Source organism: Notolepis coatsorum (genome assembly GCF_963971535.1).
Source record: "Notolepis coatsorum genome assembly, chromosome: 8".
In the NCBI taxonomy this organism is placed as follows: domain Eukaryota; kingdom Metazoa; phylum Chordata; class Actinopteri; order Aulopiformes; family Paralepididae; genus Notolepis; species Notolepis coatsorum.
This window is the reverse complement of record NC_140172.1, coordinates 134,650,393-134,722,481: the sequence shown is the minus strand read 5'-3', so window position 1 is coordinate 134,722,481 and position 72,089 is coordinate 134,650,393.

Genomic DNA, 72,089 nt, shown 5'->3' with positions numbered 1-72,089 from the left:
CCAGTGATGCTTCGATAAAAAAAGTAGTAAAAACAAACATAATAACTATAAATGTGCACATTCGTTGCTGAGTGTTATGTACTAGAGGCTGGTCACTCCTGTGTCACCAGGGCATGCAGGTGAGGGCTGCCAATTAGCCAATTAGTGCTGATTGGTTACCTGCTGGGAGCTGTAAAGACAGACCCAGGAACACACATGCAGAGTCTGTGCTTAGAGAAAGAGCTATTAGGTTCTTCAGTCCTTGTCCGTTGGTTTACCTTAGCACTTTAGTTTACATTTACATTAATAGTTCCTTGGTTTAGTAGCAGTTTTGAGTTAGAGCACAGGGTTTTGGTGTTGGTTACACATAGGTTGCGTACCCACGAGCCAGGGTCGTAACAGTTGGGGGCTCATCCGGGATCTTTTACCCCTAGAACTTTGTTTGGTGTTTTTTTTTTGTGTTGCACGGGGTGTCATCGTATTATGGTTTGGGTGGTGTTCGTTACATATGGTGTAACGTGGGGGCTGAGCCATTTCATCAAACAGGTGAGTATGCCGTATTTGTTTGTAATTTGATGTGACTACTTATGCTGTTAAAATATATAGTTTAGTAGGCACCACGTGTTTGTTGCTCCCGCTAATGGTGGAGCCGGTACAGCCTTGTATCCGGCTCTGAACGGGGTATAGCAGTGGTCGAGTGTATTTCCTCCCCTTGTGGAGCAGACGATGTGCTGGAAGAAAGACGGCATGACTTTCTTCAGATTCGCCTGATTGAAGTCCCCGGCTACGATCATGGCTGCGTCCGGATGCTTGATCTGGTGCGCGTTCAGATGGTCGTGTAGTTCCCCTAGCGCCCTGCCGACGTTCGCCTGGGGGTGGATGTACACTGCAGTCATGATCACTGCAGTGAATTCGCGCGGAAGATGGAACGGGTGACATTGGATCGTGAGGTGTTCCATGTCGGGAGAGCATGAACGGGAGAGTATCTTCACTTCCCCGGGGCTAGTCCAGCCGTTGTTGGTCATAAGGCATAGCCCCCCGCCGATGCTCTTCCCAGAGGCTTCTGTACGGTCCGCTCTGAAGATGGTGAAGGAGTTGGAGGGAGAGATGCTGTGATCGGGAGTCACTGATTTCAGCCAGGTCTCCGTGAAGCACAGGATATTGCATTCCTTCATCTCTCGCTGGAATCGGACCCGCGCACGTAAATCATCCATCTTACTCTCTAGCGAACGAGCATTCGCCAGGAAGATAGATGGAATAGCCGGACGGTAAGCAGATTTCCTTAATCTGATCCCGCTCCTCTTCCCCCTGTGTTTCTTCTTTGTCTTGCGGCCGTCTTTGTCTCCCGCGTTGTCTTTGTCCCGCCTGATCTCCGTTGGCCATTCTTGGCATGATAAAGTGTCTCTAAACTCCTCTTTGAGTCCGGAGTTTAGGTCAATAAGTGACTGTCCCCGCCAGTGATGCTTCGATAAAAAAAGTAGTAAAAACAAACATAATAACTATAAATGTGCACATTCGTTGCTGAGTGTTATGTACTAGAGGCTGGTCACTCCTGTGTCACCAGGGCATGCAGGTGAGGGCTGCCAATTAGCCAATTAGTGCTGATTGGTTACCTGCTGGGAGCTGTAAAGACAGACCCAGGAACACACATGCAGAGTCTGTGCTTAGAGAAAGAGCTATTAGGTTCTTCAGTCCTTGTCCGTTGGTTTACCTTAGCACTTTAGTTTACATTTACATTAATAGTTCCTTGGTTTAGTAGCAGTTTTGAGTTAGAGCACAGGGTTTTGGTGTTGGTTACACATAGGTTGCGTACCCACGAGCCAGGGTCGTAACAGTTGGGGGCTCATCCGGGATCTTTTACCCCTAGAACTTTGTTTGGTGTTTTTTTTTTGTGTTGCACGGGGTGTCATCGTATTATGGTTTGGGTGGTGTTCGTTACATATGGTGTAACGTGGGGGCTGAGCCATTTCATCAAACAGGTGAGTATGCCGTATTTGTTTGTAATTTGATGTGACTACTTATGCTGTTAAAATATATAGTTTAGTAGGCACCACATGTAGATAGGGACATTTTTTTCTGGTTGTTGGTTAGCGTCCGGTGCACCACGTACTCCTGGGGCGGTCAATGAAATTATTGGTATATGATCTTTGACTGGTAGCAGGTGTGGTTGAAGAAAGTTAGGTCTACAGGGCATTAGTTTAAGGGTAGGTAGATTAGGGCGGCCAGGAAACACAGGTAGTGTGGTAGGGCTTGATTTAGTGTTTCTTAGGGTAGACATGTGGTAGGCCGGTTTTTTCTGCAGTTTAGACGTAGAAGCATATGTAGTCACATCAGGTTAGAAGGCGCACCTGTTTGGAATTGTTTGCTGGATTTATTTTGTTTTGTTTGAGTGTTTGGTGAGCATACCTGGTAGCACCTAACACCCTGAGTGTATGACACGTCTATTTGGGGTGGGTGTTGTTTTTTTTATGTTTTTTTTGCATCCTTGAAATGTGCGCTCCGTAGCACGCATTGCCACCGCGTCCCTTTATGATTATTATTAGTGGCTTTGGCATTCTGTATGGTTCTTCAGTGGTTCGTCGTGGTTCTTTAGTCGTTCTTCAGTGGTTCTCTAGTGTTTCTTTGGTGGCTCGTTAGGTGGATTGTGTGTGGTGCTGGTGCAGAAAAGATGGCTTCCGTTAGGGATTTTGTGGATCACCCTTCACATGACATGTTGGAGAGGTTTTCAAAAGAACAGCTTCTCGAGCTTGCTGTGCACTACAAGGTCGAGCTTACTCCCAGTGAGAAACGTTTGAAACCAACTGCCTTGGGTGCTTTGAGGGTTTTGCTCATTAGGGAACAGGTGCTTGAGGAGAGGGTGGAGGGGCCTCCTTTGTCTGACGTGTCTCCGCTATTATCTGGTGTAGAGGGTGAGTGGAGGATTAGGGAGTTGGAGTTTAAGGAAAGGCAGCTAGAGCGAGAGCGTGAGGAGAGGAGAGAGGAGCGTGAGCTTAAGGAGAGAGAGAGTAAAGAGGAGCGTGAGCTTAAGGAGAGAGAGAGGAAAGAGGAGCGTGAGCATGAGCGTGAGTTTAAGGAGAAACAACTGTTGCTGGAGCACGAGCGTGCACAGAAGGAGCTTGAATATAAGTATGCTGCCTTGCAGGCGGGTGCTCTGCATCCAGAGTCACGTTCCGGTTTTGATGTAGGAATATTAGGATGGTGCCTCCGTTTTTAGAGAAAGACGTGGAAAGATATTTTCCCCTTTTTGAACGGGTGGCAACCACATTGAAGTGGCCTGATACCGCCTGGACACTGCTGCTGCAATGTGTTTTGGTTGGTAGGGCACAAGAAGCCTACACTGCTCTGTCCCTTGAACAAAGCGCTAATTATGAGCTGGTTAAAGCTTCCATTTGGAGGGCTTATGAGTTGGTCCCTGAGGCCTATCGTCAGCGTTTTAGAGGTTATCGCAGGTCCGAGGGGCAGACTTATGTTGAGTTTGGAAGGGAGAAGGAGAACCTGTTTGACAGGTGGTGCACTTCTCAGAAGGCAGAGTCAAGAGAGCAGCTTAGGCAGTTGATTCTCCTAGAGGAATTTAAAAGATGTGTTCCTGATACCGTTTCCACACATCTAAATGAGCGTGGGGTATCGAAGATAGGCGACGCCGCTGTCTTCGCCGATGAGTTTGTGTTGACACACAAGTCCGTGTTTTTGGAGGACTACCGTGTTGAGTCCGGGGATAGGCGTCCTGTTCAGGGGGGCCGTTTCCCAAAACCTGTGTCTGCTGGTCAGTTAACTTCACCTCCTAGGCGGGGTGGTTCTGCTGGTGCATTCCCAGAAGGGATTATCTGTTTTTACTGTAAAGAACCTGGTCATATCGTTGCTGGATGCCCGGTGCTTGAGCAGAAAAATGTCAGAACCGTGGCTCTGGTAGAAACCATATGCAGGACGCCTGTGCCAACGTTAGATGGGGATGGGGAAAGTATCAAACGTGTGGACAAAGAGCTCGAGGGTTCCTCAAGGTTTATGATGAATGGATTTGTTTCCCTGACTAATGCACTAGAGTCCAAACAGGCTATAACAATTTGGAGAGATACCGGTGCTTTTCAGTCCCTCATTCTGGAGGGGGTTTTGCCGTTTTCAGAAAACTCTTCTTTGCATTCCGATGTCGTTGTTCGGGGCTTTGGGGGTGGATTTGTGGATGCACCTTTGCATGAGGTCACGCTCAATTCTCCCTTAGTATCAGGCAATGTTGTTGTGGGGGTATGTTCTCACATTCCCATAAAGGGGGTGTCCTTCATTCTAGGGAATGATTTGGCTGGTGACAAAGTGTTGGCTACTCCGGTTGTAACTCCCATTCCTGTGGTTTCTGAGGTCTCTAATGAGCTGGCACAGAAACATCCAGGAGTGTTTCCTGTGTGTGCTGTGGCACGAGAAATGTCAAAGGACAAAAGTGATGTTGTTGATACTTCGACTTGGGACATTACACTTAGTGACACATTCTTTGTTGAATTAAAAGGTGTACCTGTTGAGAATTTTGGAAAGCACACTGTGGATGTACCTCTGCATAATGATTCTCTTGATTGTGGTTTTGTGTTAGGCCCGGTGGTGAAACCAGAGTTGACAGGAGTGCCGGAGAAGCATGTGACAGGAGATGATATGGCAGCGCAGTGTCTCAAGGTCTTCCCAGCCTGTACGGTGGCTGAGGCCACGAACGAATTGGAGGAGGAGTGTGGGAAGGATGCTATGAGAGGTGCTGTTTTTTCATGTGACACCGTTCTAGTTGGAGGGGCTACTAAGCTTGACTTAGGCTGCCAGCCTTCCCACAATAGCTCTATTGTCCCTAATGTTTCACTTGTGGGCAGGGATGGTCCCAGTATGTCAGTTGATGATTCTGACATTGATCCACATGTCCACACTGATTCTCTGCCATGCACTAGGTGTGATGGTCAACCTAGTTACCTGTGTCCTGTGGAGCAGGAGCCGCCTTCGCGACCTGGTCTGTTGAGTGGCAGCCATTTTGATTTTGATCAGGACAAAGTTATTTTGGGTGACGCCATTTTAGATGGTGTTCCAGACGTTATTGTGACTGTCGTACTGCCAGGTTCCCGGTACACTGGGGCTGTACCTGAGGCGGTACAGCCTACTCTGGATGTTCACGGTGTGCAGTATCCTGAACTGCCAGTGCCAGGTGGGATGGATATGGGTGCGGTGGTGGTATCAGTGATTTATGGTTTTGTTGTGCTGTGTTCTGTTCTGTTAAGCGCAGTTCTCAGGTTGATTTTGGTTTGCAGTATAATTTTGACAGATCGGTATCGGTGGTCGTGTTCGACAGGGGCCGACCCGGTTCTTGCCTTGAACCATTTTTATGTTTACGTTGGATCCTCCAGTTTACCCCTTGTTGTGTATACAGACCATAACCCTTTGGTTTTTCTTCGCAGCATGGTGAATTCGAACCATCGTTTGATGCGATGGAGTTTGTTCCTCCAGGCGTATAACTTGGATATTCGCCACATTCGTGGGAGGGACAACGTGCTAGCAGACGCCCTCTCACGATCATAGTACCGGTGTTTGTGGTACCCGTTATCGCTGTTGTGGTAGAGGCCCTGACACCTAAGGGGTCACAGTTGTTTTTGTTTTGTTTATGGGTTGTTGTGTAGTGGTTGCCTCTTGGGCAACCAGTTTGGTGGGGGAGGTGTTATGTACTAGAGGCTGGTCACTCCTGTGTCACCAGGGCATGCAGGTGAGGGCTGCCAATTAGCCAATTAGTGCTGATTGGTTACCTGCTGGGAGCTGTAAAGACAGACCCAGGAACACACATGCAGAGTCTGTGCTTAGAGAAAGAGCTATTAGGTTTCAAGTTTTCAAGTTTCAAGTTTCTTTAATAGTTGTTGTTACGAAGGATCAGATTAAACCGAATATATATATTTATTTATGGATATATATTGAATAGTATTTGTATGTCGTTTGATATCCCTTGTATATTCCTTGTACATATGCACGGAATATCCCTTTAGCCTACTATAGCCCATAATAGTTCATTCTCTTATTGGACAAAGGACCAGGCGCCAGGGGACCAGCCCCTGGCGTCAAGTTCAAAGGTACCGACGAGACATGTCCGTACTAGCCCCGGCTCCGCTCAGGGATACGGCTACCGAAATGAGAGTGGCACTATTTGTTCACCGTGCATATAAATATGGCGCAAGTAAATGTAGAAGTCCCTTACCCTTCTTCCCAACTTAGTAACAGAACGTGAAGCCTCACCCACGATACGACGTGCGGTGAAGTATGGCCTGTTTGGCTTTAGAATAGCATTGAGACCTCGTGCGAATTAATAACTGAATTGTCAGAGTTTGGCACTGTACCGTCGAGTGCGACGTATTTCTATCGAGTAATAATAGTCTATCGTGTATGGTGCGTCGTGCGGTTGGAGTTCTAGAGTGACCAGCATCTCCAACGCTTCCTCGTGTTATCTAGAGTCTTATCCAGGTTGGGCCGACCACATGGCGCTTTCATCCGAGGAGATCTAGGCGAGGACCGAGGGACATGTACACTGGATTTACCCCCGAGAGGAGTCAAGTTGAGTCGGCGCTCAGAGAGACTGAGGTCGCCTAGCTTCTTCTTCATTGTGGAGCTACAGCCTACAAGAGAACCAAGGTGTATTCATCTGCGGATCAAGAGTCTATTGCACTGTCTTCTGTACTTGAAGTCTCCATAGATATCGTTGACCAGACGGTCTACTACCGACGGCTCTCCTACCCCCCCTACCGGCTTACAACCGGGAGGACCCCCTCCAGTATATCCCGCTATATCATTAAGTGTACCATAGATGTAATTCCCTAAGAGCCAGGTTGTATACTTGCTTCCTGCGTAACCAGAGATTGGACATTCAGTGTTGATTTGCCTACGAGTACTCATTTGCCTTACAAGTGCATTCAAATGATAAATGTAAGATAAATATTCTATGTACCTTTTGCTCCATTAAATATTTGATTATTACCTTTGACTGGAACCGATTTCATTGTGGAAAGTGTTCATCATATTTAGATATCGTGTACTGTATGGCCAGTAGTTAAAGTACATAAAGCGGTAGTGGTTTAATGATACCATACTTATCAATACAGTCAGGGAATTGTACCCCTCAGTTACAATTGGTCCTTCGAGCCGGAGGGTAATTAGTGTAATATTAATATAGTGGTATTAATATTGAAATGGCCTATGATGAACACTCCACGAAACGGTCCTCCTAAAGTAGAACGCCCGCAGCGTAGACGGCAGCCACCTCAGTACTTAGAGGATTACGCTGCCAGTATACTACCTAGCCTTCTACAAACGGTAAACGCGGTAAAAGTAGAAAGTAAAATTATGTCCGACCCTATCAACCAGGATACCCCGACCACAGAGGCCCTAGTGGGTTCTAATGTAACTGACCAAGCTCACGGTGGGGACCAGGAGGGAACTGACACGACTTTACCCCCCGCCAAGACCGAAGAAGTAGTCCCCGAAGAGCTCCGGGAGGAAGACAACCCTCCAGAGATGGAACTCTGCACGGAACAAGATGAGGAGAGCGCCGAGGAGATAGAGCTCCAGGACTCCCCGCAGGAGAAAGCATCCCCAACGAGTACTGCCAGGAGCGGATCACCTCAACCAGCGTCTTCCCCCAGCGAAGCGGACAAGATGCTGGCACAGGCATTCCTCGCCAGCCTAGCAGCCTCTACAGAGCGCGATCGACTCCAAGCACAGACGCTTAGCGAGCGCGAACAACTCCAAGCACAGATGCTTAGCGAGCGCGAACATTCTACCATGGAAAGAGAACGCCTCCAAGCGCAGCAACGGAGCGACGAAGATCGTATACGTCTAGAGATTAGACGCCTTCAGACGGAAGAGAATATGGTAAGAGACCACGCCGAAGCCCAGCGCGCCGCCGCCGAAGCCCAGCGCACCGCTGCCGGTGCCCAAAGAGAAGCAGAGCGCGACATCGCTCTCACCAAGCGCGAAGCCGAGCGCGACCGATTACAAGCGCAGCTAATGGAGCAGCTGATCGCCAGGGCAACACCCCCTCCCTCCACAAGGGGTTCCAGGGCCTCGTCAAGACACGGGTCAAGGGCACCCTCCCCTAACCGATTAAGCGACCCTGAGCCCGACCACCAGAGAGAGCCTATACCCCCCTCCGAACTCCTTCCCCGACCGGTCCCAGTGAGACCCAGCTACAAGGAAGGAACGGTATACACCGCGGAGAGGCTAAATAGACGACTACAGGATCTAGAGGACCTGACAGAGGAAGAAGAAGAGGGAGAGGAGGAGAGTCAAGCCCGACAGCAGCACATTACTCCACAGGACCAGGAGGTCCAGTACAGCCCAGGCTATACCCCGCGGCTCTGCGCTACAGACCCCCGACTCTATTCACGGGTGAGCATGACGCACGACCAGTCCCGAGGAATAGCACCTGGACCAGCGGGCCATGGTACCCTGCCGGTACCAGCCCACCGAGAGGCGTAAGAGGAGACTCGCCTAGGAGGCCTCTCTTCCAACGCTCACCGATGTGCCAGCCATCCACGGCGTCCTACATTGGCACACCGACGTTTCCAGACTTCACCCATGAGAACCGAGCACAGTACACGGAGCTACGGATGTGCTTAGAGACAATGATGGTGGATGTAGCTGATGAACGCCACAAGTATGCTATCCTATTGAAGCACCTGAAAGTGCCCAGAGCGCACAACATAGCGCTAGCTTATGCCACCTCTACGACCCCATACACCGCGGCTCTAGCAGCACTAGACCAAAGATATGGACGTATATGGGATTACGTAATACAAGAGATAAGGCATATTGACCGCCTACCCCCAGCAACAGACAATCGCTCACTAGACGACCTGTCTATCAAAGTACAATCCCTGGTAGGGATGCTGGGGGCGCAACGAGAAAAGGGTATGCACGAACTATACGCAAACTCGAATGTCGAGAGGATTTTAGAGAAGCTGCCGCCCGCCCGACAGGAGTGCTTCAGGCGGCAAAGAGACCACCGTGATCCTAACGGTCCCGAGCCATCCCTCCTAGACCTAGCCGACTTCCTGGCGAGAGAAGTCAGCAGCCTACGGTTGGATACGTTCGTGCGGAGCACACCAAGCTCCAGAGAGGGACCTAGGAGAGCAAACGATGGCCGAAGATTGGTGACTGTCATGCACCAATCAGAATTAGTACCGAGCAGCAAGAACCACAGTACCCCCTCGACGAAAGAGAAGTGGAAGATGGTGTGCCCGTACTGCGAAAAGGAACACTGGTTGTCACAATGTGACCTGTTCAAGAAGATGACCGCTGAAGAAGTGAGTCACTGGATAAAGTCCAACAGGCGCTGTTACCGATGTGCGCGCAGTCACATGGCAGCCGAGTGCCGCCTAAAGAAGAGGTGTAGTCGGTGTGATGGAGCCCACCTAGATGTCCTACACGACAGTAACAGAAGAAAGCCTGCACCATCCAGCAGCACAAAGGCAAGTGTTATGTACATTGACCCCGCTAGCAGCGGGGGCGCCCAGGTGCTCTTAAAGGTGGTCCGCGTAACACTGAGTTACCAAGATAAGGTCATGGACACTTACGCCGTCCTTGATGACGGGTCAGAGAAGACCCTTCTCCTCGCGTCCGCTGCGGCCCAGCTGGGGCTGCGGGGGAGCGAAAACCAGATGACGATTCGGACAATAAGAAGAGATCTAAAGACGATAAAGGGCGAGAATGTCTCCTTCACTATCGCAGCAAGCGGGCAGCCAGAGAGACGGTATAGGATTACTAATGCTTTCACCAGCCAAGAAATAGGACTATCGCAGTACACCTACCCCATCGCCAAGCTGATGGATAAATATGTGCACCTGCGTCAATTACCTATCCCGCTCATAGACGGTGCCACCCCGACCCTGCTGATAGGCTCCGACCATGCAGACCTCATAGTCCCGATAGACCGGGTCCATACAGGACCCAGAGGTTGTCCTGCAGCAGTCGAGACCCGCCTAGGATGGACATTACAAGGCCCCCTCGCCAAGTCTCTTAACCGAACAGCAGCCACTAGCTGCCTCCACTCCAGAGCGACAGAAGAAGACACCACTCTCCAGCAGCATGTCGAGAGGCTATGGACACTAGAGACAATGCCCTTTAAGAACGAAAAGAAAGACATTCGTTCTAAGGAAGATATTTACGCTATAGCCCTCCTCGAGCAAGGGACAAAGAGAGTCACAGTCAACGGAGTGATGAGATACGCAACTCCACTCCTGAGGCGAGAGGGAATGCCCACCTTTCACGCCACAAAAGAAGCGACGGAGCGGTATCTATTGAACACAGAGCGGCGCCTAGCCAAAGACCCCGCTCAAGAGACTGTGTACCGCGCTGAGATTAACAAGCTAATCACAGCGGGACACATAAAGAAAATTGACATTAAAGAGGCCGATCAGACGACCGAATCATGGTACGTGCCGCACCACAAGGTCCACCACAACGGCAAGGATCGTATTGTGTTTAACTGCAGCTACCAGATCGGATCACAAAATCTGAATAAAGAGCTCTTGCCCGGCCCAACACTCGGCCCCTCTCTACTAGGCGTGCTACTACGCTTCCGCCAGGACAAGGTGGCTATCAGCGGCGACATCAAAGGGATGTTCCTGCAGGTGAGACTAGTGGAGGAGGACAAGCCCCTGCTGCGGTTCCTATGGAGAGAGAGGATCGGAGATGAGCACCCAGCCATCTATCAATGGGAAGTCCTCCCTTTCGGAACCACATGCAGCCCATGCTGTGCTACGTTTGCACTACAAAAACACGTCGCAGAGGACCCAGCAGCAGATGAAGAGGTCCGACAAAGTGTGACAAATAGTTTCTACGTGGACAACTGTTTACAAAGCGTCTCGACGCCAGAAGAAGCCGAGGCTCTTCTACTCAAGCTCCGCGCCTCCCTGATCAAAGGCGGCTTTGATCTCAGGCAGTGGGCCAGCAGCGACCCGCAAGTATTGCGCAGCCTCTCCCCCGAGGACAAGGCAGCGAGCAGCGACACCTGGATGGCGACCATCCCAGGAGAAGCCCAAGAAATGACACTAGGACTAGTCTGGCGCTTCAAAACAGACTCGCTCCATTATAGACACAAACCCCTGACCAAGGAGCAGGGAAGGTCGACGGCAATACCGACCACCAGACGGAGTGTATACAGAACACTCGCCAGACAATATGACCCGTTGGGATGTATTCTACCTTACACCACCAGGGCAAAGATGATTGTAAGAGCGCTATGGGACAAGGACCAGGGCTGGGACGATCCCATACCCGAACACCTTGCATCCACATGGAGAGAGTGGGAGACGGAACTCCGCTCACTCCCAGGTGTTAATATACGCCGCAGCTACTTCCCACCCACAGTGAGGCCAGAGACATGCAAGATGGACCTGCACGTATTCAGCGACGCCTCCGAAGTAGCCTACGGTTCGGTGGCCTACTTGCGTGCCCGAGAGGAGGGAGGAGAAATACATACTGCTTTCATCCTGGCTCGCTCAAGAATAGCCCCACGAAAGCAACAATCTATCCCGCGTCTAGAGCTCTGCGCAGCCCTAGCAGGAGCGCAGCTCGCCACGTTAATCCAACGTGAACTCACCATCCCGGTGCAAAGAACAATCTTGTGGTCAGACTCCACGACAGTACTCACATGGATCCGGTCTGATTCGTGCAGATACAAGGTCTTCGTGGGAGTCAGAGTCACCGAGATTCAAGAGTTAACAGAAGTAGCGAGCTGGAGGTATGTGGACACCAAACACAACCCAGCTGACGTCATCACCCGGGGAATGTCCCTGGATGACCTCACCCGTCACAACCTCTACAGTGACGGACCAGAGTTTCTCAAGCTCCCCGAAGAAGAGTGGCCTACACCCACCCCACGGGAGGCGAGTAAAGAGGAGGCCGAAAACAAGAAACCTATGTTCTGTGGATTGAACACACTCGTCTCCACAGACCCCGACATAGACGATTGCCTCACCCTACAGAGTGCGCAGCTAAAGACATTTCTGTGGCACCACCCAGAGGTTCAGCCCACGACTGACATTTCAGCAGCTGACTACGAAGAAGCAGAACTTCTTCTACTACAACGAGCCCAGAGAGACTCGTTCCCCGATGAGCTAGACTGTCTACAGGGAGCAAAGCCCGTCCCATCAGACAGCAGACTGCTCCACCTAGCCCCCGAGAGCGACGCCCATAGTCTCATCAGAGTGGGTGGTCGTCTGCGGAGAGCCCCAGACTTACCGGATGACGTCAAGTACCCGATAGTCTTGAACAGCCGACACAAGGTCACAGAGCTGATCATAAAGAAATACGACGAGGATGTGCACCACGCAGGGGCAGAGAGAGTCTTCGCGGAGATCAGACGTCGTTATTGGATACTGCAAGGGAGAGAAGCAGTGCGGCGCTTCCAGCGAACCTGTCTAGACTGTCGTAAGTGGCGAGCCCAGCCCAGTATACCCCGGATGGCTGACCTACCTCCCTGTCGCCTCCGACTCGGCGACAAGCCTTTTCACTCCACCGGTATGGACTGTTTCGGCCCGCTGTATATAAAGAAAGGAAGAGGAACCGAGAAGCGGTGGGGTATTGTATTCAAATGCATGACCACCAGAGCGATACATATCGAACTCCTTCCAACCATGAGCACAGACTCATTCCTTATGGCCTTCCGAAGATTCACATCACGGAAAGGAAAACCGTCTACATTATTGTCTGATCACGGGACAAACTTCAAAGGCGGAGAAAGAGAGCTGAGAGAGAGCTTCCAAGCTATGGGCCCAGAACTTAAGACCCACCTCGCTCCATCCCAGATTGACTTCCAGTTTAATCCCCCGAACGCACCTCACTTCGGTGGAACTTGGGAACGAGAAGTACGTTCTATAAAGACAGCCCTGTACGCCGTGCTTGGGGCCCAGACCGTGGCGGAAGAAGTCTTAATGACAGTCCTCACGGAGATCGAGGGAGTATTGAACTCAAAGCCCCTCGGTTACGTCTCAAGTGATGTAGCAGATGTCGACCCAGTCACCCCCAACACACTCTTGATGGGGCGGCTGGACCCCGCGCTACCCCAGACAATGTACAGGCCTGAAGAAGCGAACGGCCGAAGAATGTGGAGGTACAGTCAAGTATTGGCTGACAAGTTTTGGAACAGCTTCCTACTCCACTACCTACCGTCTCTACAGACCCGCCAGAAATGGGTGAAAGAGAGAGACAATTTGACAGAAGGAACAGTCGTCATGATTATCGACCAGTCACTACCCCGAGCTATGTGGCCGGCTGGCCGCGTAAGCAAAGTAATCACCGGTGCCGATGGAAAGGTCCGAGCAGCTGAAGTGCTCGTCCAAGGGCGGACCTACACCCGACCCGTGGCGAGGCTAATAGAACTGCCAAGGCTCCCCGATACTATCGATGACGACCATGACCCCATGACTTTGTGAACTGACTGACCCTCACAGCGGACATTGAGTAGTGGACAGTGCGGTTAATCTGTCTCTGCTTAGCTAATTAGGTGGGACTAATTAGGGGGCGGCTGTTACGAAGGATCAGATTAAACCGAATATATATATTTATTTATGGATATATATTGAATAGTATTTGTATGTCGTTTGATATCCCTTGTATATTCCTTGTACATATGCACGGAATATCCCTTTAGCCTACTATAGCCCATAATAGTTCATTCTCTTATTGGACAAAGGACCAGGCGCCAGGGGACCAGCCCCTGGCGTCAAGTTCAAAGGTACCGACGAGACATGTCCGAACTAGCCCCGGCTCCGCTCAGGGATACGGCTACCGAAATGAGAGTGGCACTATTTGTTCACTGTGCATATAAATATGGCGCAAGTAAATGTAGAAGTCCCTTACCCTTCTTCCCAACTTAGTAACAGAACGTGAAGCCTCACCCACGATACGACGTGCGGTGAAGTATGGCCTGTTTGGCTTTAGAATAGCATTGAGACCTCGTGCGAATTAATAACTGAATTGTCAGAGTTTGGCACTGTACCGTCGAGTGCGACGTATTTCTATCGAGTAATAATAGTCTATCGTGTATGGTGCGTCGTGCGGTTGGAGTTCTAGAGTGACCAGCATCTCCAACGCTTCCTCGTGTTATCTAGAGTCTTATCCAGGTTGGGCCGACCACATGGCGCTTTCATCCGAGGAGATCTAGGCGAGGACCGAGGGACATGTACACTGGATTACCTACCCGACGACTGCTGAGCCCTATGCGGCTGGAATATATATTTGCTTTGGTACTGTGATTTGTGGAGCGGATAATCGCCGACGCCTGTGAGTGTTGGATTTACCCCCGAGAGGAGTCAAGTTGAGTCGGCGCTCAGAGAGACTGAGGTCGCCTAGCTTCTTCTTCATTGTGGAGCTACAGCCTACAAGAGAACCAAGGTGTATTCATCTGCGGATCAAGAGTCTATTGCACTGTCTTCTGTACTTGAAGTCTCCATAGATATCGTTGACCAGACGGTCTACTACCGACGGCTCTCCTACCCCCCCTACCGGCTTACAACCGGGAGGACCCCCTCCAGTATATCCCGCTATATCATTAAGTGTACCATAGATGTAATTCCCTAAGAGCCAGGTTGTATACTTGCTTCCTGCGTAACCAGAGATTGGACATTCAGTGTTGATTTGCCTACGAGTACTCATTTGCCTTACAAGTGCATTCAAATGATAAATGTAAGATAAATATTCTATGTACCTTTTGCTCCATTAAATATTTGATTATTACCTTTGACTGGAACCGATTTCATTGTGGAAAGTGTTCATCATATTTAGATATCGTGTACTGTATGGCCAGTAGTTAAAGTACATAAAGCGGTAGTGGTTTAATGATACCATACTTATCAATACAGTCAGGGAATTGTACCCCTCAGTTACAGTTGTCATACAGAAGTACAGAATACTTTCATACAAAATGCTTCTTACTGTTACGCTCCAGAGACTGTGCTAGACAAGATAGTATCAAATAACATAGTATAGCATGTAATTTAGAAGAAGAAAATGTGGTCCCAGTGTTCGGTATAGACATATGTACAATGTTCTGAGTTACCATATAATATACAATACTATGCAGTGTACTAATGTACAGTACTATATAGTGCAAAGCAGAAATGGGATGAGGTACAATTTAGGTACAATTTACAGTAAGGTGTACGAGTTGTAGTGCAATCCTTCATCAATAAATATAAAGTGTGGGGAGTGGGTGCTACAGTGTGTTTGTTTAAAGTGGGTGTGTGCTATAAAGTGTGTGGAGTGGGTGCTACAGTGTGTTTGTTTAAAGTGAGTGTGTGCGTGTGGATGTGTGTGCTATGTGCGTTTGGTGGTTGTTGTTGTGTAGTGTTCATTGTTCATTGTTCGTTTAGCAGCCTGATGGCCTGGGGATAGAAGCTTCTTCTGAGTCTTTCTGTGCTCGCCTTGAGACTCCGGTATCGCTTGCCTGACCGCAGCAGTTCAAAGAGGCAGTCGTTCGGGTGACGGGTGTCTTTAATGATTCTCTTAGCCTTGCCCTTGCAACGCTTGTTGTAAATGTTCTGGAGGGTGGGGAGCCCCCCTCCAATTGTGCGTTCGGCTGAACGTGTCACTCTTTGTAGTCTGCTTCGGTCTTGTGCAGTGCTATTCCCAAACCAGGAGGTGATGTTGCCGGTCAAGATGCTCTCTATTGTACATGAGTAGAAGTTCTTAAGGATCTTCTGACTGACTTGGAACTTCCTTAGGCGCCTGAGGAAGTAGAGGCGTTGTCGTGCCTTCTTCACAACACTGTCAATGTGTGTGGTCCATGTCAAGTCCTCGGATATGTAGGCTCCGAGGTACTTAAAGCTGTTGACTCTCTCAACCGGTGCCCCGTCGATGCTGAGGGGGCTGTAGTCCTTGACCCCCGACCTCCTGAAGTCCACAATCATCTCCTTTGTTTTGCTGACGTTCAGGGAGAGGCTGTTTTCCTGGCACCATCCCGCCAGGACCTTGACCTCTTCCAGGTAGGCCCTCTCGTCGTTGGCAGAGATCAGGCCCACCACCACTGTGTCATCAGCAAATTTGATGATTGTATTGCTACTCCGCTGAGCCACACAGTCGTGTGTGTACAGGGAGTAGAGGAGGGGACTCAGAACACAGCCCTGGGGGGCCCCTATGTTGAGGGTGATGGATGAGGAGGTGCAGTTGCCTGCTCTCACCACCTGGGGTCTGCCAGTCAGGAAGTCCAAGACCCACTGGCAGAGGTCATAGTTCAAGCCCAGGTCCCTGAGCTTGGCTATGAGTATGGAGGGGAATATGGTATTGAATGCCGAGCTGTAGTCGATGAATAGCATTCTCACATAGTTCCCCTGCCTCTTGTCTAGGTGTGATGCTGCTGTGTGCAGCACATGGGCTATGGCGTCCTCCGTGGACCTGTTGGGGCGGTATGCAAATTGCAGGGGGTCCATGTTGATGGGGAGGGAGGAGCAGATGTAGCCCTTTACTAGCTTCTCAAAGCACTTCATGGCTATGGAGGTGAGAGCTACAGGGCGGTAGTCGTTGAGGCAAGCAGGCTTGGATTTTTTGGGTACAGGGATAATAGTGGACTTCTTCAGGCAGGTGGGGATGACAGCCTGTTCTAAGGACAGGTTAAATATGTCAGTGAATACTGGGGCCAGTTGGTCGGCACAGACTTTTAGGACGCGGCCGGGGATGCCGTCCGGACCTGCTGCCTTCCTGATATTCACTTTTTTAAAGGTCCGCCTCACCTCATGCTCTGTTACCCTGAACACTGCGCCTCCATCAGCAGCCGACCCCCCCCCCCATTGCCGTGGCTTGTGAGCTGGTGTTGTTATTACCAGCACCAAACCTTGCATAGAAGGTATTGAGGTCATTTGCTAGGTTCTTCAGTCCTTGTCCGTTGGTTTACCTTAGCACTTTAGTTTACATTTACATTAATAGTTCCTTGGTTTAGTAGCAGTTTTGAGTTAGAGCACAGGGTTTTGGTGTTGGTTACACATAGGTTGCGTATCCACGAGCCAGGGTCGTAACACTGAGCAAAACCCATGGCGACTGACTCGGGGTCGCGCCAAGATGGCTTGGGGAACCATCTGCTCCTCTTTTTAAGCAACTTAAAATACTATCAATCTTTGATATTAATGTATACCAGATATGTATTTTTATGTTTAACTGCACTTTTAATTTTGATTTATTTCCTATTGTTTTCCATAATTTTTTCATATCAAACTCCAGTATTCATTCATATCCAACAAGGCAATCAAATAATATTCACCGTAATTTCTTCCGCACAACATTAGGTCAGTTCAGTATAAGATTTAGAGGTCCTACAATTTGGAATTCAAAACCCTCCATAATAAAAATCTGCTCATCTATTTCATCACTCAAATCCAAGCTTAAATATACATTGTTAAATTAATAGCTTAAATCTCATGAAACCATTAATGTCACTTTGTTTTACAGTTTCATGTTAATTTGTTTAGACTAATTATTAATGTTGTTGTTTTTGTTATTATTATTATTATTATTATTATTATTATTATTATTATTATTATTATTATTATTATTATTATTATTATTATTATTATTATTATTATTATTATTATTATTATTATTATTATTATTATTATTATTATTATTATTATTATTATTATTATTATTATTATTATTATTATTATTATTATTATTACTTTGATTATTATTGTTATTATCTTATTATTATCTTAATATTATGAAAATTGTTTTATGAACTTATTTCACTTTACTTTTGTTTTTGTGTTATTTTTCTAATCCGATGATTTAATGAGTTGAGGCCCCGTATAGGCCCATCTGGGTCTCTTGCCTCTACTCAGCACCTTTATATACACTTTCTGTCATGGTCAATGTTTCGATTTTTTACTGTTTTGCTGAAATGGTGCGAAATTAATAAATAAATAAATAAAAGGAGGGGAGCTACCAGCTTGTTCAGTTTGTTGGTGGAGCTGCAGAGGAGTCCTGGTTATTATGCACGAACATTCGCTAGAAGTGTATCTTTTTTGGGTTTAGGGTGAATATCATTGCTCCAGTCTTGCCTTTAGTCCCTGGGCCAGGCTCCTCGAGGAGGAGAGGTTGCAGTATGGAAGTATAGGAGAGGATGTAGATCACTGATTCTTGAGAGTCGGGACAAAACACTTTTTAATATTATATTTTGAGAATGCACACTATATTGATTAGAGTTGTATATTCATGTAGAGAAAGGTCTGAGCTATTTAACCATGTAAAGGTGCGGGCTCTACATAGAAAAACATTTTGAACAAATTCACATGTTTCCCTTTGAAACTTGATTTGGGTTAACTCCGTCAGACACACAAAAAAGTATATAATTCTAATTATTCCAGTCCAACAAGAATCTAAGGTTCTGAAGTATGTTGTAATAGTGTTTAGTTACTCTGGTATGCAATCAAATATAATATATAAACCTCAGGTGTAATTTCACACTATTCTGAAAACACAGATTTAGAAATATTTGCATTTTCAAACTTTGTTTTTAATTTTGATATGATAAAAAAAAGATCATTAAGTAAATAAGACAAGAGGATGAAGATCTGATGCTCCTTTATTACTTAAACAACATAAACTGAAGAAGGAATTTGTATTTTCCACAGAATTAACAAAAACAAACATCTGACGGTGTTGACAAAGATCTGACGGAGTTGACGAGAAACTGACAGAGTTGACTAAATTGTATATGCATCTCTGATAAATGAACACATGCATTTTTTAAACAGATGGAAGTGACAATGATAAGAACTAATAACTCCTTGTTAATGTTAATACTGAACATTTTGTTAACTCAATTGTAATAACAACAAACTTTACATACACTGTTTCCAACTATTACAAAATGCACTGTTTCCAACAACAAAAACAGTCATGGAGACCAGGGCCCTCATTCATCAATGTGTGCGTAGAACATGTTCTATTTCCACACGTAAGCACGGAATGTAGAACTAGTGTACGCACAGGGAAGTCGGGATTCATCACACGTGCGTACGCAGGCTCTACGCACACCTGTCATGATGAATCCCACCTTGGCTCTGCGTCGAGGCTCGTGCACACTTTCACGTATTTGCATACCAGAAATGCCCCGATTAACCATATACGGTAATGGAATACACCCATGAAATGTGGAAAAATGGACTAAGCCGAGGGAAGCGTGTCATGAGACAGGCTGACAGACGTGTACACTTACGGTGATGTCGGATATGATATCTATTAACCATTGCTGCCTGGGCAGCGCAAACACTAATAAATACCGCGCTGGAATATGACTGCCTTTTCCCGTGTTGTTTGATTAATACCCAGGGATTAAAGTTCTCCTCAATTTTATTCCAAATCGCGATGGATCTCCCGTCAATTTTCTACCTGCTGCATATGATTTCTAGAGGCATACTACAATCTATTTTGATGTCAGTATTGGGTAGCAATGAATCTCACTGCATGTATGATGTAGCCTGCCTTTCAATACATGAACTTGAATTCCATCATGTTTGTGTGTGGGACTCACAAGGCTGTTGTCACAATGGGTGGTACCGGTACAGACAGTAATAATAACAGTCCACACAATATCACGATCCATGCCATAGCCTATGTTCTATTAGGACATGATCTGTGACGACAAATGTTCTGATATCATACTCTGACAGCATGCCTATGATCAACAAAAACGCGAACTTGAATCCCATCATATACATAGTCTGTCCACTATCTGGTTGTTACGTTCTGGACACCGACCTCGGTCGGTGACCACCCACATTCCTGGCATATGTCACTGGGCTTGTCACCTGTCATTTCCCTGTCAATTAGTGCTGTCACTTAGGGGTGGTTCCTGATTGGCTGTCACGGGGGTGTGTGTGGAATGTTGGGTTTTGGTCTCTATTTAACATACCTCTCTTCTGCTTGTCCATTGTCAGGTCTTCACTAATTGCGTTCGGGGATAACGCGGACGGTTCTACTGTGGACCTCCAATAAGCTCCCATTTACCTTATTCTCTTTAGCACTTGTTCTCTCTTAGAATTTACTCTGTGTTCTTACTATTAAAGTCGAACCTGTTCAAGAGTAAACACTCTCTGTCTCTGTGATTGCCTTCAACCATTGGAATTCACCTACCTGCATTCTGACAGAAGACCTGACCATCAGAATTCCATGGAGGCCATCATGGAGATGCTCCGGACGCAGGGAGCAGCCCAGACACGGATGGAGGAACATCAGCAGCTGGTCAGCGCCGAGTTAATCCGACTCAATGGGGTCGTCGGATCATCCCAAGCGGTGGCGCAGTCGGCGTTGGCCACAGCTCGACAAGCCCAAGAAGGAGTGGCTGGTGTGCAGTCGGCGGCGGGGGAAGCAGCGCTCCACGCAGAGGAAAGTCGGGGGGGGTTCGGGGTCCAGGAGCGGTCCCGCGAACCACATCTGCAGGCGCCCGCTCGCTATGACGGATCACCGGATGGTTGTCGGGAATTCATCACCCAGTGTCTACTCGTTTTCCGGCTGCAACCACGATCATTTCCATCGGAGACAGCGCAGGTAGCGTATATTATCACACTGCTCACCGGCGAAGCTCTCTCCTGGGCTACGGCGGAATTAGAGGCAGGGGCGATAATCTTCGAGGCTGGTGGTCGTCTTCTCGACTGCCGGCAGGGCCTCCGCACAGTCGCAGCTTATGCTATCAAGTTTCGGATCTTGGCTCGGGAGACAGCTTGGGCGGAGAACGTCTGCGTGGTTCTGTTCGTCAGGGGACTCTCAGCGCGGATGCGAGATGCTCTCTCCGCGCGTGAGATCCCCGAGCAGCTGGAAGTGCTGATCAACACCACCATCAAGATGGATAATCGGCACCGGGAGAGGGAGAAGGAGCATGTCAACAACACCCAGCCCCAGGTATGTTTTCCTTCTTCTCCTGGTGTTGATAATTCCATGCATTACACGAGTGGGCCACTGGGTGATGAATCCATGCAGCTTGGAGCGCTGTCGCTCTCGGACGACGAGAGGCAGCGCTTCATCAAAGAGCGACGCTGCTTCCGGTGCGGCCGCACCGGTCACCGCTTCGGCAGCTGTCGGGTCCAGGCTGTATCGGCTCGGCGCCAATCGGGGATGGAAGGTGCGCCGTCGGGCCTCGAGAGGGCGCCAGCAGGTGGGCTCATTCCTGCCAAAACCACGGATTCTCGCACATTTTTTGAGGTGGCGATCAACTGTGGGGGTGACATTAGGGGAACTAAGGCTCTCATTGACTCAGGGGCGGCGGGCAATTTTATTCACGTGGGATTGGTGAAGGAGTGGGGAACCCCGGTGGAGGACTTAGGGGTTCCCTTACCAGTCTATGCCCTGGACGGTCGGCCCCTGGGCAGTGGGAGCGTCACCCAGCGCACAGTTCCCTTACACATCCGGGTGGAGGGTGGGGAGTGGGAATGGGTTACTTTTTTTGTCATCTTTTCCCCCTATTCTGTCATGGTGTTGGGTCATCCCTGGTTGTCGTCATGTGTTCGTGTCATTAATTGGAGCACGGGCGAACTCTCAACGGCGGCCGACGTCAAGTCGATCGTCAGCGGGAGTTTGCCCAAACCCTTGTCTCCCCCCCCCTCTTCTCTTTTGTCTCCTCCCTCTTTCTCCAGGATGGTGGGGAGCGTGGCAGATTCTGATCTACCCTCTAATCCCGATTTAATAGGGGTGCCTGAGATCTATTGGGACCTGGCGGACGTTTTTAGCAAGACGCGTGCTAAAGCACTTCCGCCTCATAGATCATACGACTGTCCCATTAATCTTCTACCCGGTACCTCCCCGCCTCGCGGGCGAATGTTCTCTCTCTCACGCCCCGAAACCTTGGCCATGAACACCTACATAGAGGAGGCATTGCTTGCGGGGCACATACGCCCTTCCACTTCCCCTGCCGGCGCTGGCTTCTTTTTTGTTGATAAAAAGGATGGGGATCAGCGCCCATGCATTGATTATAGGGGATTGAATGACGTTTCCATCAAGAACCGATATCCTTTACCCCTCATGGACACGGCCTTTGAGTGCTTACAGGGGGCACAGGTCTTTTCTAAACTTGACTTACGTAATGCATACAACCTGGTCAGGATTAGAGAGGGAGACGAGTGGAAGACTGCATTTAACACACCCAATGGGCACTATGAGTATTTGGTCATGCCCTTTGGTTTGGCTAATGCTCCGGCAGTCTTCCAAGCCCTGGTTAACGACGTGCTGCGAGACTTGATTGGGGTGTCGGTGTTTGTCTACTTAGATGATATCCTGATTTTTTCTCGCGATATGGTGCAACACCAAATGCACGTTCGGGAGGTGCTAGACCGTCTCCTCAAGCATCAACTATTCGTTAAGGCTGAGAAGTGTGTGTTTCACACGGACACCGTGTCCTTCCTGGGCTTTGTGTTGACGAAGGGCGATCTGCGCATGGATCCAGCCAAGGTGAGTGCAGTTTTGGACTGGCCACGGCCTTCGTCGCTCAAGGGGTTACAACGGTTTTTGGGCTTTGCAAATTTTTACAGGCGCTTTATTCGCAATTTTAGCGCCTTAGCCAATCCCTTAACAGCTCTCACTAAGGCCTCTCTCCCTGGCTTTGAATGGTCGCCTAGGGCTGAGTCGGCCTTCTGCGATCTTAAACGTCGTTTTACATCCGCTCCTGTATTGATCCGCCATGACGCGGAGGTTCCGTTCATTGTGGAGGTGGATGCCTCTGACGTCGCGGTGGGGGGGGTGCTCTCTCAGAGATGCTTAAAGGATGGGAAAGTGCACCCGTGTGCTTTTTTTTCTCGCCGTCTGTCACCAGCCGAGCGTAATTACGACGTGGGTAATCGGGAGTTATTGGCGATCAAATTGGCACTGGAGGAGTGGAGACATTGGTTGGAGGGGGCGGCACATCCTTTCATTATTTGGACTGACCATAAGAACTTGGCTTACATCCAAGGGGCTAAACGCCTTAACGCTCGCCAGGCCAGGTGGACGTTGTTCTTCACACGATTTCGATATACCATCTCCTATAGACCCGGCTCCAAGAATATCAAACCTGACGGGTTGTCGCGCCAGTTTGATCTTCCTGGGCGGGAGGAGCAGCCCCATCCCATTATTCCACCGGCCTTGATTTTGGCACCCGTGTCTTGGGGCATAGAGAAGGTGGTAAGGTCGGCGCTAACGCGGGAGCCCGATCCTGGTGGGGGTCCTCCGGGACGGTCGTATGTTCCCAAGGTGGCGCGCTCACGCTTGCTACAGTGGGCACATGCGTCATCCCTCACCAGCCACCCAGGGGCAACCAGGACCCTGGAATTTATCCGTAGGAGGTTCTGGTGGCCGACAGTGGAGGGGGATACGCGTTCCTTTGTGGCGGCCTGTCCGGTGTGCGCACGTAGTAAGACCTCTCGACGGGCACCGGCGGGTCTCCTCCGACCACTTCCTATTCCTAAACGACCCTGGTCACACATATCTCTGGACTTTATTTCTGGTCTTCCCCTTTCGGACGGGTTCACCACCATTTTGGTGGTGGTGGATCGGTTCTCTAAGGCGGCTCACTTTGTCCCTCTCCCCAAGCTTCCTTCGGCCCGGGAGACTGCTGATTTAATTATACAGCATGTCTTTCGGGTCCACGGGCTGCCAGTAGATATCGTGTCGGACCGGGGTCCTCAGTTCGCCTCCAGGTTCTGGAAGGCGTTTGCCGCCGGCCTCGGCGCCTCTGTCAGTCTGTCGTCTGGGTTCCATCCACAGTCGAACGGGCAGACGGAGAGGGTCAACCAGGATTTGGAGGGGGTCTTGAGGTGTTACGTTGCCGGTAGTCCGGCAACGTGGAGTAGGAGGTTGGCTTGGGCTGAGTACGCGCATAATACCCTTCTCTCCTCTTCTACCGGTATGTCTCCCTTTCAGTGCCAGTATGGTTTTCAACCTCCTCTGTTTCCCGAGCAGGAGCAGGAGGCGGAGGTGCCCTCGGCCCAGGCACATGTGGCTCGCTGTCGCAGGACGTGGAAACAGGTTCGGAAGGCGCTACAGAAGGTTTCGGTTAGTACCCAACGGCAGGCTAACCGTAAGCGTCGTCCGGCTCCAGTTTACCGTCCAGGGCAGCGGGTTTGGCTTTCCACCCGGGATCTCCCTCTCCGGGTGAAATCCAAGAAGCTGGCTCCTCGCTTTATAGGACCATTTAAAGTGATTCATCGGGTTAATCCAGTGGCTTACAAGCTACGACTTCCGAGCTCTATGAGGGTTCATCCGACGTTTCATGTGTCCCTGTTGAAGCCATTCCTCTCATCGCCTCGGTCGGTGACCACCCACATTCCTGGCATATGTCACTGGGCTTGTCACCTGTCATTTCCCTGTCAATTAGTGCTGTCACTTAGGGGTGGTTCCTGATTGGCTGTCACGGGGGTGTGTGTGGAATGTTGGGTTTTGGTCTCTATTTAACATACCTCTCTTCTGCTTGTCCATTGTCAGGTCTTCACTAATTGCGTTCGGGGATAACGCGGACGGTTCTACTGTGGACCTCCAATAAGCTCCCATTTACCTTATCTTACACTTGTGCTTTTAGCACTTGTTCTCTCTTAGAATTTACTCTGTGTTCTTACTATTAAAGTCGAACCTGTTCAAGAGTAAACACTCTCTGTCTCTGTGATTGCCTTCAACCATTGGAATTCACCTACCTGCATTCTGACATCTGGTGTCATTGCAATGCGTTTTCTATTCTTTCTTATACAGTAAAAGGGGGGAAGAACACTATATTCATACGACTTGTATTCTGCTTACAGCTTCGAAATTCCACTTGTTTCGTTTAACGTAAAGCCTTTTAAATATAATCAAAACGTTCCCGTGTTTCTGCGGTCTGCGCAAAATAATAACGAGTTGAGCTTTATGATTTATGATGAATTGAAAATGGGGGACCCTGATGTAAACAATACGAAAGTCTTTCTCTGGTCTGCATCCCCAATTAACAATTGTATGTACTGAGCTGTACTGTACTGTACCCATTTTGCAATCTGTTAATAAACTTTTCAATCAATCAATCAATCAATCAATCAAGCTACGCGGAGCGCAGTCAGTCAGTAGCCTACACCCCGTATATTCCGATAACGCTATATAAACCATGCTGCATTCATTCTGAGAGAAAGATCTATTATTCCAAATGCTATTTATAGGGTTTTGACCATAATTACACTACTGTTGCTATTTTACAATGAACTATAATGAACTACGGTTCGTACAGAACATGCCAGTGTTATTATGCACAGAAGCTCATTTCCTTGTTGTAATAATATATTCTACCACTGGGCGCCAGGTACGCCTGGTCTGACCTGTGCGTAGATGTAAGCACGGAGTCAAGTTCAAATCGAAATTGATGAATCCCACTCTTTGCTTAGAAATGATCGTACGCACAGGGTAAGCACAGATCTGTGCGTAGAACACGTTGATGAATGAGGGCCCAGGACCCCTTCTTCTCGTCCCTGTTTTCATCTACCCAACTTCCTGATCTCCACGTTCTCACCCTGCACTTCTCCTCTTCGTTTCCTTCTGCATTTCCGATTAGTTTCACTATGATGTCTTGAACTGGGCAGAAACAGAACCTTTTCTGTTGGACCATGGGGATGCAGAAATTCCACTTTTACATCTTGTTGATCAGTATCCACATCGATGATCTTGGCTAGCCACCAGTGGTCATCATATTAGGGCGGGCCATACTTTTGTGCAAACATGAATTTTAAAGAAATCTTAACATGAGGGGTGTCTAAAATATGTGTTTCTTGTGGGGAATTAAAATATAGGAAACATTTTCGGATATGATAACTCTAACTTACATCATTTTGTATTTCAAACTGGCAGATTTGACCATTTTTCACCCCTTTGCAGGGCCGGACTGGGGGAATTATTCAGGCCAGGAAATATAGTGCGAAATATAGCCCAAGTCAGGCACATTTTTAAGCAGGGGGTCTGGGGGTCCCCCACCAGGAAGATTTTTGTTACAATGACTTAATTCCCTACATGCTGGTGCAGGACTTTTAAAATGTTTACCCTTTAAATGCCATTGTTTGTGATGGCATCACAAATTATTGTTAAAAAAACACACACATTTAAATATTTTCAATATATCAAATGCAAAGTGGATTTTTCTGGGGGGGATTATTACAGGCTAATAATTGTTATAATCATCATGTGTCAATGATTAGCAACAACACTGATTTTGATGGATTTTTAGTTTTTGTAATGTCAGACTTAACAACTCAGAAATCAGAAAAGTTAGAGTATTTCATTTTTAATCTGACATTACAAGAAAAATTTCAATGGTTATGATCAGGACTGAAGTTGAATAAAAGATTTATGCGGGGAAAAAATGACAGGGGATGATGATGATGCATGGTAACATTAGCTATGTTAGCTAGCTAGCATGTTTATTTTTATCACTGACTAACCTGGTGGCCCTGTGGTGCAAGAAAACATTTGGTCAATGTTGCCACATTTAGCGGCAACATTTAGGGCGTCCCGTCTCTGCTCCATGCTTCCTCTTTTTTTCACTGTTGAAGTGTTGAAACATTTCATTTCCAGTAATTCCCATCTGACTGTTCTGTGAAATACAAGCAGTCAGCAGTATGTATTTTTCTCTCCCTCCCTCTCTGCCCCACCCTTTCTCTTTTTTCCACTGTTGAAACATTTCATTTCCAGTCATTTCCATCTGACTGTTCTGTGAAATACAAGCAGTAAGCAGTATGTATTTTTCTCTCTTTCCCTCTCTGCTCGACCCTTCCTCTTTTTCCACTGTCCATCTTCAAGCGCAGGTTATGCTTGAAATCTTTTGTCTTTCGCTGTCTCTCCCTGTCATTTTGCAGAAGTGCCATCTGCCATTCCATTCGCCATCTGAAGACATGGCTCAAAAGGGACTATACCTAGACACTTAGCTTAAGGCACCCTTGCATGTTGTATGAGTCTGTATGTATATAAATGTTAAATGGTATATGTGATGTGTTGTGATGTCACGTTTTGTATGATGCATGTTTTAAGCATCACATTCCCCCACCCCCCTACAAGGACCACAATGGAAATAAGCTCTGAGCTTTTTTGTGTTTCATCCTTGGCAGTATATCCCGACTGTGCTCTTCTGTCACATGTTTATTTTTTATATTGTCAAATAAAGTCATTCATTCATTCATTCATCTCAACTGTCAATCAGTTGTATGGCCTGGTACCGCCTCCACCAATCACATGCGGCTCCCTTTGTGTGTGTGTGACAGACAGACAGAGCTCCCAATGGCCAGTCCGGGCCTTCGCCATACATGGATGCCAACATGAATCTGAAGGAAATCCTAACATGCAAGGTGTCTAAATGATGCATTTCTTAATGGGGAATTTAAATATGAGTACATTTTTGGGATAGGATAACTCTAACCTACATAATTTTGTATTGCAAAATTTCGAAGATTTTAAAAGATATGGGAAATAATTTATAATGACAAAGCCATCATTAGCACTATCCATCATCACACATCGTCACACGTGCAGAGTTCAGGAAGAAATCCTGGACATTCTGTGTTACACCCTGTATGAATGTTGGCTTTTTCTGAGGATGCTCCCTTTCTCTCATTAACTTATAGGTTAACCCAAAGTCTTTCATTTGTTGAAGAAGACGATACTTTTTAAGAATCGTGCCTGATGAACTCAGTGCTGGTTTTTGGCGCCGTGGGCCAGGAGTTTGTTTGTTTGTCTTCAGCTCTCTTCTGAGGATGTGGTGGAATAGCAGGGCCTTTTGGATTTTCTGATTCCTTACTTTGCTTCCTGATAGCATATTCTTTGTTTCCGTGCCTGGAGAGTCCAGTGGTGATGTACAGTATTTGTAGCCTTTTTTCAGCACATTATTGTTTTTCTCAGGTTGTTTTGTTGCTTTGTTACATTTGTAATCTTCTCTTTTAAAGTTTGTATTTATCTTGAATGCCTTTTTCGTGTTTTACTTTGTTTCTGTTCCTGTCTGAGAGACTCTCTGCGCTGTCTGGCATTGTTATCTAGAATATCCTGATCTGGGGGGGTGTCTGCCTCCAGCACCGCACCTTCACAGGACCTTTTCTATCTGCACCTTTTCTGGACCTCTCTCCAATATTTTCTCCGATACCTCTGTGCCCTGTCTCCCATCTTGTCTATTTCTATTACTTTTTTGTCTTGAACCCTCTTTTTCCACCTTTGTCTTTCCTGCTCTTGCATGACATGTTTGCTCTCTTCGTCACTGTGTAATTCTTCTCTTATCTTTCATTGGTACTCTCTATTTCTTCTCCTTCGCTCCTCAACTGACAATTTCTGTCTAGCCATGCTTTCCTATAATACAAAAGTCATGAAAATGTATTAGAATAAGACTATAAAATCAGGTGTCTATTTACTAAACATGATTGATTGATTGACGTTAAAGCTGCAGTGCGTAGTTTCTACAACTAGATGTTGCAAACATCTTCACACTGGCTTGTGCAGACAAAATCCATGTTCAGTGGAAGCAGTGGGAGAAAATTCAAAGACATTCATTCCAATAATCCTAGGGTATATTACAACTAGTGCTGTCAATGGATTAAAATATATAATCGTGATTAATCGCATGATTGTCCATAGTTAACTCGCGATTAATCATGAATTAATCGCATTTTTTTTAACATATCTTTTTTTATCTACCTTAAACAGATATTTTTCAAGTTCCAAGTTTTAATAATCTTATCAACATGAGTCAACAAATGCTTGCTTTATGCAGCCATTTAACACAAAAGGATGACCCTCATGCATTGCAAATTTGCATCAAATTCAAAACAGAGTGATGCACAAAATAACTTAAAAGAAAATAATAATTTAAAACAATGAATAAAGTGTGCATGAAATAATAGGGGAAAGAAAACGTTAGGAACTTGTTACATTCACCCACACAAGGGCTGAGTAATCACACACCCCCCCTCTCTCTCTCTCACACTCACACTCTCCCGGCTCTCTTTCTCTCTTGCCCCTTCCTCATCTCTCTCACCCCCCTCTCTCTCTATATATATCTCACACACACACACACTTCAGAAACAAACATAGTATCAATGAGAGCATCAATAATACACCTGAGTGAAGTCTAGTAATACAAAAATAATAATAATCTTAAAAGTTAATCGTGAGTTAAAAAAAATAGTGGCGTTAATAGAATCGGGCGATAACGCGTTAATACCGTGTTAACTTTGACAGCCTTAATTACAACTGATAAGATTGTGACAACTGACTAGCAAAGAATTATCCTGTTGATCACTCCATACCATAATGTATTACACTATGGATGGAAAGTCAGAGAAAGGATGATGCAGCAATCTAGACACGCATGGACCAGTCCTATATTAAGAATTATTATAAAGATATTAAGATGAAATCAAATCAAATCAAATTTATTTGTAAGGCCCGACAACACACGTTAATGTCCCCATGGGCCGTACACGTCTTCTTTAAACAAGTCAAGAAGAAACATAACAATAAGTCAAGAACAGAACAAGAACACCATAAGGTCCAACAAATTTAAAAGAAATGCAAATAAATGAAAGAATGCAAGCACTCCCAGACATACCCCACGCGAAGGTAAGGAACAACTCACTAAAACCTAACAAATATCCACAGTTTACCACCGTGCCCCTCTGCTCTGATGATCTAAGTAAACAGTATAATAACAAGAATAACTGTTTTCTTCTGTCTTGTATCTCTTCTGGGATATGAAAGGGCAACATGGAACTCCTTCCCCGCTCTATAAGAGGCAAGAGTGTAGATGTTTGGTAGTGAAAACTACACACTGCACCATATTTTACATCAATCAATCAATCAACGTAGACAAGTGATATATTTATATTTATTTATTAACACATGTGCTGGGAAAGTAAGACAATTATTCAATAAGCAGACCACAGCCTGCCCATGCTCTGATGCATGCTATTATATGCACACTTCTGTGCAGATAAAACTCTGAAATAACATTTAAATCCTTTACCATGTTCAAAAATAGTATAATAATAGCATATTATGAGGTTATTGATGGATTTGTCAACTCCATCAGTTTACACGTCAACTCCGTCAGACACACAATCTGATGGAGTTGACGTCTGACGGAGTTGACAAAAGGGCACACATTTTCCCTCCAAGCCTGTATTGTGCACTGCAGCTAGCTAGTTTTTTTGGCAGTTGCTAGCTGTCTTAATAATCTCACTGAAACACTTGAATTCAATCCACTATTGTTTTTTTAAAAGTATAATAACGGAGAGACGGTGTTGACATGTTCCAGCTGTGACCATCGGAATATTGACATTGTTTGTCTAAAATATCAAAAAGTGTAAAACTTACCAGACCATGTGTGGTAGTGTTGCATTCACCACATTCAGGGGAAGGAAAAGGGGTCCTCAGGGATAGAGCTAGCCATGCTATTGCCTGATTTAATTAGGTTTATGAAAAGGTCTGACAGAGTTGACATAAACTGAGGACACAACTTTGATAGGTAGATTTCTATGGGCAATATTATTTGAGTTTCATGGCATGCATTGTTTTATACATGTATAACCCTTATCTTTGATTTGATATGTATGTTTTCACAAGTGGAGAGGTCTTTCAAGCTTTTTTGGGCTGGTCAATAATGTAACCCCTTGCTGAGGACAAGATAATTAACATGGGAGCTTCTAACCACAGATTATACATTTAAACAAATATCCCTCAAAAAACAAATATATGTGCTAAAACATAACATCAGTATACACAATACCTTTAGATGTAACTTTGTGAGTATATCACTCATTATGAATTTCTTTATTTTTTATATAAATTAGACTTTTCTATGTAGGACATGTTTTGTCCCAACTCTCAAGAATCAGTGAGATATCAGTAGGCTGTCGGCAATCTCATCCGATAGTGACAGTGATGGGTGGAGCAGGTTTGGCGGAAAACTCCGGCAGGATGTCAGGAAAGGAGACGGATAGTGTCAGTATGGAGTATAGTGAGGGAGAGGAGCCTGGGGGAGAAGGAAGGAAAAAGGTGGCGGAAAAAGGTGGAGGAAAGGTGCATGCTGCTACATCATGCACAAAATATTTTTTTTTATACTAAAGTTATATTGTATAGGATTATTAAAGTATATTTGTTGTATTGCACTGTATTGCACACTACTACGGTTGAGGAGCCAAGGAAAACAAGCATCTCACCATTCTCACGTTTTCGGAATGTACATTTTAAAAGCCAGATAAAAAAGACAATAAAGGGATAATTACTCTGAAAAAGGAGGGGAAGGGCCATAAGAGAAAGAAAGAGGAAGGAAGTAGACCAAGTGGGTCAGAGGCTGAGGGTAGGGTAGAATTTCTGAATGTAGTGGTGAGATTTGAGGGAGAAAGTTAACAAAACTCATAAGAAAGAGACTGAGACCATTTTGATTCAGTTTGAAACTGAGGGTATTCCAAATGAGGTGTTCTTTGGATATATGGTATATAGAGTTAGGGAGTTTGTACCTAAACCATTGAGATGTTTCAACTGCCAAGAATTTGGGCATATAGCCAAGATGTGTAAAAAGAGGAAGTGATGTGCTAGATGTAGCGGGGAACATGAGTGTGTGGAAAGGGCATAGTGTTGCATATTGGGGATGTGAAGTGATGAAAAGAGAAGTGGCCGTTCAACAGATTAGAGTTAAAGGCAAAATGTCCTATGCAGAGGCAGCTAAGATGACGGGACAGGAAAAGCAGGATAAGGAACAGGGTCTCAAAAAAGGGCAATCATCAGTAAATATAGTACAAGAGGATAAGGAGACAGGAGGATAAGGAGAAGAGGTGGGAGGAGAAGAAGAATTTGGTGGCCTTTGTAGCAGGAGTGATTGATTGATTTATTGATTGATTGAAAACTTTATTAACAGATTGCAGAATGGGTACAATACAGTACGGCTCAATACACACAATTGTTAAGGGAATGCAGACCAGACAAAGACTTTCGTCTTGTTTACATCAGGGTCCCCCATTTTCAATTCATCATAACATGTATGACATACATGACATACAGATAGACAGTACTGTTACATCCATACATTTATGAAATACCAGATCTATAAATGTACAGTACTGTTTAAGAGTACAACGCCTGTCACATATACCCTGGCGTTGGAAACTCTGATTAAGAGACAGAGTTTCTAAAAAGAGAGTATATACATTTGAGGTAGGGATGTCCGATATTATCGGCCTACCGATATTATCGGCCGATATTGGCATTAAAATGTGATATAGGAAAATATCGGTATCGGTTTAAATTATTATTATTTTTTTTTACATTTCTATAACCTTTATTTACCCAGGCAAGCAAGTAAGAACAAATTCTGATTTTATTTATTGTCAAAAGTATGCATAATGTTGTGTTAATTCCACAACAAGATATATGTAATGTTAATTACCTGAAATTACCTGCATATATCGGTATCGGTTAATATCGGTTGATATCGGTATCGGAAATTAAGAGTTGGACAATATCGGTATATCGGTATCGGTAAAAAAGCCAATATCGAGCATCCCTAATTTGAGGGGGAAGAAAATGTACATTGGAGGGCGGTGGGGGGTTGGGTAGGTGGGGGGGGGGGGGGGGGGGGGAACTGTACATTGGAGGGGGTTGGGTAGGTGGGGGGGAACTGTACATTGGAGGGGGTTGGGTTTGGACATTTACAGGGGCCAGTTTCGAATTGCAGCCTCCCGTAGGTGCTCTTTGAGAGCGATTTTGAAGATGGGTAGTGATTCACATTCCTTTATAGCTGTGGGTAGGGCGTTCCACATTGATGTGGCATAATTGCTAAACGTGTGTAGTCTCTTCTTTGAGCCGAATCTGGGTTTAACATGATTTGTGGAACTCCCTCTGGTGTTGTGGTCGTGGTATTCACTGACCTTTGAGAAGTATTTTGACATGTACATGGGTCAAAAAGTCAAGTTAGACCGCGCTCACAAAGTCTGACACTGGGTGCTGAAATCCCGTAGAATTAAGTTGAAGAAAGCAGGAAGCCGGACCAGCACTCTCAGATTCAATATATATATTTTTAATGGCAGCCTGAAACATACATGTTTCAGAACTGGAGTTCCTTCGTCAGTGTTTGGCTAGCAATGTTCAATCAGACAGAATGGTGGTTATATACACAGGGTAGGCAGGAAATGACATCATAACGCAGGTGTGCCTGGGATTGTTGGTCAACTATGACCCTAGGAATGACCTTTAAATATATAGATATTTAATATAATTGGCCAGGCCGTCTTCTCATACAGAGCATCCCACCAATGGAACTCAATTCTTCAAACAATTAGAGTGTCCACATCATACCATTCATTCAAGTGCAGGGTTAGGGAATGGCTCATTGAAAACCAGAACTGTCAACACTGAGGTGTCTGTGTGTGTATGTGTGTGTGTGGATATGGTGCGTCTGTCTATGTCTGGGTCTCTTAATATGTCATGATGTGCTCTGTCCTTGTGTCCATGACTGTATTGTGACCTGTATCCCTACTATGTCTATGTGCTTTTGTTGTGTTTTTATTCTAATGTTATTTATCTTGATTTTATTCTGATTTTATTTTATTCTGTTTTTATTGCTAACCCTTTTTTTACACAGGATTTTAGCCTGTACCTTCTGGCAGGGGGACTGCCAATGGAAATAGCCTTTTGGCTAAAATTGGGTGCATTTACATTTGTAAAATGTTTTATTAATGTACACTGTCCCCCTTGAACAAATAAAGTAAACCTAAACCTGAATATAAATATAAAGTCTATTCCTAAATACACAAAATATACATATATACCAAAAATACCAAATTACCAGAAACAAAATATAACTTGCCCATAGTTTCTAGGGCAAAATAAATAAGCCCCTTACCGTATTTACCAAACAACATAAACAATTCTCATATGAGCAACCTTGGAAAACCATAACTCATGCTTGAAAACAACAATCATAATTAATCGTGAAATAATAATAATAATAATAATGATGGTATAAGGCCCAACACTTTCAGTGCCACGAGGTGGCGCCAGAGTTAGCGCTTGAATGCCACCATCGGCGCCAATGTTATCGTTAATGTTATCGTCGCCTAATCTATGTTTTAAATTATGGCTATGTGTCTAATCTGCCCGTCGCTTATCAAATAATCCTTTTCCAGTCAGTGCTGTCAAGGCAGATTGGTTTTTTATCGCTTCATTTCCGTTTGAGAGCATTTTGAAAAGCATCCGTTTTGAGGTAAAAACAGTCCATTCTGGGCCATTCTATGATAATCGTCTTTTACTGGAATATTCCAGAACGTTGATATTTGTCGGCCTATTTATGAATCGTTTTCAAATAAACGCTAGATGATCAATATTATACGTACACGCACGGCCATTCGAGCCGCGCACGGATAATCGCCGTGTTCATTTCCTCTTGGATTTTTACAGTGAAACATTTCACAAAACAGCTTATATCTTCATCAAAATGAGTCTGATTATCCTAACACTGATAACATAGATTCCTTACCTGACATCAGATGGTATCCAACTGGTATATTCCAATTCCTGATCACCATTCGAAAAAATCGATAAGTGTATAGATCCAACGTGATACAGTAGAACACATGATTCCGCGGGGCTCAGAGGCTCCAGAATGAACTCTGATAACCCCGGCTGCATCAGTGGACTGGAAAATGTGGAGTACAGGATTTTTTTCCCCATCCATTTTCATTGAGTCCATTCCAAAATCCATTATGTCATCTGGGAGACGATAGGGGGCGCTTTTTTCCACATCTGATCGCCGGCGGCGCTCGGGTAGACTAGGGTAGGCTCGCGTGATGCAATATGATTTCAGATCGCTAAAAAAAAAGAAAAAAAAATCAGAGAAATCTCGTGAGTGGCTTTCAACGAGATATTAATAAATCCGAGAAAACTCGTGAGTGGCACTGAAAGTGTAAACAGGTTAAAACGTTCTCTTCATTCATTCCTCTAGGTTCGATGCAATTGAACAGGTGAATATAATAACATTCACGTTGCAATAATAACTTGTGCCTGTCTCCCCCTCTAGAGGTCCTATGGACTAACTCTAGTCCCATGTATTTGAGATCATTAACGGCATGTTTGCATTTAGAAAAATGTCTAGCTACCGAAGACTTGACATCTGAATTTCTAACTGAACATTTATGTTCACTGATTCTCGATTTAAAGGCTCTAGTTGTTTTACCCACATAAGAAAAATTACATTTCAGCAGATACACCAGATTTGAGGAATTACACGTAATACGTCCTTTAACGGGTATACGTTTGCCCGTTTTTGGGTGTGTGTAGAATTTGTCTTTGATCATGCCTTGACATTGTACACAGGCTTGACAGGGGAAATTACCATCTGGGATATTGGACATAAAATGAGTGGGTTTCCTTATGGGAAAATCAGTTTTGACTAGAAGATTAGATAGATTTGCTTGTCTTTTATAAAAATAATTAGGCGAATGTTGAAATGCTGCCCCTATAAGGGGATCAGACTGAAGAATATGCCAATATTTATTGACAATGCTGCGTATGTCTCTCGTGATAGGACTATAGGTAGAAACAAAAGATACTTTATCTGAGTTTTCATTTTTCTTTTTGGGGGTAAACAACGAGGCTCTATCGATCTGTTTGGTTTTGTTCAGGGCTTTAAGTGTCAATACATCACTGTAGCCTCTGTCATGAAAACTACCACGGAGGACTTCTGCTTGAGCAATAAATCTGTCTTCCGTGTTACAAATTCTCCTATAACGTAGGATTTGGCTAAAAGGTAGACTATTCTTTAAAGCAGGGGTGTGGTAACTAGAATAATGTAGGAACGAGTTGCGGTCTGTCTCCTTTTTGAAGACCTCTGTGTGTAATGAAATACCATTTGGGGCTTTGTTGACATGTACATGGGTACCTTAGTGGTGTAGTGTATCTTGTAGACCAGGCCCATTGCAAGTTGCTGTACTCTGTCGTCTACTCTGAGCCATAGGTAGTCAAAGTGGGCAGGGGTGAGGATGGTTTTAGGACTAAGGTCAAGTAGTAGTCTTAAGGTCAAGATGTTTGTAATCTTGTTTTTAGCGCCTTTGAGGTGCTTTGGTACCATGAGGTGCAAGCATAGTCCTAGTACCCTTGAATGAGTGCTCCTGCCAGAGTCTTCAGGGTATTCTTGTTTACCAGAGAGGAGATCCGGTACAAGAATCTAGTTCGTTGGTTGACTTTTTTTTATTACATTGGATGCCATTTTCTCACAGGAAAGATTTGCCTCTAGGATGGAACCCAGGTATGTAATTTCATCTTTTCTTGTGACAATATTGTCACCCACTGTAACTGAGAGGCCGTTGGTCTTGCTGAATTTATTATTTGATCCGAAGAGAATGGACTCTGTTTTACCCAGGTGTAATGATAGTTTGTTATCAGCGAGCCAGGTGCAGATTCTGCCGAGTTCCGAGCTGAGGGTTTTTTCAACCTGTAACTTCTTCTTGTCAGAGACCAGCAGTGCTGAGTCGTCCGCGAACAAGAACAAGGTGCAGTCACAAGCTGATCAGGCACGTGCACACATAGAGCCCAAGGGGTGCTTGAGCACCTGCCCTTTTGAGACTCATAAAAAAAGGCCCCATAAAAAAAGAAAAAAAAAAAAAAAAATGTTTAGCGTTACGCATATAGACTGCCCTTCCAACTGAAAAATGTCAGGATAGAATCAAAATATTAGGTAAAGAGAGAGAGATGCCCCATATTCCATTGCAGTTTGCACAGCCTCCTCAGCGTGCCTCTCCGCGGCCGCGGACATATATATTTTATGCATAGCGTGGGTGGTGATGATGATGATGATGATGATGATAGAAACCACTGTGGTGCATACAGTTGAATGCTGGTATTACACTCATTGAGGTACACGAAGAAGTCAAGTCCGATGGGATTTGGGAATCTCAAATACAAATCGGGATTGGAATAAAAAATGCATTTATATTAAACAATACAGAATATACAGCACTTCTTTGGGTCTGTAGGGTAAGCACTTATTCCCTCCCCCCTGAACATTTATGGAGATGTATGGGCCTTTTAAGTCAGTGATAAAGTGTCTTTCAAGGATACGTGAGCTCCTGCACTGATTATTATAGTTCAATATTCAATATTTGATCACCAAAACCCCCCAAAAAGCATAAAAACGGGGGCCCTCCGCCCGAAAGGGCCCTTAAAAATCGGGCTCGGTTAAAATACACACAGGTATAGTGCCCTTTTCAGCCTTTGAGCACCTGCCCCTCTAAAGTCCTGTGCACGTCCCTGTATATGTACATTGATGATAAAGAGGGATTTCTGAGACAATTTCACATAAAAGCTGGGACCAATTTTTGCAGAATGTCCAGATTCGTTTTCATTATATTGTTTTGTCAATCAGAAGAAGGGGAGGGAGGGGGGGGCACCAGTATGAAATCTCACCTAGGGTACCAAATGTAACAGGGCTGGCTCTGCTTTCTGTTAAAGTGAATCTAAGTAGTTATCTTAAATGGTCAAAAGAAGCTGAAAGAGGTAGAATTGAAAGCCAGGTACTGAATAACTTTTCACACCTGCTAAAGCTCATAAAATAATAACTGTTATTTGTATAGCTCCTTTCATACAAGAATTGCAGCTCAAAGTGATTCACAGCAGTAAAAAAAAATATGTAAAATGAGCACAAAATTGGCAGATCAAGAGCAATGCATGAATTAAAGACATACAATTGGGCTTAAAATAGGCATAAAATGAGCATAGAATAGACAGCAGCAAAATAAACAAAGTCAAGAAATTGGCATACATAAAACAGCCAAGCCAGTTTACACAATATGGTTGATAAAAAAAGGGGTAAAAAACAAAGTGCTTCAGCACAGCAGTATTTTAGATGGTTATCTGTCAGAGCAAAAGGTCTTTCTCATATACTCTGCCTTTTCCCCCTGTTCTAAGGTATACATTATGGAACAATTACAGTTCTGAATTACTTTACAGAACAACAGCAATAAGTACATCTGCCTAAATGCTAGGGGTGTAACGGTACACGTATCCATTTCAGTACTGGACCTTCGGTTCAGTACGCGCTGTGTACCGAACTAATGCAATGGTACGTTAACCACCAACGGAATGCGCATGCAGAATCTTTTTCTTGCAGAATTTTATTAAAGGTCTCGTGTCTTATAAATGGCCTTTTCCAGTGTTTAGCATTGTTTTATAGCAATGGGGGGTTAGTATCAATGGGTCTGTGTCTCTAATCACCATTTTGGCGGATTGCTCTAATTCAGTTGAGACAATCTCCTCCCCCAGTGAATTAGGTCATTCTGATTTGACTGTTTTGCTGACGTGAATAATAATAATAATAATAATAATAATAATAATAATAATAATAATAATAATAATAATAATAATAATAATACATTTATTTTATATAGCGCCTTACATTAGGAATCTCAAAGCGCTTCACATACATGGCATTATAGCATACAGACAAACACAGTACAGGGACAAACACAGTACATGGACTTTCACAATGATGACATAGTGGGGAAAATACAGAGAGAGGTAATGTAAGTGATGCAGGGGTTGGGGGGTCAGGAGTGTGGGTATGCAAGTTTGAACAGGTGGGTTTTGAACTGGGACTTAAATGTTTCTACAGATGGGGCTTCTTTGATGTGTAATGGGAGTTGATTCCAGAGTCGGGGAGCAGCGGAGGAGGGGTGATGTGGTGTGGTGTGCTCAGAAGGGCTAAGTTGGATGAGCGGAGTGAGCGGGAGGGAGTGTAGTGTTGAAGAAGGTTGTAGATGTAATCAGGTGCTAGGGAGTGGAGGGCTTTGTAAGTGAGGAGACAGATCTTAAAGTCAATCCTATACTTGACAGGGAGCCAGTGAAGTGAGGAGAGGACAGGTGTGATGTGGGAGAATTTGGGGCAGTGGGTGATGATGCGGGCTGAGGTGTTCTGAATTAGTTGAAGTTTATGGAGGGATTTAGATGTTGAGCCAATGAGTAATGCATTACAGTAATCTAGACGGGAGAAAATGAGGGCATGAACTAGATTTTCAGTGTCGGAGGGGGACAGTAGTGGTCTAATGCGTGAAATGTTCCTGAGGTGAAAGTAGCATGTCTTGGTGATGTTGTTGATGTGTGGTTTGAATGTTAGTTTGGGGTAAAAAAAGAACACAGAGAGAGAGAGAGAGAGAGAGAGAGAGAGAGAGAGAGAGAGAGAGAGAGAGAGAGGACCGCGCACAGGAGTGTGTAAATGTGTGTGTGCGCGAGGCTGGTGGAGGGTCTTCTCCCTGGGATATCACTGTCAAAATATCTTTGACTCCCACGTGCACGCCCGTATTCCGATCCGTGCAATAATATTCACAGTTACCAATGCATTGTCCTGTGGGATTATGCCCCCCTGCGGCGAAATTAATTAGTATCCCCCTCAATCTTTCTACCTCTCTCTCTGTGCCAGTCGCAGACTGTGGGCGATTGTCACTCAAAGCGCTTATGGGCGGCTCGTACTATCTACTGTTGGGTGGTCGCAGCCGGGGGTTCACGTTAGGTCGAGTTGAAAATGTAATGCTCTGAGATGCTCTGGAGCAATCTCTCTCTCTGTCTCTCGGATCAATCCAATAAAATAATTAACACATGTATATGTTGTCATTTTAAACAACTCACCATTCATTCATTATGCATCAGCAGCAGCTAAATTAATGTTATAGTTCACAACACAGCAGCGCGTTTTGAATCGCTAGCCTATTATCGTCTCAGCAAGCACAGTCAATACTTTCCGTAGCCGCATTTCTCGGAGACAGCTGTGTAGCGAGAGCGAGAGAGAGAGAGAGAGAGAGAGAGAGAGAGAGAGAGAGAGAGAGAGAGAGAGAGAGAGAGACTCACTGTTTAGTCGAAACGTCCAGGGCAGGAGGGCTTGATAAAGTGTATAATCCACTGTTGATGTATATCCAGACCACTGTCCACTGTCCAGACTGCATCCGCCATATAGCTTGTTAGCCAAGTGTTAGCTGTTAGCACCACACAACACAAGTACTTTGATGATTTCTTTGTCCATTTCCGCGTCGAACAGACTGCAAACTACCTGGCGTTCTATCGCCATGCTCTAAGACAAACTCTAACCTTAACCAACTTTGAAAGAGTGCCTAAGCTTAACCGTCGAAAGAACTTGCCGTCACGCTCTAAGAGAAATAGCTACATCACAACCTATGATTGGCGTCGGCCAATCAGAGAGCGTCTCCGCGAAATGCGGCTACGGAAATTCTAGACGCTGCTACGGCTGCTTGCCTAGACCGCTTCAAATCGCGCCCGGCTTCCAACATAATACATCATATTTCAACGCACAGCGCGTTACGCACTGATTGGCTGCGACGGATACAGCGATGACGCACTCAGAGCGCTATTGCGTCTAGCCCGGGCGAGAAATACGGCTAGGAGCCGCTAGGAGAAATGCGGCTATGTGCAGTGAGTCACTTCCTGTTCAGGAAAACGATTATTTTTTATTTGATATATTAGCGTTATATTGTGCATTGGAAACACAAACATACTTAAAATGAGTAAATATTATTCATTTTAAACATGTTTATATTATTTATAGGGCTATAAATAAAAAAAAAAAAAAAAAATCTTCTCTCTCTATTAACAGGGGGGTCGGCGCCCGAGCGCCCCCAGTGGCCAGCCGCCACTGGCTTGGAATCTTGAAGTCGAAATTTTTAGCTTTTGAGTACTTGATTAAAAATATAAAACAATGAATTTTTTTGAAAAAAACTTTACAGATGTGTTACATAGACTCACAGGAATTGTGTAAAGTTGCCCAAATAGTGAAAGGAATAGCAATGCATGTCCCCTTTAAAAACTCCCAAGTTCACCCCTTCCCAAAATATAACTTGCGCAAAGGGCCGGATGTTCGTTCAGCCCACGTGTAGCAGGTATATATAATATACAATTATGCATTCCACAAATAATCCCTCACGTTTTATTTGATTGATTTATTATTATTTATTGTAATTTTTATATTCTCAAAGTATTTTATTTTGAAATCGTCACTTTGTCACTTCCTCCTGTAGTGAGGTATTCTACTGGTTTTTGCGCTCCTCTCCTCAGTCTGTTATATATCGTATATGGCTATCGCGTCCCGCTCTAGCCTAATGAGATACCCCTTATCTCCTAGTACCTACTGTACATCAACACGAACAACTTAATGCACCCATACCTGATCGGGCCCCGCCCCTATGGAGACGTAGCCTATAAAACCATGGCTATGGTCACCAAACACTCTTCCTCTATTTTCGTTCCATCGTATCGGCTGCGTGCACCGTATGTAACTAGTAGGATGAAAAGATCAGAGAAGATTCATAATGTTGAAAGCTTACCGGAGGATTGCTTTTCCCTGGCTTCTTCTTAGGAGCTTGTTTCAGCGACACATGGGGCCTGTGCTGATGTGTCCTCGGCTGACAACGGCAGACCGAGGGGCAGCGTGCAAGGTTTGACTAACAAGTCGGCTTGTACAAAGGTGAGGTCTGTGTCAGTAGGCATCAATGTCGGTGTTGGTAATGCTGTGGAGTATGTTTCGGCGCCAGGGCCGGGGCGGCTTGGCGATCGTTCCACTGCAGTGGACGGTTTCCTGGCAATTCTGGAGCACGCTGTTAACACTAATGCTGCTACTGCTACTTCTGCTAATGCTGATGTTGACGCTGAAATGGATCGTTGTTCTAATAATCCCCGCCGCGGGATACCGCTTTTCCCTCCTCTTACCAGCTTCATTGATGAAGGTCAGTCGGTGGTGGATGTGGGGGGTTTCGCTGAGTCCTATTTACCTTTTTTGCAGGTAAAGGGGCTAACAACAAGGTGCAGGCCGAGGGTACCGTGGCTAAGCAGCCAGGTAGCTTTTTTCCTGTGCCCAGGCGGGGATGAACGACGTTCTGCCCCCGGCCAATGCTTGATAGCGAATCGGATCGGAGGGTGGCAGTATGGTCGGATGAGTTGTATACTGCTACAGGATGGTATTTAGCGGCGGCCTGTGTTATGGCTCAGCTGGCTAGTTTCCTATCCACAATGGCGTCGGGTAGTAGGACTTTGGGTCCAGCCGGCATTGTAAACATGGTTCATGTTTGTGGTGTTATGGAGATCTTGACTCAGTCGCAAGCTATAACTGCGGGGAGGATTAGGATGCTATCAACTTTGGTTGTTAGGCATGTTTGGTTGGAGCAATCTCCTCTTGGGGAAGAGGATAGGTTTTCTCTCCTCACGACTCCTTTTTCCACAGATAGTCTTTTTGGGCGTTCTGTGGAGGCGCAGGCAGTTGTTGATCTGGGTCCTACACCGCCTCACGCTGTGCAGCTAGAGGTGGGAGCACGGTCTCGTCAACGACTGTGGCGAGATCCTCGACAGGCGGCCATGTTTCCCCCGCCAGTGGTGCCCTGGTTGGAGAGTCAACAGGGTGCCGCGAGGCCGACAGCCTTGGCGGCCGAGGGATCGGCAATTTTGGGTGAATTCGAGTTTGGTAAAACAAGCCGTCGTCATTTTGCCGCAAGCTGCCCGCTCCCCGTTCAATCCTCTCTCTGTTACTCACGGAAGCGGGGCTCTGATCGTTCTCCTTTGGCTGCGGGCCGCGAACCTTCATTGAAGCGTATGCGGCCCCATTCTTCACTTCTCATGGGGACAGGGGCTGACACCCAGTTGATGGCTGAGCCTGGGTCTGTCTGTGAGAATGTTCCGTCGCGTGGTTCCTACACCACAGGTTGTGGGTGGGAGGAACCTGGTGTTACAGCTGCCACTAGCTACAGTGGTCAGCTGGGGGACTCGTTGCCTCTTCTGTTGAATGCTCAGGAGGGGTTACCCCGGCTTCGCCTTCGCCAGGCGGGGTATCGCGCTGTTGCCTCCCACTCCCGTCACAGCGGCAGTGGTCTGCAAAGGAGAGGCGAGCGTGATTTGGGTGGTAGCAATATCACTGCAGGGCTTCGGCATGTAGGAGCCCATGGGGTCCTCATGCCTTTCGTGTCTAGCTGCGGAACAACTCGTCAGCATGCGCTAGAGGGGTGTTCAGGGGGGGGGTGTGTGTCAACAAGTTTGATGACAGCTTCTCCCATATCAAACCGGCCCTTTCTGTCGGGGTCCCCCCTTGGGTGCGTCGCACAGCGGGAGGGACCGGGCCAACTATCTACTGTTCCTTGCGGCCCAGCGTCAGTTGACGGCGGGTGCGCTGTGGGATTATGTTCACATATGGCGACAGGAATGCCGTCTGAATCGGTGGATGGAGAGAACATTGGAGGGGGGGCTTGTTTTGCAGTTCGCACAACCCCATCCTCCGTTCTCAGGTTTGGTGCCGACCCTATTGTCAGGGTCAGACGCAGTGACAGCCCTGGCCGACGAGATCCAATCTCTGTTGGCGAAGCAGGCCGTCATTGTGGTCCCGAGAGAGGACGCAATGTCAGGCGTCTACTCCCGTTATTTTCTGGTACCCAAGAAAACAGGGGGGGTCAGACCTATACTGGATCTGTCCGCGTTCAATCGGTTGATTGTAGCGAGACCATTCAGAATGTTGACCGTCAAACTCCTTCTGCTTGCTGTCAGGAGGGGAGACTGGTTCACCTCCATAGACCTGAAGGATGCGTATTTTCACATCCCCATTTTCCCTCCTCACAGGAAATTCCTACGGTTCCTGTTTCAGGGCGTAGCGTACGAGTACCAGAGGATGCCGTTCGGTTATTCTCTGGCTCCCCGCACATTCACCAAGTGCGTGGCGACTGCACTGGAGCCCTTACGTCGTCGGGGGTTACGAGTTCTATTCTATCTCGACGACATTCTACTCCTCAGTCGTTCGGAGGAGGTTGCGAGGTCTCATACTCGGCTGGTGGTGGAATTCCTCACCAGCCTGGGTTTTGCTGTGAATTGGAAGAAGAGTACCCCTCTTCCCAGTCAACAGGTGGAGTACTTGGGCTTGACATTGAGGTCGAGGCCCATGATTGCAACCCTCTCGGAGCGGCGTCGGGGGGTTCTCCGTCACGCGCTCAGGGGTTTCCGTCTGGGAGGGACGGTTACGGCGCTGCAAGTGATGCGTCTGCTGGGCATTATGTCGTCTGCTCACACGGTGGTTCCTCTTGGCCTCCTCTTCATGAGGAGGATACAGAGGTGGTTTCTCTCGTTGAGAATAGATCTGGTGAGGGACAAATGGAAACGGTTGACGGTTCCTTTGTCGATATGGGGAGATCTCGCCCACTGGAGGGGGCTGGGTTTCCTCACCATTGGGGTCCCCATAGGCAGCAGGGGCTCACACGTCATGGTCTTCACCGATGCCTCTCTCACGGGTTGGGGAGGGACGTGTCGGACCCATGCAGTGGGAGGCAGCTGGACAGGTCATGCTGGCCCGGTTACCCTGCATATCAATGTGTTGGAGTTGAAGGCGGTCCTCCTGGTCCTCAAACGGTTCGACCACCTGGTGGTAGGCAAACACGTTCTGGTCAGGACGGACAGTATGACGGTGGCGGCGTATATCAACAGGCCGGGTGGGACTCGTTCCATCCACCTGCTCCAGGCGGCGGTCGAACTGTTGCTATGGGCATCCCGCAGGCTGCGCAGTCTGAGGGCGCTCCACATTCCTGGTACAGAGAATATGGGGGCGGATATGATGTCTCGGGGCGGTCCTCATCACGACGAGTGGTAACTCTGCCCCGACATATTCAGACAGATCTGGGATCGGTTCGGGGAGGCCTCGGTAGATCTGTTTGCGTGCCGACGCTCTCACAAGTGCCCCTTGTGGTTCTCGCTCAGTCGAGCAGATCATCCCCCCTTGGGGGTGGATGCCTTCTCGACCTTTCCATGGCCGCCCGGTCTTCTGTACGCCTTTCCTCCTGTACAGCTGTTGAGTCAGCTGTTGGAGCGGATACGGAGGGAGCGCAGGACGGTGATCCTGGTCGCGCCGGACCGGGGCACGGCAGTGTGGTTCCCGGTCTTGATCCAGCTTCTGGTCGCTCCTCCTTGGGTCATTCCGTGGTCGGCGACGGCCCTCTCACAGCACGACGGGTCACTGTTCCGTTTTCCGGTGTTGAACCAACGCCTGTTGGTGTGGCTGGTGGGAGGGTGAGTCTGGAGAGGATGGACCCCTCGTGGTTGATACCATCCGGTGTGCGCATGCTCCCTCCACTGTCGCGGTTTACGCGGGCAGATGGCGTGCGTTCCAAGAGTGGTGTAAGGGGGGGGGGGCTGGGACCCAGTCTCCTGCCCCCTGGATGCTGTCCTGAGTTATCTCCAGTCTCTTCTTGATAGACTGTCGGCCTCGACGGTGAGGGTATATGCGGCGGCTATATCCTCCTATCATGAGGGAATTGAAGGGACTGTTTTGTTCAGCCACCCTCTTGTGAAGCGTTTCCTGCTTGGCGCTCAACGCGTTAAGCCGGTGCAACGCTCCTTGGCTCCGACTTGGGATCTTCAATTGGTCCTCGGTCGGTTGTCCTTGGCCCCGTTTGAGCCGCTCGAGCAGGCGCCGTTGGGACAGCTGTCTTTCAAGACCGCGTTCCTACTGGCTGTCACTTCCGCTAAACGCGTGGGTGAGCTCTGTGCTCTCTCGGTACGTCCAGAGTGCCTGTCTTTTCGGGCCGATTGCGGTGCCACTCTGCGACCTAATCCTGCTTTCGTGCCTAAAAATATCCGGAGTTCCTTCCGCTCCCGGGATATTGTGGTTCAGGCGTTTCGTCCTCCTCCTCACGTCCTTCACCTGTCGTGTCCTGTCCGTGCACTGGGGGTTTACCTTAGTCGCATGCAGGGTCTCAGGGCTTCCGATCAACTGTTTGTTTATTACGGTGGCCCTCGCGCGGGTGAGACGCTGTCCAAGCAGCGCCTGTCACATTGGTTGTGTGAGGGCATTGCCCTTTGCTACACGTTGGCTGGACAGGTTCCACCCAGGGGCGTCAGGGCGCACTCCACTCGTGGTGTGGCGGCCTCTGCTGCCCTGTTAGGGGGGGCCTCGTGGAGGACATCTGTGCTGCGGCCTCCTGGTCCTCCCTGAGTCCTTTCGTTAGGTTTTACCTCATGGACATGACTGGGGGTTCTGTCTCCCAGGCGGTCCTGAGGTCCGGGACCTCTCCTGTATCCCGCCATCAGGTGGGCTAGCAGGGGTGTGTGGGTGTGGACCGCGGGGTGCTGTGTCACACGTGGTCCCGCTTGCGCTGTGCGTTCGGGGGTGCCTGGTTCCCCTTTTTTTTCACACTTTGGTGGAGTTGACTGCCTCCCCCCTTTCGTTAGGACGGGCGGGTGGACGGGACTCCCTTCCTCCCTGGCTGGGGCTTACGGGCCCTCAGGGGGTGCATTTGTCTGGGCCACGCGTCCGCTCTGCCCTTTATCTCAGTAGGCAGAGCGAGACGCAAAGCCAGATGATATATAACGTAAGGTTATCCTATAACCCTAGTTATATGAATACTGGCTGAGCGTCTCGCTCTTTAGCGCCCTGAGGTCCCTTGGGTGTTTTCCGCTTATGGAAATCGAACTGGGAAGGGTGAGGCATGACCACTTCCGGCGTAATATAGAGGACGCATGGGAGTGGCGTGATCACGTGCAAGTAGGTGCATTTGTTTTTGTTTCCCAGAGCACACTAGACGCTCAGCCAGTATTCATATAACTAGGGTTATAGGATAACCTTACGTTTCTAGGAGTTCTTTTTGAAGATTCAAGATTCAAGATTGTTTATTGTCATGTGCACAGTTAAACGGACAGTTTGCCATACAATGAAAATCTTACTTTGCTAGTCCGCCCTTCACATAAAATCACAAAATACTTAACTAAAACATATTTAAATACAAGCGAGTGCTAGAAAATAAGGTAAAAAAATAGATAAATATAATATATACAAGGCACAGTGAGTAACATGAAGAGAGGGTAACATGGAGAAAGAATATAGAAAAAACTGTGACTAAATGTGAGAAGATTATAAATGTTATGCGATGTCTTGCTGGGAGCACATGGGGAGCAGACAGAGACACACAGCTAATGGTATACAGCGCCATGATCCGCTCAGCCTTGGACTATGGGTGCTTGGCATATGGAGCTGCAGCCAAAACCAACCTGGCAAAGCTGGATAGGGTACAGGCAAAGGCTTTGAGAGTGTGTAGCGGGGCTTTTTGCTCAACTCCAATCCCAGCCTTGCTGGTGGAGATGGGAGAGACTCAATTAGCGTTAAGGAGAAGGAAGCTAACCTTGCACTATATAGCCAAGATAAATGGGCATGAACAAGTTCACCCAGGCAGGCAGCTGTTGGAGGAGTGCTGGGAATGGGGAGGAGGGGGTGGGAAAAGCGGGAGTTTTGTCTTCAGGATAAGAGTCGAGGAGGAGGAGCTGGGATTGAGTGGGGTGCGGGGGGGCACTGCGGTGGTATGGCCTGCTGTTCCACCATGGCTGCTACCAAAAGTGGAGGTGGACCTTATTATATCTGAGAGAATGAGGGAGAAGGGTAGAGGAGACCCAGAAGATTTGGTGAGGGAGAGAATGCAGGAGAACTGGGCAGGTCACTTGCAAATATACACAGATGGGTCCATGGACCCAAACAGTAAAAGGGTGGGGTTCGCAATCCACATTCCCGCCCTGCGGGTCACCCAGAGCAGACGGCTGTCTAATGGGGTGTCAGTATTTACATCAGAAGTAGTGGCCTTATTATGGGCAGTAAATTGGGTGGAAGAAGTGAGGCCGCAGCAGGTGGTTATCTGTTCGGACTCGGCGGCTGCGCTGATGGCTCTGCAGGGTGGGAGGTCACGGGTTAGGATCTCATCTGCAAACTGCTAACTGCACTGTGTAGAGCAGAACGGGCAGGAATCGAAGTGGGGTTCATATGGGTTCCAGCCCATGTGGGGGTGGAGGGCAACGAGGCTGCGGATTTGGCAGCCAAAGAGGCCCTGAGGAGGGAGGAGGTGGATGTGGGCTTAGCCTTGGGGGTATCAGAATACCGCAGTAAAATAAAGGAGGAGATTACCAGGAGGTGGCAGAAGGAATGGGAGGGAGAAAAGAGAGGAAGGTTTTATTACAGCTTACAGAATAATGTTAGGGGAGGGAACGACAGTCTGGGGAACAGCAGAAGGGAACAGGTGATAATGATGACAAGGTTGAGGTTTGGACACTGTGGACTAGCAGGGGGACTGGCTCGCATTGGGAAGCATGGAAATGGACTGTGTGAATGTGGGGCAGAAGAAAAGGTGCAACATGTGTTTATGGAATGTGCCAAATACACATCGAAGAGGAGTGTGCTGTTTGTTCACTGCAGTACTGGATGCAGGGATGTCTTGCATCTCACTGAGGAGTATATTAGGACCTGAGGAACAGCAAAGTGCAGTGGTGAAAGCTGTCATGGAATTTCTTGTGGACACAGGCCTGCATCATAAGGTGTAAGGCCGCAGTATACCTAGACAATCGGTGTGTGAGGCAGCAATACACCGACGGGCGTCTAGACTGCCGGAAAGCCAAAAGAAGAAGAAGAAGAAGCTCATGGGAGAGCGTGAGGGATATTTGTTTGGGGAAACTTCCGATGGCTTGGGGAACCATCTGCTCCTCTTTTTAAGCAACTTAAAATACTATCAATCTTTGATATTAATGTATACCAGTATTTTTATGTTTAACTGCACTTTTAATTTTGATTTATTTCCTATTGTTTTCCATACTTTTTTCATATCAAACTCCAGTATTCATTCATATCCAACAAGGCAATCAAATAATATTCATCGTAATTTCTTCCGCACAACATTAGGTCAGTTCAGTATACGATTTAGAGGTCCTACAATTTGGAATTCAAAACCCTCCATAATAAAAATCTGCTCATCTATTTCATCACTCAAATCCAAGCTTAAATATACATTGTTAAATTAATAGCTTAAATCTCATAAAACCATTAATGTCACTTTGTTTTACAGTTTCATGTTAATTTGTTTAGACTAATTATTAATGTTGTTGTTTTTGTTATTATTATTATTATTATTATTATTATTATTATTATTATTACTTTGATTATTAGTGTGGGTGACCTGGCGAAGCCAGGTTGCCACCCACACTGTTGTTCTTGTTACTCTTTTTATTATTCTTTATTCCACCGATTTTGCAAACACCGCTCGTGCCAGAGCGTTCGCGCCCCATACACGTGAAAGGTATCAAAACGAGCGGCTTGCCTATGGCAACACCGGTCTCCGAACTCGTAAAGTTTCACCGCACCGTCTGGCTACGAATCGACTTTAAACGGTAAAATTTCAGAAATGCATGCAATTTAGAGTGCGAGATCCACCGATTTTCCAAACAACACTCGTGCCAGAGCGTTCGCGCCCCATACACGTGAAAGGTATCAAAACGACCGGCTTGCTCCAACTCGATGTACTATTCGAACTCGTAAAGTTTCACCGCACCGTCTGGCTACGAATCGACTTTAAACGGTAAAATTTCGGAAATACAGTGCAATTTAGAGTTTCAAACACTTTGCAACACGTAAGCGTTCGCGCACCATACACGTGAAAGGTATCAAAACGAGCGGCTTGCCTATGGCAACTGCGGTCTCGAACCCGTAAAAGTTTCACCGCACCGTCTGGCTACGAATCGACTTTAAACGGTAAAATTTCGGTCCCATTGGGAATGCATTGCATTTTAGAGTGTAGCAGCTGAAATAATCTTTTTCCCCCTACCTTGGGTGAATTGCGAGTGTGATCTCAATTTTGGACGTAGAAATAAAACAAACACATCAAAACGATGACACGGCTGTCATCCCGCTCACAAAAGAAAAATAAATGGAATTGGACATTTCTATCTCAACTGACGACCATTTGTTTGAAGGTTCTCCTCCCCATTGACCGCCATGCAATCGCCCTCTAGAAATCACATTTTTCACACTATTTTTTAGCCTTCTGTTCCGATCGCCGAAGGAGTGCCACAATATCGCACGAATGCCACAATATCGCGCACAACCCTTCGCCTACTCGTTGTAGTGCTCATGTGCGCGTCACAACGCTTCATCTCTTATAGTTTTCTTTTAATCAACGTGACAATGCAGTCATGCATCTGCCTCCATAGAAATGCATTGGATAGAAAATATGCAAGTCATAGTGATTGCTTCACCTGTGTGGCTCATGGCTCACTCATGATTGGTTCAGCTGTGTGGCTCGTGGCTGAGCTGCCAATGACATCATCCACTTAACCCATCATTGGCCATCACTGTGTTGCAGTACTGAATTGCTGACAGCGCCCTCTGTCTTGTGGGTTGTGTCATTGTACTCAGTAGGGATATCCTCTTTCATTTTTCATTGGTCCATGTTGACCACCTTTCATTGGTCGATGTTGACCACTCCCCCGATCCTTAGACCACGCCCCCTTAGGCCACACCCCCTCAGTGTATCTCTTGAACCGTTTGTCGTAGAGACTTGCGGATTGTGCCATTGGTCGATGTTGACCACCTTTCATTGGTCGATGTTGACCACTCCCCCGATCCTTAGACCACGCCCCCTTAGGCCACACCCCCTCAGTGTATCTCTTGAACCGTTTGTCGTAGAGACTTGCGGATTGTGCCATTGGTCGATGTTGACCACCTTTCATTGGTCGATGTTGACCACTCCCCCGATCCTTAGACCACGCCCCCTTAGACCACACCCCCTCAGTGTATCTCTTGAACCGTTTGTCGTAGAGACTTGCGGATTGTGCCATTGTACTCAGTGTAATAGTGTGTAATAGTGTAATAGTGTGTAATAGTGTAATAGTGTAATAGTGTGTAATAGTGTGTAATAGTGTGTAATAGTGTAATAGTGTAATAGTGTGTAATAGTGTGTAATAGTGTAATAGTGTGTAATACTGTAATAGTGTAATAGTGTAATAGTGTGTAATAGTGTAATAGTGTGTAATAGTGTAATAGTGTGTAATAGTGTAATAGTGTGTAATAGTGTAATAGTGTGTAATAGTGTGTAATAGTGTAATAGTGTGTAATAGTGTAATATTGTGTAATAGTGTGTAATAGTGTGTAATAGTGTGTAATAGTGTGTAATAGTGTAATAGTGTGTAATAGTGTGTAATAGTGTGTAATAGTGTGTAATAGTGTAATAGTGTAATAGTGTGTAATAGTGTAATAGTGTGTAATAGTGTAATAGTGTAATAGTGTGTAATAGTGTAATAGTGTGTAATAGTGTAATAGTGTAATAGTGTGTAATAGTGTAATAGTGTAATAGTGTGTAATAGTGTAATAGTGTGTAATAGTGTGTAATAGTGTGTAATAGTGTAATAGTGTGTAATAGTGTAATAGTGTGTAATAGTGTGTAATAGTGTAATAGTGTGTAATAGTGTAATAGTGTAATAGTGTAATAGTGTAATAGTGTGTAATAGTGTGTAATAGTGTAATAGTGTGTAATAGTGTAATAGTGTGTAATAGTGTAATAGTGTAATAGTGTAATAGTGTGTAATAGTGTAATATTGTGTAATAGTGTAATAGTGTAATAGTGTAATAGTGTAATAGTGTGTAATAGTGTAATAGTGTAATAGTGTGTAATAGTGTGTAATAGTGTAATAGTGTGTAATAGTGTGTAATAGTGTGTAATAGTGTAATAGTGTAATAGTGTGTAATAGTGTAATAGCGTGTAATAGTGTGTAATAGTGTAATAGTGTGTAATAGTGTAATAGTGTGTAATAGTGTAATAGTGTAATAGTGTAATAGTGTGTAATAGTGTAATAGTGTGTAATAGTGTGTAATAGTGTAATAGTGTGTAATAGTGTAATAGTGTAATAGTGTAATAGTGTGTAATAGTGTAATATTGTGTAATAGTGTAATAGTGTAATAGTGTGTAATAGTGTAATAGTGTGTAATAGTGTAATAGTGTAATAGTGTAATAGTGTGTAATAGTGTGTAATAGTGTGTAATAGTGTAATAGTGTAATAGTGTAATAGTGTGTAATAGTGTAATAGTGTAATAGTGTGTAATAGTGTAATAGTGTAATAGTGTGTAATAGTGTAATAGTGTGTAATAGTGTAATAGTGTGTAATAGTGTAATAGTGTGTAATAGTGTAATAGTGTAATAGTGTGTAATAGTGTAATAGTGTAATAGTGTGTAATAGTGTAATAGTGTAATATTGTGTAATAGTGTAATAGTGTAATAGTGTGTAATAGTGTGTAATAGTGTAATAGTGTGTAATAGTGTAATAGTGTGTAATAGTGTAATAGTGTAATAGTGTAATAGTGTGTAATAGTGTAATAGTGTAATAGTGTGTAATAGTGTAATAGTGTGTAATAGTGTAATAGTGTGTAATAGTGTAATAGTGTGTAATAGTGTGTAATAGTGTGTAATAGTGTAATAGTGTGTAATAGTGTGTAATAGTGTAATAGTGTGTAATAGTGTGTAATAGTGTAATAGTGTGTAATAGTGTAATAGTGTGCAATAGTGTAATAGTGTAATAGTGTGTAATAGTGTAATAGTGTAATAGTGTGTAATAGTGTAATAGTGTAATAGTGTGTAATAGTGTAATAGTGTAATAGTGTGTAATAGTGTAATAGTGTGTAATAGTGTAATAGTGTAATAGTGTGTAATAGTGTAATAGTGTGTAATAGTGTAATAGTGTTATAGTGTGTAATAGTGTAATAGTGTAATAGTGTGTAATAGTGTAATAGTGTGTAATAGTGTAATAGTGTAATAGTGTGTAATAGTGTAATAGTGTGTAATAGTGTAATAGTGTGTAATAGTGTGTAATAGTGTAATAGTGTGTAATAGTGTAATAGTGTGTAATAGTGTAATAGTGTAATAGTGTGTAATAGTGTAATAGTGTGTAATAGTGTGTAATAGTGTAATAGTGTAATAGTGTAATAGTGTAATAGTGTGTAATAGTGTAATAGTGTGTAATAGTGTAATAGTGTGTAATAGTGTAATAGTGTGTAATAGTGTAATAGTGTGTAATAGTGTGTAATAGTGTAATAGTGTGTAATAGTGTGTAATAGTGTAATAGTGTGTAATAGTGTGTAATAGTGTAATAGTGTAATAATGTGTAATAGTGTGTAATAGTGTAATAGTGTGTAATAGTGTTATAGTGTGTAATAGTGTAATAGTGTGTAATAGTGTGTAATAGTGTAATAGTGTGTAATAGTGTAATAGTGTGTAATAGTGTGTAATAGTGTGTAATAGTGTAATAGTGTGTAATAGTGTGTAATAGTGTAATAGTGTGTAATAGTGTAATAGTGTGTAATAGTGTGTAATAGTGTGTAATAGTGTGTAATAGTGTAATATTGTGTAATAGTGTAATAGTGTTGCGGGTTGTGTCATTGCACTCAGTAGGGATATCCTCTTTGATTGGTCTATGTTGACCACTCCCCCGATCCTTAGGCCGCGCCCCCTTTTTGTATCCTTTGAACCGTTTGTCATAGAGACTCGCGAGAGACCCTCTCCCCCGTTGGCCGGCGGTGCACAGGCGTCACCCACACTTTCACAATTTCCCCCGTGCGGAATTGTCTAGTTATTGTTATTATCTTATTATTATCTTAATATTATGAAAATTGTTTTATGAACTTATTTCACTTTACTTTTGTTTTTGTGTTATTTTTCTAATCCGATGATTTAATGAGTTGAGGCCCCGTATAGGCCCATCTGGGTCTCTTGCCTCTACTCAGCACCTTTATATACACTTTCTGTCATGGTCAATGTTTCGATTTTTTACTGTTTTGCTGAAATGGTGCGAAATGAATAAATAAATAAAAGGAGGGGAGCTACCAGCTTGTTCAGTTTGTTGGTGGAGCTGCAGAGGAGTCCTGGTTATTATGCACGAACATTCGCTAGAAGTGTATCTTTTTTGGGTTTAGGGTGAATATCATTGCTCCAGTCTTGCCTTTAGTCCCTGGGCCAGGCTCCTCGAGGAGGAGAGGTTGCAGTATGGAAGTATAGGAGAGCATGTAGATATCAGTAGGCTGTCGGCAATCTCATCCGATAGTGACAGCAGGGACGTGCACAGGACTTTAGAGGGGCAGGTGCTCAAAGGCTGAAAAGGGCACTGGGCCTGTGCTATATTTGGGGGCCATTTTAGGGCGGGGAGGGGTTATGCTTTTGGGGGGGGTTTTGGTGATCAAATATTGAATATTGAACTATAATAATCAGTGCAGGAGCTCACTTATCCTTGAAAGACACTTTTATCACTGACTTAAAAGGCCCATACATCTCCATAAATGTTCAGGGCGGAGGGAATAAGTGCTTACCCTACAGACCCCAAGTCTGTTAGGACAGCAGACTCGGTTGGCACTGCTCAAAACTTACCTTTTTAAAATAGCTTTTAAATGAATTATTATCTTTATTTCATTGTCTTATTTTTCTTTATTTCTATACATACTTAAATATTTTATTATAATTTGTATCGTTTTATGTAGTTTTTTTAATCATTTTATTTGTTCTTTTTTAATGTCAACATATTATTTAAATTATTCAAATGGAACTCAAACATGTTCCGTTGTGATGTCACCAGTGTTGGGCAAGTTACTTTTAAAAAGTAACTAATTACAGTTACTAGTTACTTCTTCCAAAAAGTTACTAAATTACTTACTCAGTTACAAATTATAAAAGTAACGAGTTACTTCAGAAAGTAACTATTGCATTACTTTCAAGTAAATGTTTTACATAAACAACATACACAAATCTAAACTATTTTAATGTTGCTGTGGGACAAAGTGAGACTAGCCTCCAATCAAATGCCATGTATGTAGATATTATAATTACTATGTTTATATAGTGGATCATACAAATACAAACACAATAGATGTTTTGGAACTTTTGATATGTATTGCCCCTCAAGAGGCCACAACTGGGCAACATTAAATACGATATTACTCGTTACTGAAAAAACTAACACTGTTAATAATAACTGGATGTCACAGTATGATGTCATAATCAAACATTCTAGAACATTTGTGATGTCACAGTATGATGTCATAATAGACCATTCTAGAACATTTGTGATGTCACAGTATGATGTCATAATAGACCATTCTAGAACATTTGTGATGTCACAGTATGATGTCATAATCAAATATTCTAGAACATTTGTGATGTCACAGTATGATGTCATAATCAAACATTCTAGAACATTTGTGATATCACAGTATGATGTCATAATCAAACATTGTAGAACATTTGTGATGTCACAGTATGATGCCATAACCAAACATTCTAGAACATTTGTGATGTCACAGTATGATGTCATAATAGAACATTCTAGAACATTTGTGATGTCACAGTAGATTTCATAATAGAACATTCTAGAACATTTGTGATGTCACAGTATGATGTCATAATAGAACATTCTAGAACATTTGTGTACAGTATATATTCAACAATTCTCTAACGGTGGGGAAGAAGAGGAAGAAGCGGACGGAGAGGAATGACAGCGATGGGGATAGCCAGGGCAAGGGTGAGAGTAGGGGGGAGGAGAGGGGGGGAGAAGGGGGGAAGAGGAAGAAAGGGGGGGACGATAGCTCAAGTGGGCCGGGAGACGAGGGTGCTGGAAAAGATGTGGCAAAAGCGGAAGTGATCCATATAGTGGTCAGGCTTGAGGGGGAGAGGGATGAGAGGAAAGTAGGTAGGCTCGAGTGGCCCAAACTCATTGCCGAGCGATTAGGAGAGGTAAAGTACGTGAACGTTTTGTGGGATGGGAATCTGGCCGTAGGGTGTGGTAGTGAGGGGCAGGTGGAGGTGGCTAGGAAGATGCAGAGCATTGGGGGGGTGGGTATAAGTAAGGTGGCGAGAGTAGGGGAGAAGAGGGGGGGGGGATGTAAGGGGGTGATAGCTGGGGTACCGGTCGAGGTTATAGTAGAGCAGCTGGTGGAAGAGCTAATGGAGAACGGGCGTAATGGCATAGTTAAGAGTGCAGAAAGGATGAAGAGGGGAGCAGAGAGGGCAGTGACGGGGACGGTAGTGATTACGTTTGAGGGTGGGGTTGTTCCTAGGGAGGTGTTTGTAGGGCGTAGGATGTATAGGGTTAGGGAATTTGTTCATAATCCTCTTAGGTGCTATAGGTGCCAGGGGTTTGGCCATATAGCTACTACGTGTAGGAAGGGGATGAGGTGCGCTAGGTGTGGCGGGGAACATGAATATGGGAATTGTGGAGAGGGAGTGAAGCCGAAGTGCTGTAGTTGTGGTGGGGAGCATAGTGTAGCGTTTCGGGGGTGCGAGGTGATGATGAAGGAGGTCGCGGATCGGAGAGAGAGAAGGGAGGGTAAGTTGACGTATGCTGGGGCGGTTAGCAGGGCAGGACAGGGTAGCCAAGAAAGGGTGCAGGGGGTTGAAGGAGGGCATTTGGCAGTGAGGGTAGAGCAGGTGGAAAGAGAGAGGGGAAGGGAGGAGAAATTAGGTATTGTGGCCTTCGTGGCAGGGGTAGTTACTGGTATGGCAGAGGCTAAGGGTAGAACAGAGATGGTGAAGATGATTGTTAGGATAGCGGTTCAACATCTGGGATTGGAAGGTCTGGACTGGAAGGAGGTGTGTAATGAATTGGCTGAGGGGGCTGCGAGGGACAAGGCTGCGAGGGACAAAGCAGCCCAGGATAAGATAGCAGGGGGCAAGGAGGGTCCCGCGGAGGGGGGCTCAGGCAGGAAGTAGCAGCAGTAGCTGCACTCCAATGGACAATGTAGTTGATGACGGGGTCCAGTAGAAGAAGAAAAAGAAGGTGAAGAAGGAGAAGAAGGAGAAGAAGAAGAGCCCATAAAAAGAATTGCGGAGGGCAGTAATACGCCACGATGCGTCTACTCTGCCGGAAATTCAAATAAGAAGAAGAAGAAGAAGAAGAAGTTCTCAGATCTCACAAGACAAGTGAAGATCTCACTTGTTGTTTCCGGCTACTTGTCTGTAAGCTTGAATATATTCTGTAGATACAATTTAAAATCCCCACATGGTAAAGGAAACAATGTCCTGTACAATCCTTAATGAGCTGCATCTGGAGGGAAGGCTCTGTGATGTGGTTATTAAAGTCAACAGCACTGAGTTGAATGCCCACAAGGCCCTCCTGTGTGACTGCAGTGACTATTTCAGGTAAGTTTAGCTTGGTTCAGGATAGCTTGGTTCAGGTTAGCTTGGTTAGTAAACAGATACCATACTGTACTTTTACTGTAAACAGATACTATACTGTACTTCTACTGTAAACAGATAATATACTGTATGTATACTGTAAAAAGATACTATACTGTACTATTGCATTACTTTCAAGTAAATGTCTTACATAAACAACATACACAAATCTAAACTATTTTAATGTTGCTGTGGGACAAAGTGAGACTAGCCTCCAATCAAATGCCATGTATGTAGATATTATAATTACTATGTTTATATAGTGGATCATACAAATACAAACACAATAGATGTTTTGGAACTTTTGATATGTATTGCCCCTCAAGAGGCCACAACTGGGCAACATTAAATACGAGATTACTCGTTACTGAAAGAACTAACACTGTTAATAATAACTGGATGTCACAGTATGATGTCATAATCAAACATTCTAGAACATTTGTGATGTCACAGTATGATGTCATAATAGACCATTCTAGAACATTTGTGATGTCACAGTATGATGTCATAATAAAATATTCTAGAACATTTGTGATGTCACAGTATGATGTCATAATCAAACATTCTAGAACATTTGTGATATCACAGTATGATGTCATAATCAAACATTCTAGAACATTTGTGATGTCACAGTATGATGTCATAACCAAACATTCTAGAACATTTGTGATGTCACAGTATGATGTCATAATAGAACATTCTAGAACATTTGTGATGTCACAGTAGATTTCATAATAGAACATTCTAGAACATTTGTGATGTCACAGTATGATGTCATAATAGAACATTCTAGAACATTTGTGTACAGTATATATTCAACAATTCTCTCAGAAGTTCTCAGATCTCACAAGACAAGTGAAGATCTCACTTGTTGTTTCCGGCTACTTGTCTGTAAGCTTGAATATATTCTGTAGATACAATTTAAAATCCCCACATGGTAAAGGAAACAATGTCCTGTACAATCCTTAATGAGCTGCATCTGGAGGGAAGGCTCTGTGATGTGGTTATTAAAGTCAACAGCACTGAGTTGAATGCACACAAGGCCCTCCTGTGTGACTGCAGTGACTATTTCAGGTAAGTTTAGCTTGGTTCAGGATAGCTTGGTTCAGGTTAGCTTGGTTAGTAAACAGATACCATACTGTACTTTTACTGTAAAAAGATACTATACTGTAGTACTACTGTAAACAGATACTATACTGTACTTCTACTGTAAACAGATACTATAATGTACTTCTAATGTAAAAATATACTATAATGTACTTCTACTGTAAACAGATACTGTACTTCTACTGTAAACAGATAATATAATGTATGTCTACTGTAAACAGATACTATACTGCACTTCTACTGTAAACAGATATTATACTGTACTTCTACTGTAAACAGATGGTATACTGTACTTCTACTGTAAACAGATACTATACTGCACTTCTACTGTAAACAGATACTATAATGTAATTTTACTGTAAACAGATACTATACTGTACTTCTACTGTAAAAATATACTATACTGCACTTCTACTGTAAACAGATACTATACTGTAAACAGATACTATACGGCACTTCTACTGTAAACAGATAATATACTGTACTTCTACTGTAAACAGATACTATACTGCACTTCTACTGTAAACAGATACTATAATGTAATTTTACTGTAAACAGATATTATACTGTACTTCTACTGTAAAATATACTATACGATACTTCTACTGTAAAATATACTATACTGCACTTCTACTGTAAACAGATACTATACTGTACTTCTACTGTAAAAAATATACTATACTGTACTTCTACTGTAAACAGATCATATACTGTACTTCTACTGTAAACAGATAATATACTGTACTTCTACTGTAAACAGATACTATACTGTACTTCTACTGTAAACAGATACTATACTGTACTTCTACTGTAAACATATATTATACTGTACTTCTACTGTAAAAAGATACTACATCACAGCTCCATCCAGCTTCATCAGCTCCACCCTGCATCACACTCTTCATCAGCTCCACCCTGCATCACACTCTTCATCAGCTCCACCCTGCATCACACTCTTCATCAGCTCCACCCTGTATCACACTCTTCATCAGCTCCACCCTGCATCACACTCTTCATCAGCTCCACCTTGCATCACACTCTTCATCAGCTCCACCCTGCATCACACTCTTCATCAGCTCCACCCTGCATCACACTCTTCATCAGCTCCACCCTGCATCACACTCTTCATCAGCTCCACCCTGCATCACACTCTTCATCAGCTCCACCCTGTATCACACTCTTCATCAGCTCCACCCTGCATCACACTCTTCATCAGCTCCACCCTGCATCACACTCTTCATCAGCTCCACCCTGCATCACACCCTTCCGTTATGAACAGTGATGCCAGTAACTAGGGGTCAGGAACCTTTTTGACTGGGAGAGCCATAAAAGCCAAATATTTCTAAATATATTTCATTGAGAGCCATATAGTATTTTTAACGTATAATAAATTAAATATGTCTTACTTTTAATGCGACTTCTGGTGCTGCATGGTTTTGCTGATGGCCTTGTAATCTGGTTCATACGTGGTGACTAGGTTGAGCTTCATGCAGGCGTTGAGGCTTCCATCAGTTAAACGTGAGCGTAGGTTGGTCTTAATGTTCCTCATATGCGAGAATGACTGCCCACATGCATATGTAGAGCCAAACATGGTCAATACGGCAATACTCACGCTGCATTGTGTGGTATGTCACAGGAAGCTCGTTCCAAGTTTTAAGAATCAGCTGGTCTTCAGGCTGCTCGCTATATCTTCAGCTACAGATACTATTAGCTGTATCTTCAAAACTAATTTCTGTTTACTTTAAAATGACACAGTATTATTAAGAAATATCACAAGTATTAAAAAAAAAAAAAAAAAAAAAATTTACTCAAAAAATTCTGGGAGCCATATGCTGTCACCAGAAGAGCCATATATGGCTCGCGAGCCATAGGTTCCCGACCCCTAATCTGATAACTTTTTTCAGTAAATAGTCATCTAACTTGTTACTTTTTACAAGCCAGTAATCTGATTACAGTTACTTTTCCAAGTGGCTGTGGGTTACTATTTAGTTACTATATCTCATAATGCCGATGATAAGAGAGCCAGGGGTACAGTCAGCGAGACCGGAGATGGGACGTGCGCTCGCACAGCCAATGAGCAGCCAATCATGATGTATGACATTATGCACTTTCAATAAAGTATTATAAAAAATAAAATAAAAACTGTTGTCATTCTTATGTTGTGGCAGCAGCAGGGGGGACGACGACGACTTTGTAACCTAGTTACTTTCAAAGTAACTTAGTAATCAAGTAATCAGTAAAGTAACTAGATAACTTTTTAAAGGAGTAATCAGTAATCAGATTACTTGGCATCACTGGTTATGAAATACACATTTGGAACAGGATCCATGTCAGAAACATGTGACTTGTGTCGTGTCTAGTGACAGAGACGGAGGAGAACAGAGGGACGTAAACACTCGAGTACAACCAGCTAGTGGCTCTGATCTCCAGATGCCCTTGGGCTGTGCAACAGCTCAGCTCTGCTGGGGAAACCAGCTGCGACACCCTCCACTCCCCTCTAGAGGGCGACACAGCCACAATTTAAACTAACTAGGCCCAGTGCTGAACACTATGCCCATATAGAGTAGTTTCCACTTGTCATTGTATGTGGCATCAATCATCGAGACACAAAAGGCACAGTTATGTATGTGTTTATTCACTTGAAGGGGGGAAAAAATGCATGAAAACAGTATGACCATGAATGGCTTTCACTTGGCATTGTATTGTTATTAAGGTCATATATTACCTTAGTAACACAACACAGGGTTATATGTTATATATTATCTTAGTAACACAACACAGGGTTATGTGTTATATATTATCTTAGTAACACAACACAGGGTTATAGGTGTTATCTATTATCTAAGCAACACAAGACAGGGTTACTATCTATTATCTAAGCCAGTGTTTCTCAACTGGTGGGCCATTTTGAGTGGGTCGCGGATGTGTAATTTTCTTTTTTTTTATAATATCTTTTTTTTACTACCTATCTTTGTGAAAGTGGCTTCTCAGCTCTGGTCCAGCTGAAGACAAAGCAGAGGAACTGATTGGACAGTGAGCATGACCTCCGAGTTGCTTTGTCTACCATCACCCCAGACTTTGAGACTCTTGTCAGGAGCAAACAACATCCCCAGTTATCCCTTTAGTTCCCTGGGATGTTAAGCTAAGAAGTCTGCTAAGAAGGATATATTATTTATTATTAATATTATTATTTTATTTCATTGGGTTTTTAGCCCTAGTTGCACTTTTGTTGCAACCCCAGTTATCCCATTAGTTCCCCCAAACTTACTGTAGGTCTGTTATGTTAAGCTAAGAAGTCTGCTAAGAAGCAAAATTATTTATTATTATTATTTTATTTCATTGGGTTTTTAGCCCTAGTTGCACTTTTGTTGCAACCCCAGTTATCCCATTAGTTCCCCCAAACTTAGGTCTGTTATCTTAAGCTAAGAAATCTGCTAAGAAGCATTATATTATTTATTATTATTTTATTTCATTGGGTTTTTAGCCCTAGTTGCACTTTTGTTGCACTTTTTTGTGTTTATTTCATGTTTTTAACAGTGCATGAAAGATTGTGCATTACTGCAAAAAAAATAAATAAAATGGAAATAAATCATAGTGGTTAAAGAATTTGGGTCGCGACTTAATGACTAGGAAGATGTTGGGTCCCGAGGCTAGACCGAGTTGAGAACCACTGATCTAAGCAACTCACAAGTGTTATTATCTATTATCTTCTAAGCCAGTGGTTCTCAAACTTTTTACACCAAGTACCACCTGAGAACGTAGCTGGCTCTCCAAGTACCACCATATGACCGGCGTTAAAATACAGTCTATTCAGCTATGCACAGTTCACGCAGGAGTCAAATGTATTCCTAATACCATTATTTATTGTTAACTTTTGTCAGACACAGCCACAATGTACAAAGGGATAGCACTAGAACTAGCAAACGCTTCCACACAACTCATACAATGCAAGGGGCATTGAGAACATAATAACTAACATTCTCACATACAGTAGCAAATGAGAAAATTAAGAACAACTGTATTTCAGCAATTGTCCGTCATTCTCACGCACGCACGCGCGCGCACACACACACACACACACACACACACACACACACACACACACACACACACACACACACACACACACACACACACACACACACACACACACACACACACACACACACAATTTATTTTGTTACAAAAACTTAATTTCCTGCATTCTGGTGCAGGATTTTTAGAATTTTTACCCTTTAAATGCCAGTGTTTGTGATGGGCATCACAAATTATTGTAAAAAAGAAAAGAAAACACATATTCAATACATTTTTGAATGTTTACCCTTTAAATGCCAGTTTGTGTGATGGCATCACAAATTATTGTTGAAAAAAACACACAAAAAGGAAAATATTTTCAATATATCATATGCAAAGTACATTTTTCTGGGGGGGATTATTACAGGCTAGGCATGTGTCAATGATTAGCAGCAACACAGATTTTGATGGATTTTTTGTAATGTCAGATTTAACACCAACTCTTTTCAGAAAAGTGGGAGTATTTCATTTTTTATCTGACATTACAAAAAAAATCTAAAAATAAATGGTTATGATCAGGGCTGAAGTTGAATTAAAGATGTATGACTGTTTAGACTGCATTCAAATCAAATCAAATCAAATTTATTTATAAGGCCCGACAACACATGTTAATGTCCCCATGGGCCGTACAGGTCTTCTTTAAACAAGTCAAGAAGAAAACATAACAATAAGTCAAGAACAGAACAAGAACACCATAAGGTCCAAAAAATTTAAGATAAATGCAAATAAATGAAAGAATGCAAGCACTCCCAGACATACCCCACGCGAAGGTAAGGAAAAACTCACTAAAACCTAACAATAGGGAAAAATGCTCCACAGGCAGTGTGGAGGAGAGAAACCTTAGAAGGGCCATTCAAGGGGGGATCTCCCTTCTTAGATGTCGGTGATAGTAGTGTTGCAGACTTACAGTTGGTAAGCATGCACTCAAGTGTGTAGTAAAACACAGATGAGTGCATGCAATAGCAACTGAACATTTTGAAAGATTGAAGATAGAGCTGATAGCGGATCTATTTGAGGCACAGGGGCGGCGCAAATAGAGTCACGTCCTCCCCATCTTAGTCACGGGACATTCAACACTCCGGTCATTGCTCAGGGACAGCCGGAGACAGGGAGATAGGGGCGGCGCAGAGAGGGTCGCGAACTCCCCGACATCATCGCGGGACGTCCGGCACTCTCCTCCCGAGACAGGGGGGCACGCAGAGGGGGTCGCATTCTCCCGGCCTTCATCACGGGACGTCCGACACTCCGGTCAGCACTCCAGGACAGCAACTCACAGGGGGAAAGGGAGACGGGACAGGCGTTGGACAGCTCATGTGATTGTAGTGGGCAGACATAGCAATAGATACAAGTGGTAAGCATATATGTGTCACCTCACAGCGCTTTGTGCCAGATCTCTACATTTCAATTTTTCAGATTATTCCAGATTGCTAAAGTACAGAATCTAAGCTTTCAAATGATGTGTCATATGTTGAAATCTAAGAATGTTTTGAACACGATGTGCTCAATTATAACTTCTAAAACTGGCTGTGTTCTAGAATACCTAAGAGGTGAAAAGGCGTCTCAAAGGAAAGCCACTTTTCACACTTCAGACAGTTTCAAGGACGTGCTTGCAGACACGGATTGGGATATGTTCATAGGAAGCGCCAGTGACGTCAGTGAACTAGCAGACATAGTGGTGTGCTACATAACAACAATAGCTGATGGTATTGTCCTCAGGAAAACGGTGCGGATTTTCCCAAACCAGAAACCGTGGGTGGATAGCACTATTAGAGCAGCTCTGAACTCTCGTACCACCGCCTACAACCTGGGTAGAGAGTCAGGAAACATGGAGGAGTATAAGGCTTCAGTCTATACTCTACGCAAAGCAGTCAAACTTGCTAAGAGGACATATGCTGACAAACTGGAGACACAAATGGCACAAAACGACACAAGAGGATTATGGCAGGGACTGAAGTCAATAACTGACTATAAAGTCAGCGCCCCGTCAATGGGGAGCGACGACGCCTCCCTCGCGGACAAGCTCAACACCTTCTACGCTCGGTTTGGTGTAGACAGTGGCGCTGCTGGCTCTCCGGCTAGTGACGTCACTGGCGGGCCGGCTGTTGTGGAGGGGGGGGGGCAACCGCGAGGGGGGGGGGGACGCTCTCTCGTTGTCGGAACACAGTGTGAGAAGAGCATTTATGCAGGTGAACACCAGGAAGGCTGCTGGCCCAGATGGCATAACAGGACGTATACTCAAGACCTGTGCCAACCAGCTGGCCCCTGTGTTCACCGTCATATTTAATCAATCACTGGCGGAGTCAGTGGTCCCTGCCTGCTTCAAGAGGTCTACCATCATCCCTGTGCCGAAGAAACCCTCCCCAGCATGTCCAAATGACTACAGACCGGTGGCACTCACCTCTGTGGTCATGAAATGTTTCGAGAGGCTGGTCAAGGACCACATTTGTGCCTCCCTCCCCAGTGATATGGACCCTATGCAATTTGCATACAGGACAAACAGGTCCACCGACGACGCGGTCTCCCAGGTACTGCACAGCACCCTCTCGCACCTTGACCGTCAGAAGGGGGGCTATGTGAGACTGTTGTTCATTGACTACAGCTCAGCGTTCAACACCATAGTCCCCACCAGACTGGTGGACAAGCTGATCGAGCTAGGTCTGAGCTCCGCCCTGAGCGCCTGGGTACTGGACTTTCTGAGCGAAAGACCCCAGGCGGTCAGGGTGGGGGGTCAGACCTCCAACACCATCACCCTGAGCATCGGGTCCCCCCAGGGCTGTGTTCTGAGCCCCCTGCTGTACTCACTCTACACACACGACTGTGTGGCCAAGTTCAGCTCCAACTCCATAGTGAAGTTCGCAGATGACACGGTGGTGGTGGGGCTGATCTCGGACAACGACGAGAAGGCCTACCGGGAGGAGGTGGAGGTACTGGAACGCTGGTGCCAGGACAACAGCCTGCTCCTGAACATTGGCAAAACCAAGGAACTGATCGTGGATTATAGGAGAGGACAGCAGGAGACACACACACCACTGATGATAAACGGGGCTACCGTGGACAGGGTGAGCAGCTTCAAGTACCTGGGGGTCCACATCTCAGAGGACCTGACATGGTCAACACACATAGGCACAGTAGTAAAGAAGGCGAAACAGCGTCTCTACCACCTGAGACAGTTAAGGAAGTTCAGAGTATCGGGGAAGATACTCCAGTCCTTCTACTCAGGAGCTGTAGAGAGCATCCTGACCGGAAACATCACTGCCTGGTATGGAAACAGCACGGCACAGGACAAGAAGGCCCTACAGAAAGTGGTGCGCTCAGCCGAGCGTACCACGGGTATTGCACTACCCCCCCTGCAGGTTCTATACAACAAGAGGTGCAAATCCAGAGCCTGCAGGATAATGAAAGACCCTCACCACCCCAATAACAGCCTGTTTCAGCTGCTGAGGTCAGGCAGACGCCTGCAAATCCCAGCTACTAGGACAGAGCGGCTTAGGCTCAGCTTCTTCCCCCAGGCCATCAGAGCCATGAACAATGTACATTGAGTGCTCAGAACATTGAACTGTCCACACACAAGCACACATGAACACACACACGACACGCACACTGTGCACGCTCACACACGAGCAGCCACTTAACACTTTAACATGAGCGGGCACACACTCATGTCGCACACACGCACACTTATGACCAAAGGAAAGGACACTTTAAATTAGAATAACAGGAACAGTGTATTGCACTACCAAAGCTAACTAGCATGTCACACATGCGCTGTAAATAACTATGTACAGATACCGAGATGTCACTCCATGTTACCTGCTATCTGTTACTGCACAATGTTGTTTCTTCTTTTGATTCTATTATATGTACCACTGTATTGCACATCGTTGCGGGCAAGACCACCCGCATTTCATTGTATACCTGTATGCCGTGACAATTAAAACTCTTGACTTGACTTGACTTGAACTGGGCGTCAACAAAACCCCTCCAGCAACGCCCCTCACCTGAATAACATTAACATAATTAAGTGCTGCCATCAGAGTTCTCTCTCCTCAGGACCCCTGTCTCTCCAGGACCCCCTATCTGGACTGTATAGGACTGTGAAGCTATGTACCCCCCCCCCCCCCCCCCCCATGCTGCTTTGACACCAGAATTATTGTTAAATCTATGTCACAACGAGAAAAAGCAACAAAGTCCTCACTCAGTGGCATGGGCCATTCTCTGATGCATAAATAATAAAATAATGTATGATTGAAGTGATGGATGTCAGTGTCACAGTTACACATACACACAGTCCTCATATCCCTCCTAGTTACACATACACACAGTCCTCATATCCCTCCTAGTTACACACACACACACAGTGCTCATATCCCTCCTAGTTACACACACACACACAGTGCTCATATCCCTCCTAGTTACACACACACACACACACACACAGTTCTCATATCCCTCCTAGCCACCACAACCTAATGTTATGTAGCTCTGCAAGCTGCTTACACACACACTTACCTGATATGCTAAGAGTTAAAAAAGAAGAAGAGAGTATTTGATGAAGAAACTGTACATTGTATGAGGTGGGGTGGGGGGTAGTTACACATACACACATCAAGCTGCAAGCAGAATTATTGTTAAATCTATGTCACAACGAGAAAAAGCAACAAAGTCCTCACTCAGTGGCATGGGCCATTCTCTGATGCATAAATAATAAAATAATGTATGATTGAAGTGATGGATGTCAGTGTCACAGTTACACACACACAGTCCTCATATCCCTCCTAGTTACACACACACAGTGCTCATATCCCTCCTAGTTACACACACAGTCCTCATATCCCTCCTAGTTACACACACAGTCCTCATGTCCCTCCTAGTTACACACACACACAGTCCTCATGTCCCTCCTAGTTACACATACACACGGTCCTCATGTCCCTCCTAGTTACACACACACACAGTCCTCATGTCCCTCCTAGTTACACATACACACGGTCCTCATGTCCCTCCTAGTTGCACATACGCACGGTCCTCATGTCATGAGGTGATGAGCATCTTAAACTATCTGGACTCAGTGGTTAAGAGGTGATGCAGCATCTTAAACTAGCTGGACTCAGTGGTTAAGAGGTGATGATACAGCATCTTAAACTAGCTGGACTCAGTGGTTAAGAGGTGATGATACAGCATCTTAAACTAGCTGGACTCAGTGGTTAAGAGGTGATGCAGCATCTTAAACTATCTGGACTCAGTGGTTAAGAGGTGATGCAGCATCTTAAACTAGCTGGACTCAGTGGTTAAGAGGTGATGCAGCATCTTAAACTAGCTGGACTCAGTGGTTAAGAGGTGATGCAGCATCTTAAACTAGCTGGACTCAGTGGTTAAGAGGTGATGATGCAGCATCTTAAACTACACACACACACAGTGCTCATATCCCTCCTAGTTACACACACACAGTGCTCATATCCCTCCTAGTTACACACACACAGTGCTCATATCCCTCCTAGTTACACACACACACACACACACACACAGTGCTCATATCCCTCCTAGTTACACACACACAGTGCTCATATCCCTCCTAGTTACACACACACAGTGCTCATATCCCTCCTAGTTACACACACACAGTGCTCATATCCCTCCTAGTTACACACACACAGTGCTCATATCCCTCCTAGTTACACACACACACACACACACACAGTTCTCATATCCCTCCTAGCCACCACAACCTAATGTTATGTAGCTCTCCACCTTGCTATCTGATGCTCATCACCTCTCTTAGACACTGATGTAGCAGTACTGTCTACCTGTATGTCATGTATGTCAATGTTATGATGAATTGAAAATGGGGGACCCTGATGTAAACAAGACGAAAGTCTTTCTCTGGTCTGCATCCCCTTAACAATTGTGTGTATTGAGCTGTATTGTACTGTACCCATTCTGCAATCTGTTAATAACATTTTCAATCAACCCCCTCAAGACCCAACACACACACAGAGATACAGATACAGTGCTGAGATTATAAACTTGTTGTTATTACACACACACACACACACATGGACCCTGCATCCATACACTTTCGTCTTGTTTACAGCTCTCCACCTTGCTATCTGAAACAATAGCTATCAATATAACGTTAGCAACTTTAACTTACATGGCTGTGTGGCTAGCTAGCTAGCTAGCTAACGCTAACGTTAATGTAGCAATGTAGCATGGGCTCGTCGTAATAACACAATAAACGTGACATGGTTGGACTTGTGGTCGGCAGAAAAACTTGGTGTAGTTTTATCAAAGATGCGGAATTGTAAAGAGTTGGCTGCTACTGTAAACAAACATTCTTAAACTTACCCATGCAGACTCATCTCGACCAATCTCATAGTTAATTCCGTTGAATAGCGCAGTGTTTTCACCGGTGAGCCGAGACTGAATCAACTGGTTTAACAAAGTTCATGTACTCGTTCATTAGATCCGATGCATTCATCTCTTTCTGATCCAGAGTGCAGCTGCTGCAACGTAATGATAATCCCATTGAAAGTGTAAACAGACAGCCAGTGCGTCGCTCTAACACTCCCCCAATGTAAATCTCTGCGGGTTTGATTCACATGCAAATACAGTAATTACGCCCCTGTTTCATTGAAATAAAGTCCGTGAACAACAAATTTTTAAACAAAGGAATGATACTATTTTAGATATTCTAACTGTTCGTTTTTATAGTAAACAAGTACTTATACATTCAATTTATAATAATGTGAAAAAAAAAAAAAAAAAAATAGAACGTCTAGACGAGAAGGGGGCGGGCCGAGTTGTGGTCACAAGCACTGTTATTAAGATTGGAAGAGTTTTATCTTGATATAATGTAATTTAGCTTCTTGGTGAATGCCACATGCAAGCCCCTAGAGGGTTTTTAGGCAATTCTCCTACACATCCCTTGTGGATTATATTGTATTATATATGTAATTGTTTTTATATGTGTAAATAAACAAACAAACAAACAAGTATGATGTCATAATAGAACATTCTAGAACATTTGTGATGGCACAGTATGATGTCATAATAGAACATTCTAGAACATTTGTGTACAGTATAACAATTCTCTCAGACGATCTCAGATCTCAGAAGACCAAGTGAAGATATCACTTGTTGTTTCCGGCTACTCGTCTGTAAACTTGAATATATTCTGTAGATACAATTTAAAATCACCACATGGAAAAGGAAACAATGTCCTGTACAATCCTTAATGAGCTGCATCTGGAGGGAAGGCTCTGTGATGTGGTTATTAAAGTCAACAGCACTGAGTTGAATGCCCACAAGGCCCTCCTGTGTGACTGCAGTGACTATTTCAGGTAAGTTTAGCTTGGTTCAGGTTAGCTTGGTTCAGGTTAGCTTGGTTCAGCCTAGCTTGGTTCAGGTTAGTTTGGTTCAGGTTAGCTTGGTTAGTATTTGTCAATTTCCGTAACATCCATAACGCTGTGTATTTTGTCACCTATCTCAAAATCCAGAAGGTCAAAACATTTCTTACTGTAGGCTCTTTATCTCAATAAGTGTAACTAAAATGTGTAAATTATACTTCCAATTCAAATCGATGCCTTGTCAATGTTAAGTTAAGTTTCCAATGTTCTCTCTGAATGTAACATACATAACGTTGGAATTGCCCAAGCTTTTCGGACTCACTGAACACATGATGAAAACTCTGTGAATATCTTTTTCAAAGAATAACATGTTTACTATCGCTTTGTAGGGAAGGCTTTGAGGTACCCAAAAAGCACATTCAGGAAAACCTGGCATTTCCTCTCAAGGAATGAATCACAAAAAAGTGCCGTTATGGATGTTACATTTTTGCGTTATGGATGTTACACGTCTGAAATAGACAAAACACACTAAACACTAAAATAGGGCTTTACCCACATGTGTTTGACTTCGGTGGACCATTTTGAGGGTCAAACCAGTCTGGATTCATGTTGTAGTCTGAAAAAATGCCAGGAAATGCTGAGAGAATGATTGAATATATATAGAACACAAATGTTCTAGAATCTCGATTATGACATCATACTGTGACATCACAAATGTTCTAGAATGTTCTATTATGACATCATACTGTGACATCACAAATCTTTTCTTTTTTTTTGTCTTAAATAGTTTCAAAATATCAGTCACTTCTGAAAATAAATTACAAAAAGTTTTTGGAAAATTGCTCTTTATTTGATTAACATAATAGTGTTTTCTATACAGAGAACAGCAATATTAATATCAGTTAAATCAGAAAATGAGTTTTGGAGCAATTCCATGAAAATGTCAACCTCACCATGAAAAAGAAAGTTATAAAAAATCAAGTCCAATTCATTCTGCCTGAACTGGTTCAGAGAAATGGTATCTCCCTCTGTTATCCATGTGAGGATTGAGGTGTTCACGAATCTGATCAAAACTGACCCAGGACTTGTCCTCTTTGGTTGGAAGTGCAGCGGTAAGCCTCCATAAGGGACATGGACATGTGGCGTTTCTGAACCCTCTGCTTGACTCCTTCTCTTATGGTCACTGCATCCTTCATTCCTGGGGCCTGTCTTGAAATGTCGTCCCTGGAATAATACTAATTTACTTTATGTTTGGTTTCATTTGGGGTTTCTGTGTTTTTTGGGGTGGGTTTCTTGTCACGATACTCGGCAAAACAATAACAAATACACATGTAGGCTGAGCAGACGCGAGGGGGAGATGGCCGACAGCAGCCGATTAGCAGTAGGCTAACGTGGACACTGCTCTGCCTAGATAGACCAACAATGTGTGAAAAAGTTGTGTCTGGAAATATATTGGATTTTAACAAGGAGTCATAAAATACTTCTGATTTAAATCAAACAAAGGGGTCATAATCGGACTTAACAACACACATTTTTGATAGTGTTTTTTGTCTATTTCAGACGTGTAACATCCATAACGCAAAAATGTTGTGATTCATTCCTTGAGAGGAAATGCCAGGTTTTTTTGGGTACCTCAAACCCTTCCCTACAAAGTGATAGTAAACATGTTATTCTTTGAAAAAGATATTCACAGAGTTTTCGTCATGTGTTCAGTGTGTCCGAAAAGCTTGTCAATTTCCGTAACATCCATAACGCTGTGTATTTTGTCACCTATCTCAAAATCCAAAAGGTCAAAACATTTCTTATTGCAGGCTCATCTTTATCTCAATAAGTGTAACTAAAATGTGTAAATTATACTTCAAACAAAGGGGTCATAATCTGACTTAACAACACACATTCGCAATGTAACATCCGTCACTTGCAATCTAACATCCATAACGGTAACATCCATAACACTTGTAAATAATACAAAAAATAAGACCAGAATGACTAATTGTTGCTAATATGTCATCTTTATAAAAGTTAGCTTTGCTTAGGAAGTTTGGTTGACATTGCATTCCAGATGCATATTTTATGACAACTTTTCCTGGAAAACGTTATGGATGTTACATTCGCTGTCCCATAAAGAGGCATTATAACAGCATGCTTCACCTGCCAATGGAAAGACACAAAGTACATAATTGATTCACATATTGATACAACAGCCCTTCATGACCAAAGTTGAGGTTAGAAAAATATCTGTTGATTCTTTTTTTTGCCATTCTGGCCATTCAGAAAGTCATACAATTAGGTTAATCAAAAAATAAATGTTTACATCATTGAGTCTCCTTCTGTAGTGTGAAAAAACATGCATTCTCATAAATATTACGATCAAATCTATTTTGTACTTCAAAGTATAGACCTTGATGATATATTTGAAATTGGTTTGGTTATGATCATTGTAGGAAAGCCTGCTAATAAGACTATTTTGTTGTAATAGCCCTTTCATATGTTGTTGTTGACAGGAAAGGGTAATTGATTTATGCCTGTGTAATCGTTCAGTACCATGTGCCCCGATCAAGTGTTGCACTCTAGTCTTCTGATAACGTTACTGACCATTAAGAGTTCTCTC